Genomic DNA, 72,089 nt, shown 5'->3' with positions numbered 1-72,089 from the left:
ATATTTTTTTTGATAATTTCAGAAATTAACAATTGAATTTTGTCATTTTTAATAAAGACCAATTTAGCTTTTCCAAATACACAAATATTGGCTAGACGACGGTGACATTAAAAAAACAAAGAAACCATTTAAAAAAGACACACAATGTATTTAGCTGCCCTAAATTTACTAATGTCCACGATAGTTTAAAGTAAAGCACGTACAGTGAATTGACCTTTAGGAACTTGTATGGAAATATCATCAGGGATTCCTTTCAGTAAATTATTCTTTTTACATTCATTAATTTTTACTTGTTAAATGTTAATAAAATGCTCTTATTTTTTTGTTCTTCATCTACGGTCTCTGGGAACAGTGGCTCCTGGCTACTCATGTGATACACAAATGAACATTAGATGTGAAATTGACTCATTGAAGAGAAGGGGAATGTATAAAGATAGCGGAAATTGGCAAGAGACGCGAGTCATTCTGCTTTGGCGATGATTTGCTATTTGTGCAAAAGACAGCCAAGTGAAAATGACACAAAAGCAAAAGACAGGCAAAGATAAAAGGTCCCAACGGGGAAATCAAAAGGGACCTACGTATAGACACACAGACACAAAGTTCCTCTGAGACAGTGGGAGAGGAAAGAGAAGTTGAGAGCTTTTGAAAAAGATGTAACAGCTATATAAATACAGAAATATATGCTGACACAGGGGGGAGCACAGATAATGTAAATTCCAAGAAGCAGACCATTAGGCCCTGTTAAAGACATTTTAAGAGCAGAAGCTTTGATGATTATCCTTACTAACAGGTACACAAAGACACACATAGTGGTGTCTCTCCCGTTTCACAAAGACAGGGTTACCAAATCTTGAGGTAAACCTGTGGTTCTGGGTTGACTTACCCTGAACTTGGAAAACCAGGGATTTCAGTTTGACGAACACTTTTCAGGGTTAGTGTTGTTTGTTACAGACGCTCGTAGACCGCAACAAACGAAAGGAGATGTACGGCGGGTAGCTCCAAAAGTTAACATGTTTATTAAATACAACCAACTTAAAACCAATAAATTAACACAGCTAGCAGCATGGCACTAATCAAAGAAACAGTCGTCCTTCACATCTGCAACCAGAACCCTCTGTGAGTTAAAGTGAAGTGTCCCGGTGAATTGGCAGGTGGGGTTAAATAACCTGGGAGCACCGACCAGGTATTTGTGGCAGTAAAAGGGGGTAGAGTTAGAGGAAACCCTGGGTTTGTGGAATAAAACCAATAAAACCAGGTTAGCTTCAGAGGGTTTGTTACTGTGTTAACAAACCCAGAGGTTCAGTTAACCTCGCTTTATGAAACAGGTCAGGGTTACTCCTCTGACTTTGGGTTTACCTCCCTTTGCAAAACCAAAACCCTGGTTTTCCCTTATTTCAGGGTTAACTTACCCAGGTTTTCCACTAAACCTGCTCTTTTCTGACTGTCCTCTAGTCCAGGTGTAAACAAGGCTATCACCATTCCTGCAGTACTGAGATCAGATCAGGAGAGAGTAAGAGGAAGGGGAAAGCAAGATTGATCAATACATGTGACAGAAAAGAGAGCAAAAGAGGACATAGGAGGGAAAGGTGAGACAGCTGCAATGAAGAGTAGCAAATGTTGAGAAGAGTAAAAGATCACACACACTGGTCTCCTAATATCAGGTTATTTTCTCTTTATGACACTAATACAGTAAGACAAATAAAAATAAATAAATAATGCATTTGGCAGTTTAACTGAGTGTGTGCAAAATGGTTGATGTGCTAGGGGATGGAGTTTTCTCTTCGCCCTCTTGGTGTCTCTGAGAGAATTACTAGGAAACATGAAAATTCGTTTTACAGTCAAATAGTTATTTAACTATGATCGCACGTTTGCTTGGAAACAGATCTGGTCTCCTTCTCTGCAGTTAGAGAAGAGAGCCCTGAATCACAGTATGCTACGCATTTCCGGGAATCGGAAATTTTGCCACGTAATGCATGGGAAAGACAGCATCACTTCAGTTTTATACAGTTAATCTGGTAAATTAGGTTATATCAAAATCACACAAGTCACAACACATTCATTATATGTTTGTTTTAATCATACTAAGACAAATAATAAAAAATAGAAATAAATCAAAATAAAGTAATATGATTATTCTGACAAATGTAACGTGAATACACTCCTAAACCTCATAGGAGCATACAGTATATTAGGCTGTACTAAAAGAGGGCGTACCTGTGTGTGTGTGTGTGTGTGTGTGTGTGTGTGTGTGTGTGTGTGTGTGTGTGTGTGTGTGTGTGTGTGTGTGTGTGTGTGTGTGTGTGTGTGTGTGTGTGTGTGTGTGTGCATGTCTAACTGTGTGTGTGTGTTACCATGACTATTTGCATGTGACCTCAAGTCATTTCATTCTTTGTTATGTTTCTCCAAATATTTCTACTCAGTCTCATGTTTCTCCATTCTTCCATCTTTTCTCCTTTCCTATCTTCCCATATGTCTCTGCCATGTTGGCGCGATGAAAAGAAACAGGCAAGATTAATTTCCGTTCAAGATACATACACAGTGTCAATGACAGTGAGAGCAATAAAGTGAATTCATGCACTATACATTTAATGAATCTCTCTCTCTCTCTCTGTCTCGGTCTCTCTCTCTCTCTCTTTTTCTATCTGTGTATCTCTGTGTGTGTGTGTGTGTGTGTGTGTGTGTGTGTGTGTGTGTGTGTGTGTGTGTGTGTGTGTGTGTGTGTGTGTGTGTGTGTGTGTGTGTGTGTGTGTGTGTGTGTGTGTGTGCGTCCGTGCGTGCGTGTGTGTGTGAGTGAGTGAACTAGGCTCGGTGAAGCAGATGGGTATGGCAGCTGTGCTGCTGAGGCTATTTCATGACTGGATACCCAACAATAAATCCATGCTAAATGTAGAAATTCTAAATAGTTCCACAGAGACCTTCACATACTTCCTGGTATTACTGATAAACATTGTTGAAGTATCCTATTATCCATCAGCTCTGCATAACTACTCTAAGCTGTTGTGTTCTGAGTCGGTTGATCCAAGAACTGAGGTGAACTCACTTGAAAGGATTTTTTCTTCTTCTTTGGGTGGTTAACTAGTGTTTGCGATGGGGCAACTTCCATTTTTATTTTTTCAGGTTGATTTCCTCACTGAATTCTCTCTAAATCAAGTCTTTCTATTAACATGTTGGAACATCCCTTCAGTATTAATATGCACTATATATACAGTATATATACAGTATATATATATATATATATATATATATATATATATATATATATATACAGTATATATACAGTATATATATATATATATATATATATATATGTATATATATACTGTATATATACTGTATGTATATATATATATATATATATATATATATATATATATATATATATATATATATATATATATAGAGAGAGAGAGAGAGAGAGAGAGAGAGAGAGAGAGAGAGAGAGAGAGAGAGATAGGTGAGAGCTTGCCAATTATAAAGAAATGATGAACTTGTCTCAGTTTAGATCACAACTTGTACAGTACAACGTATATTTATTGTCACCAAGGGGAACTTTGTTTTGGAGTCCATCTGACATCAGATTCATAGAAATATGAAATGATATCTGACTGTTATTCAGATGGTGGAAGCACTTTAAAGATTTTGCTGCAGTGTCAAAGCTCTCTGCTGCATCACGAGGAAGAAGAATCCAGATGCACATGTTTATCTTATTTACTTAATTTACCTGAAAGAGGTCAAGATACTCAGTAGTCAGCGTGGAGCTGGAACAAATCAGTTGCTTGCTTGAAGATAGTTAGATATCAGATGCAATTACTCCCTGAGATCTGGATGTCTTCTGTGTAATCAGTAGTACCACTGGGAGGAATGGAGGGCTAAAAAAAATCACAAATTTTCATTTTGTTCAATCAGACTACATCATGGAGCCGAACCTCCAGCATTGACTGTGATATGAATTACAGTAAATTGTTTTAATTTTGCTATCTTTCCAGTGACCATGCCAAGACCTACATGCAATTGTGCTGTTTGTGCTCAGAGAACCTATCAAACAAATTAACTTCTATTGTTAATATACATTGTCACATACAACCTCTATCATTTTTTGTTTTATATTTTGGTATTATGTGCCAACAGCATGACCAGTTAACAGCTGCACACATGCAAATAATTTTATGAACAATACATAATTTATTTATAGGTATAATGGAATCTATGCTGCCTGTTGCCTTATTGTCTTTTAAATTCTGCATAAAAAATAATGTTAGACATGAATATCATCTAAGGTCTAATGATGACACCAACATATTTTGAACCAGGTTACATTTCTTTTTTGTTTTTCTGGGTTTTTTTTCCGGTTTTTGTACAGAGGTATATTTGTTATGCTTTACAGTTCGAATTTGGATGTGATTGCAGGTGTTATGTTGTGTCAATTACAAGGAATAAAAAAATGCAATCACCATAGTTTTAATTTATGGCTTGCAAAGATCTAATTTGTAGGCCTATATTCAATTTTTGCCAGCCAGAAGAACATGACAGCCTGAATTCATAGCAGGTATTAATACTGAATGTCTGTTAAAAAAAAATCGACATATGAAAAACACATACATATTTACAACAAATACAATTCAAGGAATCTCAGTAAACAATACCCTAAAGCAAGAAAAGCAAGGATGCACTAATTTCATATTCTCATGGCATGCAGAGTATAACTGTTGACCTTTAAAAGTTTGCCAACAGTGAGTTCCAGCCAAATTAATTATATTAACTTATCACTTAAAGTATTAGACACAGAACAGAGGCTAAATATTTAAAATTACTCTGATACTCTTGACAACGACCAGTAGTTTGACAAAATATTCTTAATAGTCAAGAAAGTTTTTATTTTTTTATTGTTTTCAGGGGCATAGATTGTAGGCGGTTGAGCAAAAACACATACTTTACATATTAATACACATAAATAATTGCGTGCTGCATTGAAAACCACACACTTCATTATCCCGATACCATCAATTGATGTCAACATTTCTGTGCTTAGAGCTGAAATACCTTTACATGTTCGTGTACTCTCTTGAGTTTCAAAAAGGTCTGAATCATTTTATGTAACATTCAAATTTACTGTCTATTGCTGTAAAAACTATTTGCTTTTGCATCCAACAGTATGCAGAAGAAGAATGATACTTAATTAATCCTGAAACGGGAAATTCTCTTTTACACTCTCCAGTTAGACATGCACACACCCACACACACACACACACACACACACACACACAAACACACACACACACACACACACACACACACACACACACACACACACACACACACACACACACACACATATATATATATATATATATTCATTCATTCATCTTCCAACCCGCTTAATCCGCTAACGCAGGTCGCGGGGTAGCCAGTGCCTACCCTGGCAGTCTCAGGGCGTGACGCGGGGGACACTCCGGGCACGATGCCAGTGTACCGCGGAGCCACATAGAAACAAACAATCATTCACACACACACTCACTCCTATGGTCAATTTGGGACCAGCCAATCAACCTGAAGCGCATGCTTTTGGAGGTGGGAGGAAGCCGGAGAACCCGGAGAGAACCCACGCAGACACGGTTAGAGCATGCGAACTCCGCACAGAGCGGGACTCGAACCCGGGTCCCACAACGGGCCTGTAGGCTGTATACATAGGGGGAGGCAGAGTGAAGGGTCGCACGAGGGATCGCACCCCAAATGAGCAGCTTGTGTGGGGGATGGCACCTTGCTCAAAGGCACCTCAGCAGTGGCTGGGAGGTAAGCTCACACCTCCCACTGTCAGCTCACACTCCGGAGGATGTCTTGACAGAAGTGGGAATGTCTGGTCTTAATGACGTCTGCTTTATGGCTGAGCCACTGCCCCATGTACAGGAATAGAAAAGTGATGCATACATTTTTTATTGATAGAAATGACAATAGGCTGTCTTGATCTGTTCATTTTTAGCAAAGAGAAGAAAGTAGTATCACTTAACTGAAGATAACTCTTTTCCTCCGGATAAAAGTTGGTGAAAAGTTGTTTCAACCTTGAACTTCGCAGAACTTACTCTGCTGATTATGTTACATCAGCCACTGTGGACAGACCTGGCCCAGCCACTATCCTGCTCTTCCTCTCTCTGTCCCTTCCAATTCGATCACTTTGTATCCTCTTGACATGTCTCCTCTCAAACTCATCCTGTTTGCAGCCTTATGGGTCACCTTCTGCTTTATATTATGTGCTTGATACTTCCTATTTTCTTTTACTAAAAAGTAAGATAAGAGAAATTATGTTGACATAGGAGACATCGAAGTAGTGGTTAAAAGGATAGGCCACAAAAATAGCTTAATTTTTGTTCTTTTATCAATTATTTGGAAAATTATTTATTTTAAAATGTTGTGTAGCATAAGTTAATCCCTTTTTACTCAGTTACACAGAATTAATCCAAAACAGATTTTCTATGTAATTCAGTTATGTACTACCCCCACCCCCCCTCGCCCATTCCCAACGTTATAAAGATGCATCTTCACCAACTGTACAGCTATGGATATTTAAAATACCTATAGATAGCTATACCCAGGGAAACTAAATTGTAGAAAACCAATTAGGACAAAAATGCATTTAACATAACACATAAAGATATGAAGAAAAAAATATCAAACCACTATTACTTGGATTTTAATCAAAATAAAAACAGGCTGCACATTGAAAGTGAATAAAAAAAATATTGGCAGAGGCTCGTTCAGTTTCTGAGGGAAGTTTTTCCTGTTGGGCAGGGAGATTATCAATCTGTTGGCAGAGGAAAGGAGTGGTAGAAATGGTGGGCATAGACAGAATACAGAGGCAAGGAGAATAAAAAATGGAGAGCTTCTCCATTGAGAAGAGAAGGAGGTAGGACAAACTGGTTTGGAGCAGGACAGAATGGAAAACTAAGAACAATGAAGGAAATGAGTTATGTGGTAGGAATTCACAGAGGATGCAAAGCAGAGAAAGAGAAACGTGGGGAAGAATTGAGTCTCACTGAGTGTCACTGACCAGAGTCCAGTTTGAACACCAATCTGCTCACAAACGTTACCCTAAGGAGCAATAGATCACACAGAAAGAAAAATAAAAACTGGGGGAATGACAAGCAGAGTGGAGGCAGGAGATAGTTGGATGAAAGGATACAAGACAAATGGGTAAGGAAAGAGAGTGGCAAAAAAATATCAACAAAGGGTATAGGCAGGGCTTTTCTTGGAGAATATTAGAAAACATAACAAACATGAAGCTTTACATAGCTACATTTTTGTGTCAGAATTTTATTTATTTACTTTTTGTAGAGAAGCTAAATTTAACACTGTGATAGGAAATTAAATCCCACTACTATGAATCAATGAAAAGTAGCACCCCTTCCACTTAAGGATAGAAAGAAGCCCCTTGCTTGTTAATGGATTAGATTTATATAGCGCTTTTCAAGGCACTCAAAGTTGCTTTTACAGTGGATCCATTATTCATTCACTCCTCAATCATATTTGATGATGGTAAACTATGTGTGTAGTCACAGCTGCCCTGGGGCAGACTGATGAAAGCGTGGCAGCCAATCCACGCCAAAGACCACCACAAGAACAATCACACACATTCACACACCAACGAGTGCCTCACTGGAGGCAAGGACAGTAAAGTGTCTTGCCCAAGAACACAATGACAGGTGACATGGGGAGTGGAAATCGAACCGCCAATCCTACAATCATTGGACGAACTGCTCTACCATTGACGCGTTGCTATCCCGAATAAGAAGGATTGTACTTTAATAATCCCATTGGAGATATTAGTTTTTTTCATTAATTTATTTATTGGTATCTGTCATGATACCAGGACTCAAGTGCACGACACTGAGCGGTAAAATCAAAAAACAAGGTTTATTCCAGGCAAGGTTCGCTACACAGGTAAGGCAGTCAATCCAGGCAGAGGTATCCAAAGCGGGAGGCAAAAAGGCAAGGTCAAAAACAAGCAAGGTTCAAACACAAAAATCTATGACTAGGACTTTGACAAAAGCTGGGACGTGAGCTATGAACTACAACAAACTGCCGACAAGACAAGACACAAAAGGGGAATATATGCAGGACTAATGGAGGTGATAGGAGACAGTTGCGGGAAACACAATCAGGGATCAGGTGCACGGAGATGGGGAGGGGGCAGGGCAGACAGGAACCTGGAACAGAGACAGGGGTGAATGATCACAAAATATAACAGGAAGACAAGACATGAAACATAGGGAAGCAAAAAGACTTAACAGGATCATGACAGTATCCTATATATTTGAATAAGCTCACTTAAAAACCTCATGCTGTCACACTTCCGGCATCCACCCAGAAGTTTGGGTCGCTAGCCAAGTTAGCTTTGGTCTTCACATTTGTCCATGTCTCTCACTTCAGCCGTTTTGGCTTCGTCAAACATAGCGGTTTGTATTCTTTGATAGTGACGGACTTCACGTTGTCGTTTGGGAAACCTCGATGCTTTGTTCACCAGGACCAAACTCAAAAAAACATTGTCTACCAGGAAGGCCGGACCATAACGTCAAAGCGGCCTTCATCTTCGCGTCTGTCCATCCCACACATAGGGAGCCGTTATGACATTGTCAGACACAGCGGACAAAAACAAACAAAGTCTGATATGGAATGTTTCATCGTGCAATTTCCACAGGTTCCCACTTGTCTTCTATTCATTAATTTATTGGTCATTTATGAGCAATACAAGCAAAGTTTTAGAGGTTGTATGTGGAATAAACTCATACAGCAGCCATGATGTTTTGTTGGAGAATAGACATTTATAACAGCAAAGGCTGGAGTGTAGTACTCTGAAGGTGGAAAGCAGCCATCCATATCTCCTGTGCTGCCATGATTTATGAGCAAAAAAACACCTGCATATGTGGACATGTGCTTTGTCACGTTTACACACATGTGAACATGCATGTTCATGTATGAATAATGTCACCAACAAGTCAATTCCTGATTTTAACCCATATCACCAAGCGTGTGAGGACATTATGAAGATTATCACATGGTATATGGATCCGAATCAAAGATAACTTCTTAACACTTAAACTTAAACACTGAACCAACCCCAAAACAAAATTTTATTTTCGAGTATCAAACATTGTATCTGCTTACTCGTATTCCATTTGTCACCAGAAGGAAAGTCAGACCCAAAATCTATATTTCTGTCAGTATATCTCAGAAATTAAAACATGGTCACACAACTGTATTATCTTACATATGCTGAAGGAATGGGTTGATGATGAATTCCGATGGAATGGTTAACAGAACCATCATCCCATCAGTGTTTTGATTTGATGGTTCTAAACGGCCTTGAATTCTGTCAACCAATCCTTAAGTGTGTAAATAGAATATACATGAAGAAGAGTTCATTTTACCTGAAGAAAGTAGTGCATCCCTGGGATGCGCTAAGAAAAATTTGTGCATCCCAAAATTATGTTTATGCATCCCAAAAGTAATAATAACAATAATAAAGCACACTGTCTGGCGATCGTGCGTCCTTGTCAAAATATGTGCGTCAAAGATGTAAGGACGCATGCAAACAAGAACACTGATGAATATATCTCATGGACAAGAACATATTAAACAAACGAGGACAAATGTAGATTGGTTTAAACATTACTGAAAAAAAATATGATGAAATGTGAAAAAAAAGGTATACTAAAAATGCTTCACCCAGAGAAATGTAGTAATTTTGGGAAATTGTCACTACTCATGGCAAAACCGTAGCTTTGGCAGGATAATAATTCATATCCCTACAATCTACAGTATATTGGCTTTTCCTTTGTGTAAAATCAAACAAGTTTTAAAATGTTCTACATTTCTCACCACAGTAATATGAATGAAACTGAAATAAGATGTACGCAGCACATGGATAATCATTAAGAAAGACTGAGAAAATAAAATTATTGTTTCATTGAATGAACTATCCTTTTATGCTTTCTGAGTCTGTTAGGGAAACATGCAAAACCAGCCGTGCATTCAAATTTCTCCGGGTTATAAAAGAGGGAGACACTGGTTTTACATCTCAATTGTGTTTGATTTACTATGGTCTCTCTCTGAGGATTCCAGCACCTGTGAGTGAGATCCTTACATGTGTATGTCTGGGAATGTGCACACATATCTAACCATGTGCTATCCAGTCACAAATCAGCACAAGTGTCAGTCTGTGAAAGGGGTTTGACAGTGCAAAACAAGCAGATAGCCATGAATGTCTCTCAGGGATACTTTCTCTTGCACATAAATGTACAGACACTTGTTCATAAGAAAAAAAATGTTTAAAAGAGAAAAAAAAACAAAAAACAGATTGCATTCCCAAGTTCTGAATCATACGCTGATGGAAGTACATGCTTCTGGAGTGCTGATGTACAAATGGCTCAGCCGAGACATTTTGATTGGGCTGCATTCATTCACTACACATGTCACTCTCAAAATAGAAGAAATCAGCACTGCTTATCAAGAAAGGCTGCCGATGCTGATGGGTGTGAAGGGTCCTTAGAATAGGACATAGAAAATAGATGACTCATGAATGGATAGGGCATGAAAGAGTTGAGGTTTGGGGTTATGAAGGAAGATGGACAAGAGATCAGCCTCACATAGCTTAACTCATTTATGTGTTAACTAGTAGATAAAACAACTTTTCTTTAATTTGCCTTTGCTTTAAATCAAGGTTGCTCACACTATTCAGCATTTAGGCTACTTAGAAATGGCCAAGTCAACATGATCCACCTACTACAAAAGTGCAAAAAATTATTATTCATAAAAAATATTGAGAATTCTTTATATGAACATTGAATGGAGCTTCAGCTTTGAGGCAAGATATTGCATCTTTCATTTGAAAACATTAACTATATACTAATTAAATGAATCAGCTGCTTCAACAAAAGTCTTTTTTATCATCTCTCCATCTTGGAAGGACTTCTTGTTCTTTACAATGAGGTGGCTTTCCCTTCTGAAGTTGGCTGTGAGAAAAACAATTGCTGTCCAGACAACTGGCTTTTTAGTTCCTTCATCTTTCTCTTTTTCAGCTCCCTTTTTGGCGGAAAGTCACTGTCGTAGTCTCTATGAGGAGTCCTAAAGTACCACTCCAAGTACTACCTTTTTCCTTATTAAGGTGGTAGGATGGCAGATCAGGTAAACGCACTTTGAAAATGTCAGTCAGTCAGTCAGTCATCTTCAGATAGATAGATAGATAGATAGATAGATAGATAGATAGATAGATAGATAGATAGATAGATAGATAGATAGATAGATAGATAGATAGATAGATAGATAGATAGATAGATAGATAGATAGATAGATAGATAGATAGATAGATAGATGGATGGGAGTGGCTCGGAGGCGAACTGACACCTCCCACCGTCAGCTCACACTCCGGAGAATCTCTTGGCGGGAGCGGGAATCGAATTGCCGATGGCTGGGCAATGTCTGGTCTTCAAGATGTCTGCTCTACCGCTGAACAACTGCCGCCCCCAAATGCTTTGATCTAGATCCAAAAGTTAGCTTGCAAATATGATGATGTTTAGGATGAAAATTATCATGATGTTCATCATCTTAGTTAACATTGTAGCATGTGTATATTTTAATATAGAGTCCCTGAACAATAGAGACTGGTTGAGGGCGCACACTTTTGATCATAGGCTTTAAATTGTATGATTATTTTGCTGCTGTAATTCATCCTGCGCAGGGCATGAGTGTGGGTAATATAAATTTTAGGACAAATCATGGAGTCCTTTGTGACATTTTTCATTCTGGATGAAAGAAATGCAGTGATAAAATGGACACTGGCAAAGTAACAAGCCATGTTCATGAAGTTAGATAGTAGCCAATCTGAAATTTCAGTTTAGCCACATGACTTCCATGAGGGAAAATGACATGTTAATGATCTGTCAGAAGAGCTGATCTGCCACTTGATACAAATGAGCACACAGTTGGTTTATTAATTTTTTAATTTTTAATTTTATATACTGGTTTGATCCCCGAAGGGAAATTAAGAAGGCACACTCTAGCTACTGATTACAAACGCATGCATACATATATATGTTTGTGAGTACAGGCCCCTGTATCACACACACACACACAAGGGGGCCTGTAGGCATGCAGGGGAGGTAGAGTGGCAGGCAGCTCCTTCTTGGTGCGCCTCAAATGAGCAATTTTGTAAAGGGGACGGCACCTTGCTCAAGGGTGCCTCGGCAGTGCTCCGGAGATGAGTTGACACCTCCCACTGTCAGCTCACCTCCGGGTATTTTTGGGGGGGCGGGAGCGGGAATCGAACCGCCGATCTTAAATCATAGGACGACCATGCTCTACCGCCTGCTTTACCACTGAGCCACTGCCGCCCCTATTACAGTCTAATTCTAATTTTATGTTCTGCTCCTGAAATTGTTACCCGGGATATTAATTTCAACATTTGTCAGTTTGGCAAAATGTATTTTCATTTTTAACAAAACATCCCTTAATTGTCTTTGATTTTTTGCAGTCACTTTATGCAAAGCTTTATTTAATTGTCACAGATAAATAGAGAACAACCCAAACAAAGGCAGTAAATTTGTAATGTCTTAAAAGGCACTATAAGGGCAATACCATGAGGTAATGAATACCGGTTTATGGTTTGGTACCAGCTGATATTGTATAATATCATGGGTGTTTTCAGACACATGAGTGACAGAAATTAGTTTAACTTAAATCACTTTAAGGCTTTTAGCTGGTTTCCAACTGGTTGGACAGTTTTCGGTCTTTCTGCATTAATAATTGGGCAAAGCAATTGTCTATAAGAGGTAGTGCATCAATTTGGGTAAAAAAGTATTTCAGCAGGCTAAAGACTGCTGCCACTTGTGTTTAGACTTCAGTGTTGCATGTGCATGATTGAAGTCACATGCGTTTCATCTCATTGTGTGGTTTAGAATGAATAGGGTTACATCTGCATACATACATATTCAGGGAAATCTCAAGATTGACAAGCAGCGATATAGAGATAGGGCATTCATGATGTTGAATAGTTAGCCAAACTGAGAGTTTTTTTTTTTTTTTTTGTGACAAAGAAGAGTGAAGCATAACTACAGTACAATCAGACATGATTGCTAGTCTTTGTGAGAGCAACTGGACCAAAAATACATTGGACATTCCATATGATTTACCTCAAGTTCCACATTAGCATTGAGTTAAGAAAGATGTTATGCTGTTGTAAAAGCTGTAAACCGTATTAAATTATCTTTGTGAGTATGTGAGATCTGAGCACACCTGTTGCGTGTAAAACACTTGGATTGAGATGGTGGTTGCACCACATCGACAAAAATATAAAAATAAAATGTGTTTTGCTTTTAGCAACCACCCCAATAAATTCTCCAATCAATGGTACTATCACTATCTTCTTTTTGAACCATCAGCAATGTGTATTACAATCATCATCTGTTGTCTTCAATCAATTAGCAACTCTTTATTATGAAACTCAATAATCTCTCAATACTTCAAGGATCCTGCTCCGTTGTGATGTGATGTGTTTCAAGGAAAAAGTATAATATGAATTTTAAAAGCTGATGTCCAATATGTTTAGAGCTCAGTAGGGACTTTGTAGTGACAAATGAACTGGATCAAAAAATAACCTCCCTTGTGGTCCATTCAGCCATTTGTAATCAGCCCCTCAAATATCTTCCTCACTTGCTGAAACATTAGACACAATAAATACTTCCAGTATTCTCCAATAATAGGGGTCAGCAGGAACAAGTTCTTGAGAAAAGAAATGGAAAAGAAACTCAGAATGCAAAGGTGCATTTTTAAATATAATTTTACTCTAGAGACACTGTTTTCATAAGTCAGAATGTAGCAACCAAGATGCTTTCCAAAGCTATTAAACATAAAATGAACAATTAAGCAGGAGATAATCCATTTGAATATGCCAGACATATTTATACAGAAGAAAAAGTCATCAGAAGTGGTAAAGTCATTGGTTTACAGGTAATGAGTAAATTATAAATCCTTCTAAGTCCTTAAGGTCTAAATTTTGAGGGGTCAGTCATAAACAAGTCAATTTTTTAAATATTTGTGGCCGTTTAAGTAAATGTTTCTGAGTTTACATTTAATGCAGCATTAGGCCCTTTTCAAAACCCAAAATATTTTGATATACAAAGCATCATATAGAGTTTACCGTGCCGCCATATTTGTTTATCTATTTATTAATGTATATCATTATTTTTACTCTGTGAGTCCTCATTACAGTCTGTATTCAAACTATCATGAGGAGAGTAGCCCTCTATATGAATGTATTTCTGACAAGGTGCGAATTTCACTTTAATAAGTTCAATTTCAAGTAAACTGTGGCAGTAAAAAATTACACATAGTTTTTTTGAATTTGAAAACTCCTGACTTGCTTCCTCACTTCCATTAATTTATAACAATAGGAGGTAACTCCAAATTAAAAGAAAAATACTGCCTCATTTGTATCATTTATTGTATATTCTCTTCGTAAAATAAAGTACACTAAACTCAGGAGTTTTTACTGAATTATTTTCTAACAAAATTGACAATAATGAATTTCTCTCATAAGGAAATATGAATGACTCTTCTAAATAAAAAGCAACCACAATAACATGTGTGTATACAGTGTACCCTCGCGCTTTGCGGTTAATGCATTCCAGGAACCACATGCAATTGAAGAATCCACGATTGAGATCGTGATCTATTTATGACCCCCCCATAATGATATTAAACCAAACTCAAACTGTATTACCTTTTCCCACACTCTTATCGACTGTTTAAAGCACTTTTGTGTGTCACGAAAGTCCGAGACTGACGGAACAGAGCGCACTTCCGGATGCCGTCAGCCAATAGAATGCGCGTACAGTATCATGTGACCGCCTACCAAAAATACGCGATGAGGTGGAGTCGCAATCGATGATGCGCGAATGCATGAGGGCGCTCTGTATTACATATTCTACTGTGGCCAGTGAGAGTATGTTACATCTCAAAACATTTCCATGAGATGTAACATGCCACAGCATTAGAAACCATGCTAATTCCAAGACAATGGCAATCCTGTAAGAATGATGGGTTATGCATGTCCTAAAGCAACGCGAGTTGCACCCAGGTACCTTCTACTTAAGTTTGCCTGATAGAAGAACACTCGAACTGAGCGTTGCATATTATTAGTTTTTAAGAGAGTGATTGAAGTAGGTAAAGGGCAGAGTTTCAATAGGGCATGCATCACTGACAAGCATCAGCTTCAAACTTACAGCAATCAAGCCAAAGGTTATGATCTGAATATTAAAAAAAAAAAAAAAAAGGTTTGAGGACTTCTTGTGGTTTCAGTCCCATGTTTTTATGCAAAGGAAACACTGCAGCAGTTCACATAGCATATTCACAAGCAACATTAACTCTTACATTACATTACATATGGCCTTTTTGGAGCCCAAATTGAATGTGGTTGACCATGATCAGATAGATCATGGGATTCACTGAGGTCGTGAGTATGCATTTGTGCACCTGAATGTTCTTTTTTGTGTTAAGAGAAGAAGAGGGAAAATATTTCCTGCTCTTTACTGTCCAAAGACTGGTGGTAATAAACATCCTTACAGGTTCCGGCCCTAGAGTGTGAGTGTGTGTTAGGTACTGGCATCTGGCATCCAGCAACAGGACATAAAAATGTAAAAGGAGGTTTAATCACTCTTCCTCTGCGCAAACACAAACACACGTGGGTATGTGCACTCACATATTTATACTGAGGATAGCACTTGAAATTAGGCTGCAGGACACAGACAAGTGCTGCGATGAGGCCTGGTTTGTAGCACCAGACTTCAAAAGAACCACACCAAAGTTTTAACCAATTTACTACAAGTCACCCATAGTTTACTTTATGACTGGCCATTTTCCAAAGCATACCATACTGCTTCACATACTGCTTGTTGCTTCTCCCACCTGCAAACTTCCAGTGCTTTCAGGTCAAGCTGATGTGCTATTGCAATGAAACATCAGCTCGTGATCAACCCACAAGACAAGCTAGTGTGATGCCCTCTGATGTTATGCACACAGTGAAAATAACAATCTTACAGGTTTGAGGCAGATACATTTTTAGTAATTATTCATTGCGGTTCCTCTCTGTAGACAGTAAGACTAAGGGTGAGATAGGAAATCCCTCTATGCCTTGTGTGTCTTTGTTTTCTTGTTCTCATCCTTTCAGTATGGAAAGTTTTTTTATATACTGTATATAATTACTTGAACAGAATTTCAGAGGATAGCCTATCATTATTAATAAAATCGTATTTGAGACTATGTGCAAAACTGATTTAAATGTCTGATATAGCTTTTCAGAAACAGCTGGGAACTGTTGGACTTGACCACAACGTTCAGTCTGTTCCGCTGCCTGCGCTTGTTTCCTTTGCATTCAGGGCAGAATGATGCTTTAAGGATTTTCATTGAGAGTACCAGTTGAAATGGCTCAAACATATTTTTTTAAACTTCTATAAATATCAGTATTCCAATTATAAATTCTGAGAGGTTTTGATACACACAAAGGTTAATTTTCATTTCCAAGCAGGTGGCTATTCAGGGGTTGTGATTTGTATTGATCTGATATACATTGGTCTCAAATTAATATAGATACTAAGCAAAAAAAACAACAAAAAACACTTATTATTTAAATACATATGACCCATGTGCTGCATAAAGTATTTTATTATTATTTGAGACTAAGGTTGAAGATTAAAATTAATATTAAAATTTACTGAAACTGAAGCCACTTTATCAAAACCATATATTTAGATTGTGTATTATAACATGAATTCTACTGAAGTACACATAACAAATCAGTTTGACCTTCAGCTATATGTCTTAACTATCTTTCAACCAACTTTCTTTTGCAAGATTCCAAAGCAAATGAAACAATGAGGGTTCTCCCACTCGTCTACATTTCTGTGGTTTGCATTACGAGCATCCATGCAGATACAGAGACATACAGTACAGAGATAAGAGCATGACAAGCATTTAAAGATTAGAATGTAAAGAGATGAGTGTTTGTTGTATGGGATCAAGAGGGGATCTTGTAACAGCCTTATTTACTCAGCTCTTAACAATATGTATTATCTGCTTTGCCTTTAGTACATTAACGTGCAATTGTACACCTCTTTAAAATCCTCAACACTACCCAGTCACCAATTTAATAGTCACATCAGACTCATCTGCAACCACCACCACAGTCTTGGACTCCGATGTGGGATTTATTTCACTGTTGCTCAGAGAAGAGGCCCTATTATTTCAACATCCCTGAAGAGTCGAAGCACTAAAAACTTTTCATCTGACGAGCAAGGCTTGAGTCCAGCCAGGAAGACTACTTGCCTTCACATGCATTTCTGTTATTCACACTTTTCATGTTTGCTCAGCATTATCTTCCTGCTGTAATGGTCTTGAGCTGTAAAATGAATTGCAATCTATTCTTATCAATTAGTCAAATCTGTCCATGAGCTCTGTGATGGACCATTTTCGTCAACCTATCATTTTGCTGCAGTCTTCTTAAATACCTCGCCCAGTTACTTCTTTTATGCTGTTGTTTTGCATACTTTACATCTCCTTTTCACCACCCAGTCTTCAAGAATACCTTACTTTACCTTGACCAGGGTCATCATCCACCATACTGTTATACTAATTCACGCATCTCAAGTGAAAATAGCTTTGGTATATGTATAAACTTTAAAATATACAAGGACAATTATTTGAAAATAAACTGATTTTAAAAATATTTCAAAGATGACCTATGATAGTTAGAATTTTAGCATTTTTAGTGTAGCCTTAGAAAGTGTCAGGTTCACAAACGACTTAATACTGTACTCAGAATCAATAGATTTTGCATTTCCACTTGTATAATAATCTACATCTTCTTTAATCACAAAGGTTTGTCTCATGTAGAGAAATTGGTTTCTTTCGTATTCCCCACTGAGATCCCAAATACATGTTTCTGTGACAAGTAAATTGCTAAGAAGATCGCCCAGGGTGTCATTGCTCTTTCTGTCTTGGGCCCTATAGCTGTCTGGCACTGTCTTATTGTGTTACAGACTTGTCTGTCCAGTCCTGTCATTTTTGGATTTCATTTCACATTTCTTTCTCTCACTGTCTTCACTATGTTGAACTGTTTCTGTAGATCTGCCATGGTCTCTTTTAATTCAGATAGAAAAATATATACTTTTTTTTCCTCTACTTTTAGCTATTTTTGTTTTATAAAATGTCTGATCTTAGAATGAATTCATCTGGTTGATTATGTGTCTGTTCTTCATTTCACCATGCATCTCATGTTTCACAAATCAAAATTATGTTGTAAATGCAGCTTTAATGTATCTACAGCTCTTTATTCGGGAAACACAAACTAGTATTTTGATTGGTAATGAGATAGAATATGTAAATTGGTAGGAAAAGGAGATATATTCCTCATAACCTCACATTTCTTCTTTGCAAGAAAATACTTCAATGCGTTAAACAACCAATTTGGCAGAATCCTGAAGACACCACATGAAACCCCAAGAGCAAGGACTGGAATCATTATTTCAGATGTCTCTTCACTTTTAACATCCACTGTGACTTTTTGTCTTTATGGAGCGTTTGTTGTGTCTTTCCTGTGAGCAAGAAAGAATTACACACAAAACAAAAAGAGACACTGAGATGTGGTGTGTGCATAGGCATTGACTGAAATGCACCCCCCCCCACACACACACTTAATGCTAAAAAAAAAAAAAAAGCATATTTGTCCTCTCTACTCTACACAAAAATTCTAATCTGCTCAAAGTGTCAGTTACATTTGCTGTTAATTAGCTGTCCTTCCAGTGTTCAGATTACCTCAGCCCATCCCAACAGTGGGGTCACTCATTGAATGTTGTCTGATGAACTCTGTTGCCCTTCTCTCTCTTCTATTCTCTGTGTGTGTGTGTGTGTGTGTGTGTGTGTGTGTGTGTGTGTGTGTGTGTGTGTGTGTGTGTGTGTGTGTGTGTGTGTGTGTGTGTGTGTGTGTGTAATTTTATTCAACTTGCCTGCTCTTCTGTTTCATTTTCAACTCAAACTATCCATTAATTTAACTACACACTTCACTAAATGTCTGAAGCACCATAGTTACACAGAGCACTGCCTCTAAAAGACACTTTCAGAGTAAGTATTGTTATATACATTATCTAGTACTTAATTGGTAAACACATATTACAGTGCATTTGCATACATTTATGTAAACAAACACAGCGCCAACCTTTTAGGGGAATATTCACTCTCTTCACACATTATAACATAATTATAATGTCACCATAATGATAACTGGTTTGAGTGGCTGGTGAATATATTGCAATCAGTGTTATTAAATCACAAACTCCTTATAAAAAGTAAACTAAAAGTGCAAAGTAAGTTTAATTCTATTTTATCATTTTATTTTATGACAATGTGGTTCACATATATGAGCTAATGGGGAACCCGCAAAGTGACAAGTCCACATAGCCCAAACATGTGCAGTTTGTCCGTGAAATTAAGCATACTTCCTTTACCATCAAGGCTCATTGCCTTTAAATTTAACTAGCCCACACCAGATACACCAGCTGAAAGTCAGTTGTTTCCACACCATCTGGGAGTTACCTCATTTGCCACCCTTGTTGTCAAGACTAACTGGTGCATAACCTTTTTTTTTTTTTAAATTAGAAAACGTCCAGGTTTTTTTCCATATCGTTAATTAGTTCCAAACTGTGTGTTGTTCTTCCTTCTCCTGTTCTGCATGCTAAAAGCCTGTCTTTGACGCACAGACAAAAACAGTTTTTTTTGTCACACTCCATTTTAGCATTTTAGAAAATTAAGAGTGATTAAACAAACAAACTAAGCGCTAGAAAGTTAAAAAAAAATAAATGCATGTTATAACATTTGATGCTATCTATCAGTTTGCAGTATGAAAGAAGGATATCAAACATTAGTATTTAGAGTTGGTGGTAAGGGATCGTGTCTGCGTTGCTGAACACTCTTAGATGGGGTGTCTCAATTTTGTGGTTTTGTGTCAAGATGCTTACAATCCTTTTTATTTATCTTTTTGCTGTTATACATTGAAATAAGCTCTTTAATTTTCAACATGCAACCCATTTAACTTTAATATCCTGTTAGCAAATTGTCACGTTTATTGCTCTTGTCCAGCTCGTTCAAGAGCAAAACCAAGGAGGGAGACCCACTGTTAATTAACCATAGATGTATTTTGTATGACAAAGTTTAAGTGACACAGAAGAAAACATCAGCAAACAGACTGGGGGCTCTGGAGGAACCAGTTCTTTAGCAGGTCGAGAGAGCCGTCTTAGAAAGGCCATACATTTGTAGATGAGGTCATAGGTGGAGTGCCCCTTCCTGAGGAGGTAAGAGGGAGACATGCATTTTGAGGGAGGAGCTCAGAAAGACCAGCAAAAATGCAAAATGGCAGAGAACCATCACAAATGTAATATGTTTATAACTTAAGAGCTCCTTCATAAGAGGAAAAACATAATTGAGTGTATTTCTTAGTCTTAATAACAAACAAAATACATATTTTTAAAAGTATCTCTACAGACAACCAAATCAGACCTACAATGATGGAAATGCATCACTCTATTACCAAATATGGATGTGCTGTGGTGACGTTAATGAATTAAGATAATTTTGCAGCCTCTTTGGTTTGATTATATACTTGATGCAACAATAAATATCATTTTTCTCCTTGCAATTGTAATTATACAAATGCAGAAGTGAGTCTGTCTGCCGATTAGTCCAAATGTAGCATAATATATGACTTGTTGAGCTGGCACGCGCTCATCATACTTTCATCATTTATCAGTGAATAGTAGATTTGTTTAACATTACTCATGCTTCCTCGGGACATTGCTAATGCCTACAGTAACTCAAATAGTCGATGCTAGGCTTGTTCTTCTGATCTTTTGCACACTGACCAAACAGTGAAATTTAGACATGGTCCAGCTCATCCATAGGATCACATACTGTACATTCAAGGTAGGACCTTTATGCATTCAGCCTCATGATGAAGGCTATTCTACCCTAACGCTTCTTATGCAAAATGTATACATGGGTATATCGAGTGTTATCATTGTCGTCATTTAAATATTCTCACTGCTTTAGAATGAGACTGACAAACTGGTGATGGATGGGGTTGAAAAGAGGTTGGAACAGTTTGTGAAATAAAAGTTAACAGGAACAATAGGATACTACATGTCCAAAGTCAGCTGATTAAAAAGTACCAATGGACGCCAGGATTGAAAATTATTAGGATCAATCTTTTTCGTAATGCTCAGTATTAAAACAATTATTTTACTCTGACAAAAAGCTAAATCTTTGGCTATCAACTCTTGACTATGAGCATCTGTTTGTCTCTCATATGTTAAGATTACAATAACACAAAAAAGTAAAAGTAAGTGAGAAAAACTGCTGTCAAAAAACAAACAAAAAAGGGTTTTGTATTCTAACTTGAAGTTGAGCGGACACTGGAAATAGAGAGGACAGTTTCTCATTAATTGATTGTTTCATTAAAATTGCAAACAGCCAAGCTCCAATACTTCAGCTTTTATCAGTTATGCAGTTCAGTTATGTAGAAGTCATTTTGGCCAAATGAGTAGCATCACACTCCTCTTGACATTATGGCACCATTATGTGAAATGTAAATCACTGTAATTCCTCAGTGGGTCAATCTGTCAAGCCCAGGAGAGCCTTAGAGTCCCAGAGGTGTTTATTAACAATGCATAAAAGGGAATTAATCAACAGAGTAATGGGATGAAAAAACTGCAAAATGTGATTTAAAAAAATTAGAACAGGGACCACAGTTAAGGACTGAAGTGATGAAATTAGTCTCTAGTTTATAATGCACTGTGATGAAGAATTAAACATTATCCAGGAAAAGGTTGTAAGATTGTAAGAATTACAATGTGACATGCTGTGGTAAAAATGATCCAGAGGGACCATTTTACCCATTCTTCTCATATATGTGAATGCATTGTGTGAGAAGGAAAAACAAATATATGGTATTATTTTGTACCATACAGCAGAGAAAAAGAAGTGTTTGTCTTACCTAATACCATCAGTATTACTGAGGCTTAAGTCAAGCAAGATTACTGCCTCATATGATGTAACATTAATTGTAAAAAACTAATAGGTATATGGGCAGAAGTGAATTTCATATATGTTTACAAAAATAACGTAATCTCCATTTCTGGTAATTATTAAGAATCTCAGGTAGAGACTTCATCTTTATGAGGTTAAGTCTGATTTAAGCTCAGCAGTGGATGTTGTATAAACCACATAATTCAAAGAATAAAATAGAAAACAAGTCCTGAAATAGAACATTTGGAAAAGCACTCAGGTTTTCCCTTATAAAATCCGCAGCACCACAGTTAAAAGTTTTCTCAGTGCTAAAGCCAGAACGTTAGGGTAAAAATGAGATTATGCCGCAAATACAGTGTATAATTTTGTTTTTCCAGTTTTCATTTGAATGTGTTTACAGAGTGAGAAAAAAATTCAGAAATCTGTTCATTCAAATGTGGAAAAAATATAAAAATGAGAAACTTTAGTATTTCAAATGAAGTAATAGGTTGTTATTACACTGTTGGTACATAATAAAATTACATATTAGTTTTTACACTGATAATTACATTTCGCCTAATTAACTATACCTTGATTGCAGTGTGCCAAGGCCAAGGATTCAGGGAGATTCTCATTACCTTCATACCTTTCCACAGACCTATACTGTAAAAACTTCATTTAGTCTTAGGTGCTTGATTAGGTGGTGGTTTGGAGTCTGGGCAGACCACTGAAGTAAATTAAAGTCTGTACAAAGTTCCTGGGGCAATCTTTTTAAAGATTAGCATCGGGTGCAAACAATGTCTCCCCTGCCAGTATATTTAATTAGGACCTGCCCACATGGGAATGCAGCTGGGGCCTCTTTCATCAAATTTCAAATATGTGATTACATTTCCAACAATATTTTCTCTTACTGTTTTCAAGTAATCAAACAAATAAAATACACCTCACTTTGGGAAGATTATCATATGCACTATGTGTATAATTACTTCAGTTTAATTTCCTCTAAATCTTTTTGAGCTGATTCAAGAGGTTCAAGTGTAAATGGTTGAAAGTGTTACAATGTCATCAAGTGATAAATGGCACTGTATGCAGTCTATAACCATTTAACCTAATAAAGGTTGTTTTTTTGCTGTTTTTCTTGATACCTATTGGAATTAAAAAGTACAAATAATTAATTGGAAACATTTTTTTATCTACAAAATTAATTTATTTAAGTGACGTCCCAATGATGTGCAGAAATCTTAGAAGCCACCCTATACCTGAACAAACGATATATCGTGAAAAAGTGGAGAAGATTGAAAGACGAATGAGGGTATAATATTAACATGTTCATAATCCATTTAAAAAATTCAAGATTTTTAAAAAGCAGGAAAACCTTATTTAGAATACAAGAAGAAGTAACATGAACTGAAGATGAGGCTCTGCTTCCAGGAGCATCAACAATGTCATGATAAAAGCCCCAGCCCAGGTGTGGATACATCACAAAACTCAATCTTTTAATTTCATTCTTCAGGTATTTATTTGTTTGTGAGTTATTTTTCATGTATGCTCATTTTTTTTCTTTTAACATTTAACTAGGAGAAAACCTCATGGATTTTAAAAAAATATTCTTGAATAGAAGCCAGTTGATGCTGCCACAAAATAATATGTGAAAGACTTGCATGAAATGAAGAATGTTCACAAAAATCCAGTGCACTCCCCCATATCCTCATCCTTTATCTCCCTTCATCTTCATATTACAGTATTTATCTGTATATTAACACTAAAATTCCCAAGGTAGTCTTTTTGACTGCTTTCAAAATTTGCAATGTCATAACTTAATTTAAAAAAAAAGTTATCTACCAATAGGACTCACATTTTTACTAAATGTGTGTATATTTTATTCTAACATTGTTTGATCATTAAAATTTCAAAACACAAAAGAGATGTGAGTATTACTACCTAGAACTCCCATAGGTAGTCATTTTGACTCCTTGGAAATTACAGTATTTGTATATAATTTGGATTTTTTGTGGAATAGTTAAAAACACATCAGGACACTAAATTAAAACTATAATGATGGATTATATTATTTATTAATAACTGATACAACAGTGTATCTGCAATTACACATCCAAACTTGAACTTTGAAATAAAAACAAATGTATCTTCGAAAAAAAAAACCAAAAAAACAAATGTATCCTGCTTCAAAATGGATTGATGTCATCATTAGACCTTAAAAATGACAATCATTAACTATTATGAACATTTAATAATGCTGTGACGGCTGCCAGCCAGCTGGAGACACTGATGTTACAATACCAAGATGGTTTGCTTATAGCTCCCAATCACTCACAGTCAACACATGTGTTCATAATAGTTAATAATTTTTATTGTTATGGTCTAATGATGACACTAACCTCTTTTGAACTGGGGTATTTTTATTTTTGTCACAGAGATTTGTTTTTATTTTACAGTTAGAGTTTGGATGTGTGGTTGCACAGAAGTTATGTTGTGTCAATTAAATTAAAAACAAAATCAATCATGATAGTTTTAATTTACTGTCCTGATGTGTTTTTAAATTATTCCACAAATTTATTCCTAAATATTTTTAATGACAATCCACATTATATACAAATAGTAGCTGAGCAGTCAAATGACTGTCCGTAGTTCTAGTAGTTGCAGAATCCTTATACATCGAGTATTAATGTTCTTGATTTACAATTACATTGTAATCTCAGACCAATTGTGAGCATTAAACATTTTTTAAAAACTTTTTTTTTTGATAATTCAGGTCCTTTTAGCAGATACAGTTATTGTTAAAATATTCAAATGAGATAATAGACTTGATTGAATTGAAATTATATCAGTTGTTATATTTTTTTGGTCAATGTACCTAATATGGCAGGATGGTGTTGCTGTGGGCAGTGCTGTTCCTGTGTCTGTATACAGGTTCTGTTCTTTGTGACAATCTCTACTCGAGCATTGCCAAATCCGAATATTGTAGTTCCCCTTTCTGCCATACACCCAACCAAGCAGCACTGCTGCAGTCACGCATTCCCATTAAGTGTAGCTGGATATCAGGCAGCTGTGTGAAATTATTTCAAAAGAGTATAATATGGGACCTTTTAGAAGCATCATAAGATTTCCCTCCTGTCTTCTTTGTGTCCCTTTATTTTTAGTCTGATGGTAGTTTTTATGTGTGAATGTGCTTGTGTGCATGTATGTGTGTTTATATCTAACTGAAATGAAGCTAGAGGTGCTATTACTGTCAGACACAGGGAGGCTTTTTCCACCTAACTTATAATGTGGATCTTCGGCTTCAGAAATGGACAGTGGAGATTATGGCACACACTGCCATTCCTTTTTTGTGTACACACACACACACACACACACACACACACACACACACACACACACACACGCACAGAGTTCAGTCTTCTACTGAACTCATCAGAAATTACATTGTTAGAAAACGCACACACACGCACACGCACACACACACAATCACACACACACACACACACACACACACACACACACACACACACACACATTTGTACTGAAATATGTAACTCACACTCAGTGTTGCGTGTATGGGCATACAGTAAAAGCATTCACAGACACAAGCTGTTTCATATGTATTTTGAAATGGAAGCACAGCTGGATGGCAGCCAGCATATCACTGTGGAGACCCAGCAAGTGATGGGAATGCATTTACATGTTTATTATTTCATTTTGGCATTCGGAATTGCAGCTTACCACAAATACACACACACAGACATACACAGAAACACACGTACACACATACACACACACACACACACACACACACACACACACACATGCACACAGACACACACACACACACACACACACACACACACACACACATGCACACAGACACACACACAGCTATAAGTTTGAAAAAATGTGAATGTCCCATTCATCTGTTGCAGCACAAAAGTCAAAATAAATATAAAAAAGACCTGTATTTTTCATTTCGTTTCAGGGACAGCAGTTGATGCAAAAAGAAATAGGAATTCCAATGACAAATAGAAAGTAGGCCAAATATTGGCTCAGTTTGAAGCATAGCATAAAGGATTTTGTTGGTGACCAGATATGTGTCACAGTGAAAGGCATTGGGAGAGTTGGCTTTAGCTGCTTGTGTCAGACTCAGAAAGATATTACATCAAAGAGGTTGTGCAGCAAAATATATACAGCACATTGGATTGATAACTTACCCTAAAGACATAGTGACAACATACCATATATATATATATATATATATATATATATATATATATATATATATATATATATATATATATATATATATATATAAAACTTCGAAGAACCCAAGAATCTTTGCAGATACGGTGAGAACGTACAAACTCCGCACAGAGCAGGACCAAAACCCAGAGCCTTCTTGTTGTGAGGTGACAGTTCTACTCACTGCTCCACCTAGCCGCCCTTGATGAAATGATGTGTGCTCGAATTTACCCACCTATTAAAATAAACATCATTTGTCTTGTCTTGTCTTGTCTTGGTCCAGAATCTACTGTACTTACAGTGTAATGTCCAGTCCAGTCGCACAGAACAAGGCGCAAATGCAACTGAGCAGAACCCATTTCACTCCCACAGACCATTGGAAATGGATTTGGTGAATGCATTTTATTACACCATTATCTTGCTATGTGTCCTCCGCAGCCATGTATGAAGCGCAACAGTAAGATATTAGTGGCTAAAATTAATGCACTTTTTAACACTTGCACAGGATGCTGATTCAAATGACCCACTATGTGGCCATCTTGAATATCTTGTCAAGGATTTTTGTGATTTGACCCTTTAACTCTGCTGTATTCTGCAAGATCCTTATCAGTAATGTCCTGGGAGACTTTGTGAATCACTTCATACTTGTCTGTCTTGATGTCTTTTCATGTGAATTCTCTGAGTATCATCTCCATATCCTTGCCAGGAACTTCAAAGGCTTGAGAAAAAAAGGGGGAGAGAAGTGTTTAGTAGTGTAGGGGAAAAGCAAGCATACATTTCATTTGAGGTCAGTCAGTTTTCTGAGATAATTTTAACTTCTATGGCTTCTATAGGTAATAGACCCTGGTATCTAATAGCTGTTTCAAGTCAGTGGCCAGCTTTTGCAAACACATTCAGTGGTTAGTGGATAAATACATTAGATACTGCTTCCAAGTTCAAGTTAGTTTAAGCTTAAAATGCAGGTGATTTTCTTTCCACAGCTGGCATGCCTGAATATTGGCATGTTCAGAAACTTTTTTAAGCCTATTATACGACCACTATTACCAGCTCAGGAGGGACATATTGCCTCGCCATTCATCTTGCACCACTTCTGACATTGCAGAAGGTATAGTAAGGTCTCCCATCAACACTGCCCTAGAAGCTGGCCATCATCAATTCATACCTAAAAACCAAGTTTGTCTTTCCAGACACTGAGGGTCTGAATGAAACAATAATAGGGGAGAGAAAGTGGAGGGACTTAAAATTCAAGCAAATGTTTTTTGTGGGGTTTTTTTTTGGTGCATTACCACCCCTAACTCTCATTAAGACCAGTTCTTCTCTTCTGTCTGCAGTGACCATCTATCAAAGACTGAGAAGGCCAAATGAAATTGAAGAATGGCAAAGTTCAGTTCAGTTCATCACCAGGCTGATATCAACACACTCTCAAGCATTGATAGTCAAAGAGATGCGTGAGCTTCAATGGGCATTTGCTTCCTCTTAAGCTTCATGAAACACAGTTTTCAGCTTTAAGATTCTCCATCTGTTATAATGCTTAACTGACAGTTTCTTAGGTTTGACAAATGATCTATCACAGTTTTCTACCTTGGAAGAGCTGCAGGGGTAGGGACACAATCCCCTCTCTTTCTCCCTATCTTGCTCCATTCGCACTCTCCTGAACCTGGCAGGAGATCGATTTCCTTCCTGAGGCTAAGTGTTCAGATGACTGATGCTAAGAACAGCATAGAGCATGGTGCTCCCATCAGTTCTAGCTCCAAAGCACTGTTGACAGGATCCTAAGAACTGCAGCCTCAGAACCGATGAAGTAGCAGTAAGGAGAACAAGCAAGGAGCGTGGATTCAGGAGCAGGTAGACATAGCACAAGAGACACAGGAAAACAAAATAACATGCAATTAAAACAAGGTTTGTTTAAAGCACAAAGGTCTGTTTGGTTTTCTGTATTTCTGGCATTTACAGTTTGAGTCAATAGTGTATTTTGCTTTCTTTTCTTATTTCAACACGAGGATAAATGTTTAGGATTCCTAATGACTAACAACTATACATAGTTCTGAAAAAATGCCAGAGATATTTTTAAAGGTTGAGGCAAAGCAAGTTGTGGAAAATGTGGGACTATTCATGTTTAAAGAGATAGTTGCAAATACAGAGTATCTAATTATGATTAATGAATAACATTCTTCCCCCCAAAAAATTATGATTGACCATTCAAAATATTGTACACGTGCACAGTATCAACTTACCAAAAATGGAAACAGATTTTTTTTGTGAACAGAATGGTGCAGTGTATATATATATATATATATATATATATATATATATATATATATATATATATATATATATATGTCAATCATAATTTTTACTGTATATATCGCATTGGAGTTTTAAATTAATCCATTTTTTGTATCATAATATTTCATCATTTGTCACATGGTGTTTTACTTATTTACTTTACTGGATGTTTTTCAGAATGATAATGAAAATGAATTTTCTTATGATTCTTTGTTTCCAACAACCAACAGAAAACAAGATGTTGGCGATAAGACAACTGAACAGTCGCACAGTCCACTATATTTACTGTACAATATCAAACATAAAGAGGATGAGGAGAATCCATCATGAGATGATGCAGAAGTCTGACCTGTGTAAAAAAATGTTTTTATCTGTCATTCTCAGCTGCTGCCATGTGCCCTTCTCCCCCGCTGCACTGCACCTAAATATAATAAATTCATAGATTATTATTCAAGCCATTTACCCACGTAATTTTACCGTGATTGCAATGGACTATGTTTAAACTTACGCATTGACTCGAGCAGCGATTTCATCCCACGTCATCTCCCTCTTGTTTGCAGCTGCAATGCTGTTGCGCTTTCTTCAGAAAATGTCCTCAAAGTCTTCATATACATTAATTAAAATCTGTACTTCAACTGCTGTACAGCACTGCGGTGCGCGTCTCATCTGTGGTCATCATGGTGAATCGTCAAATTGGAGCTGCATGGATGGCTTTTTTTAGACTTGTGACACCTGTTAAACTGCGGGTCAGCTTACTCTGGGTTGACAAAAACTAACCCTGAAAAGCTTTTGTGAAACCAAAATCCCTGGTTTTCCAAGTTCAGGGTTAAGTCAACCCAGAACAACAGGTTTACCTCAGGGTTGGTTAACCATGCCTTCGTGAAACGGGTCCACTGATGTAAAAACCACCAAAATGGAAAACATAGATATTGAAGGTCTTGCACTTTTTTGTGAATAACTCTTCCAGCCAGTGTACATTATGTTGCTGCCTGGGCAAATTATGGCTCCCCTGACTGTCAGTCTGACCCAAAACATCGACAAATGGCAACTGTGCTTTAAGCAGTAATAATATCACCAACTACATAAAAATCCAATGCAGTTTAGGCAATCTTAGCTGGAGTACAATTAGAAACACTGCCCTGCAGTGCAAGTCATGGGTTCAGAGAACAGATGTTTGTCATGACTTATTTTTAGGCTAAAACAATAAACCAAAGGCTATACCAGAACCTTTCAGGAAACAGAAGCTTTTATTTGTTTAACTATTACTGTGGCAAAATTACAAATAATGCTTGGAATTAATCATCTAAAATTGGATTTGGTCAGAGCTCACTCAGTGAGAGTGGTTTTGTATTGTCAGTATCACTCGTTTGGTAACATGTTAGTCTTTATTGGAGAAGTGCTCAAATTGCAAACTGAAAGTACATAAAACTCTATACGGAAATAATGCAATGACATTTTGAATTGACTTTTCAAAATTCCACGGATTACTGTATATCTAAAATTAATCAGAATACCTTTTGATTGTTGTTGTCCTCTCTTTTTGATTGATTTTCTCTTCTTTGTTACTGGCAAATCAAGGTTACACTTTTGCCAGAATGATCAACAGCCATTTTGCCTCCCTATCAAACATATGCATGCTTTAAGCGCTGTAAAAGAGTTGTGTAGTTGTTAAGCCGTCAGCTCTCCCATGATGTAAGATATGATATACCTTTATTCATCCCAAAGTGGATAAATTTGCATGACTGTGGCAGCAGAGGGGAGGGGGGTTAATATATAAATACATAAAAACATATCCATACACATTAACATATGTAACATATGAAATATACATATTAACAAAAGGTATACATATTACCATATAGTGTACATATCAACAATTTACAATTAATAGCTACAACTACAAACTATACTGGTCACCTGGATTTTGAGAGCGATTTGAGTGTGGTCGACAAGGAGGATTGTTGATAGTGCAACCTGACGGCCGTGCGTTTCTTCACGCATTTTTGGTGAAGCACCCTATCGCTGAAGGAGCTCTCCAGTGAGCTTAGCATGCCCTGCAGGGGGTGGGACTCCTCTCTCCCACCCCTTCCACTGAGTCCAGGGGCATCCTAGGACAGAGCCGGCCTTCCTAATCAGCCTGTCCAATCCCCTCCCGTCTGCAGCAGTGATGCTGCTCCCCCAGCAGACCATCCCATGAACCCCATGGTAGTCCAGTCCAGTTTATTGTTGAGGTGAATACCCAGGTACATATACGATGACACCAACTCAGCGTACATTCCCTGGATGTTCACCGGTGTAACCGAGCAGAGTGTTCGCCTGCGGACATCCACCTGCAGTTCCATGGTATCATGGTTTTCACTGTGTTGATCTGGAGCCAGTTCCACTGGCACCAGTCCACAAATTCCTGGGTCAGTTTTCTATACTCCCTGTCAATTGCAGAGTCATTAGAGAACTTCTGCAGGTGACAATTGGGGGAGTTGTATCAGAAGTCTGTAGTGTCCAACGATGGACTCATCACGGGACGTAGATTACAAAGGACCAGACGCTCCAGGGTCTTCATCAGGGGGGATGTTAATGCCACTGGCCTGTAGCTGTTAAGGTCCTTGGGGTACAGAGTATTGGGCACACGAACCACGCAGGATGTTTTCCATAACTATGGAACCTTCTCCAGCTTCAGACTCAGGTTGCACATGTGCCCAACAATCCCACACAGCTGGTCTGCGCAGGATTTCAGGAGCCTGGAGCTGATGCCGCCTGGTTTCTCACCTGAGATTCACTGAGGGACAGGGTGGAGCAGGGGGACTGTATGCTAGGGGATGTGGACAATGTGAAAAACTGCATTAATCAGTATGTGAAAGAACAGCCTGTTGTCCGGAGCAAAGTGTAAGAGAAAACAGTGTTTGCTAATTGTCTCTGCAATAGCATTTTAAAGTTCACTGAGAAAGGACATCTAATGACAAAGCTTTTAGTGAATACTCGACACTTACAATTTTGAAAAAAAAAAGTTGAGGCAGCATTTTTCAGTATATCTTATGATAATTAATTGAAGAAAGTTCAACATAGTTCGTACAATATTTAAGGAGAAATTCTAGACTGCAATACCCATAATGTGAAACTGAAGTTATGTTGTTTTAAAAAAAAAACAAATTATACTATGCCAACAAGTTAAAGTAATAAGTAAGGATGACCGAGTACACTACTATCTGTATCTGTATTTGTTCAACCATCTGAATTATCTGTTTTTTATGAACTCAGAACATGAGGTGCATTAATGCATACAACACATGCAATAGGGAATTATAAACTACAGAGTATGCATGAACAAGAATTGTCCTACTCAACACAACTTTCTATTTTTTTTTTATTTTTATGATCAAACTTTTTATTTGGGTATTTATTTTTTCTTTACCACCTAATGTTCTTGCCATTTTTTTCATACAAAGTTAAACAAAGCTTATTAAGGTGGGTGTTTGTGTGTTTGTCTGTGTGTCTGTTTGTACACGTGTCTGTGACTGAGTGACTGTATGAGAGGGAAAATGAGAGAGAAAGAGAGAGAGAGAGAGAGAGAGAGAGAGAGAGAGAGAGAGAGAGAGAGAGAGAGAGAGAGAGAGAGAGAGAGAGAGAGAGAGAGAGATAGATCGTGTGTGTGTGTGCAGGCAGTAACAGATGCGACACTAGCAGTTTTCAGCTGTTTGGTGAAATGCACTCCGTACATGCAACAAAACAGAACAAGAAACAAGTTCACCAAGTAACCTTAAATAGACTGAAATAGAGACAAGCTGAAGAAAACCTAAGGAAAGCAACGCGAGCTACAGTGAAACCACCCACAGAGAGATCAGTCAATGTCTGTGTGTGTGCAAGAATAGGGCACCACCAGTGACAGCTCCGCCTACAGTGATGTCTGATATGTCACTGTAGGGCGAGGCAGGTGCTGTGTGTGACTGGCCAATCAAAGAGCGTGAAGACAGTCAGCTATGCCAGCTGGGATAAGCTCCAGCTCCCCCATGACCCACGCAAGCCGATGAAGTGTTTAAGAAAATAAATGAATGAACGAGCACACGTATTTACGAGTTTTACTCGTAGCACGCTCGTACTCATCAAAAATGCGTTACCCAGTAACAAGGCAAATTGTATGTAACTATCACAAAGTTAGCATTGTCACTGTCAACATTACTATTCCTTGCTTGTTTTCATGCTGAAGTTAAGAGGTATTACATTTGTCCAGACTCAGGTTTAAAAATGTTCTACCAATCTTGATGGTCACTTTTACAAGAATGATAAACTACTCTTTTCGTTGAAATGCTTACAGCTCATAATGAACTGTTACGGATGATGAGGTGTTAGGAAATGTTTCAAAAGAGTTTTCCATAAAGTTTAAAGTAATTTGTCATCAGATGCATTCAGAACGTCATATGGCAAATTAGTGGGAAACGATGGTGTTGATCTGATTTGAATTGGTATTATAGCTTGAAAGTTACATTCGTCTATTTGAGACAACTGTATGAATATTTATTATTGCTGTTCACCTGTCTCTCTCCAGAAACATTTTTCTTTCCGTCTGTCTTATCTCCACCGTGCTTTGCTACATTTCTTTATTTCCATCCATCCATCCATCCATCCATCCATCCATCTATCCATCCATCCATCCATCCATCCATCCATCCACTCACTCTATTTTACTTCCACCTGTGCTGTGCCTCACCTCTGTCCACTGTCCTTTTCTATGCCTCTCTGTCAGGGATTTCATGATTATGCATTGTTAAAAGTAATAATTCACATTTGCAGAAGCAAATAATCTGTGTCTGTCTGCATGTAAAAATGATTTTGTTGTTTTGTATGTCAAGGACTGAGAGAGTAAAGGGTATTTTTTTGTGTGTGCCATATTGTCTGTGTACCATTGCAGTGTGTGTAGGTAGCTTTGGCTGACTGATTAGATCCTTAAGTGAGTGTACACACCTCTCACTAGCCATCCTTCACAATGACAGCTGGGCTATGTGCATGTTCCCTGCTGCTCAGGGTGTCTGCTAGTCTTCTGAGTATTTGTGAGCAGTATTTTTTTTTGTTTTTTTTGTTTTGACAGTGTCATTGGTTAGTATTTTTACTAGGTTTTAGCCGGGTGCTCGTTTCAGACGAGCACCCGGCTATTTTAATGGAATTGTCAATAAAATAAATCAGATGTGTTGATCATTTACCAGGTACCTGTAAATAATGACTGATCAAAATAAAGACTGATCAACACTTTACATGGAATGTTTACTTTATCACTTCCATAGACTAACACTTTCTTACTTGACCATTTTGCACCTCAGGACAATAGTCCCCCTACCTCTACAATTCTCTTGTCTAAGAAACACAAAAAGTAAAAGATGAAATTATTAATGAGTTCAATGACACGGAAAAATGAAAACTTGAATGCCCTCATACAAAAAGATTTGTATTGTTTCTGTTTTGGTACTAATTAGTTTCATTTTATGGGAACAATGTCCATTGGCACCTTTGTAGCTTTGTTGGTGGCACTGTACCAGGTTTTGAGATGATGGGCTTTAAAAATGTAATAGTAGTGGGTATGATAATTTGTAGTCCCGCAACACACGCAACACACTGTGACAGTTGGTGTTGTTGGGATCCAGTATATAATCCTTAGCCCTTTCTTCCAACTACAATGTACAGCTATTGGAGATCTGTTTTCTTATAAATGGAACCCAAGCCACTGCAAGTTAAAAAGAAAAAGAGATATGGAAAAAAGATAGTTAAAACATGATGGCCAACAGACAGTTGTAACCATTAAGTTGCTCATGTTTCTATGATCAAACTGCTTGTAAAAGACTTTTACAAGCAGAAATATATGGTGGCATCAAGTCACATCCAATTTCCAAGTGTTAATTTTATATTGGGAAATTGTGATGAATCACATGTCCACTGAATTCTGCATCACTATATTACTATATTTCTACTACATTTTATAGGTTACAATTAGCCTAGTACAGTAGTTCTTGAAACTTTTTTAGGCGAGAAAATAAAGTTGTTTTCATTTATATAACTTATTTTTTTGTATATTTCTATATCAATTATAATAAACATCGTTATAAACCATAGACTTAAACATTTTTTGAAAACTTTAGTTTTAAAACCTTAATAATTCATGCATGAAAGCATTAAACAAGAAAAAAAATGTCCCCCAAAAAATAAAAATTCTTAATCAAAGAGAGTATAAATCTGCCATATGGATTTTTTTTTTGAAATCATTAAATTCGGGCAGAATTGTCAGATGACCCAGAAGAGAAGAAACCATTAACTCCCAAAGCTAGGATACCACAATATCATAGTAAGGCAAAAGAAATGCAGAGGGCAGCTATCGTGATCTGTAATTCAGCACTTAATACCATGAAACTGCTTTATTGGCCTGAATTTTGCATGATATTCTTTCACTTTTCAGTGCCTGCTTCGGTTCACTTGGGCATTGCATGGAGCAGCAGCCCTGCAGGAGTTGCCATGTTGATGGTCAGTAGTGGAAAATGTTCTTCAGCCAGTTTTCTGCACATGGCTCTGACACCAAGTGTTGATGCCAGTGTTGCTGGGTTTTTTGTTCCCATAGCAGCAGAGCCAATTAAAGCTATAGAGTTGTAATTGGGAGTTTTGGAGTCTTTTTAAACGAGTGTTTAGCTCAGTCATTTGACAGTTTCATGTGTAATATACAGTAATCAGCCTCTCTTGCAATTATTTTACTTCATTTCATTTGTTTCAGATAAAAATTTCTAATAAAACCCTTCACACTCATCATTAAAAACACGGCTGAGTTTGCATTTTTTGGTCTTTACTCACGGCAGTTACCCATGGCCACTGTGCCTTCCTCCATTTCTCTGATCTCATGCATATAAAATGTTTTTTTGTTTAATGCATGCATGGAGTTATCCCTAAAGTAAAATATCAACTATATTTGGTTGTGTTCGGCAAAGACAAGTCCATGTTTACACACTGTTTCATTCCATAAAAACAGGCCAATAATCTGTAAAATATATGAGACACACCCACATTTCATAAATTAGTTTTGAAATGTAATGATAACACTTTAAATATGTTAATGACTGTGGTCACAAAACATTGCAAATCCATTCAAATATGTATTTCCTCATGTTACAAAATAAAGAGCTTTATGTTTGATATGTTCTATGACATACCTTGATATTTTCATCCACTTTCTTTACATATACATGCTTCTCCTTGAGTACTCTGCAATCACCTTTGTCATACTGACACATTTTTGTCATCAAAGGTCAAATCTGATAGGTTGCCCACCAGGTGTTGCCTTGTTGTTATCTTAAACTCTGTAAAACTGTACTAGCCAATTTCTTTCTCACACATGATACATGATACTACATGAAGATAGAAAAAAAGAAAGATATCTCAATAATGTTAATTTGTAGGAAAATGACAGAAGCAGTGATGAAGACCTTTGATAAGGTTGTGCCACTGTGCATGTGTTCTACCCAGCAAAAGTACATACAGCATTTCTTAATCTCTTTCCATCGGTGTCTTGCAAATGGAAAGAAGCCTTCTCTCAAAGCTTTCAATGTCGTTTGCAAATTTGTCACACAGCGCTGTTTATTCCTTCTGCACGAATACGTATCGCACTGATACGTGTGACTTTCCGACTTGTGGGAGGCATGAGAAACCAAAACCAAATTAGAGCTGCTTCACGTTTCTCTCCCCCACTATCGATATGCCTTTGCCTTGCCAGCTGCACTACTTTGACTTTTAATTGGCTCCCCTACCACTGTTTCCAATCAGTAGTCTAGAGTTGTTCACTATCCATTGTAGATTGTGCAAATTGTTTTCATTTCATTTTAAATTGAAAGTGACTTTAAACAAAGAATCATTGTGTCTTACCATCACTCATTCAGATATTTTGCACTGCATTTTGGATTTATAGACTGCACAGAGAATATAAATACTTTTAACAGGTAGTAGTAAGAAAGTAATAAAGTAGAGCACATATTGCATACTATGACAGAGTGGCGTTCAAGATATAAAAGTACAATATATAAACAACATCCAATAAATTGGGTAGTCTCCTCTTTAGAAACTGTATAGGCTTGTTGTAAATATATTTGACATCATCAGGCTTAACAAAGCCAATATGTGCTCTAAAATACAAAGCAGTTACTGCTCTGAAACAAATCACACAATAGAATATAAACACCAAGACAAAAAAAAAAGTTTGCAAAATGAAATCCAACCAATATAGCAACCAACAATTGTACTTTAAGTACTGTAGTTTTAAAATGTAGTGTCCATTTATGTATGACAGTTGTCTTTTTCTGCGTCTCTTTTAGTGTACAGTCAAATTTAAAAGAATGACCTGCAACATGGAAGTTTAAAAGCAACATCGCAGACAGTAGCTTAAACCATTCACATCATAGCATTAAAAGCAAGAGAGATAGTACATACAGTGCATGGAAATCATTATTACAAATATTTATCATTTAAAAAATAACAGCCATTATTGGACGTTGTAAACCTTCATTCAACTGATTTAAAAAAATTAAAAAAAAACATATTTTGCAATGCCTTTTCCTGCATGACTAATATAAAGTCTTCTTATAACTCTGCAGTGCACAGAAGTTTTAATTGACAGCCTCCGTTCAAACAGCCACATCAAGTCTGTCATGTAGTTATGCTTCTTTTTATATCATGACAATTTTTAAGCTTTTCCTTTCAGTGAAAAACCTTGAAACTGTCATTCATGCACGTATTTCATCATGGCTATATTATTGCAAATCAATTCCTTAGCCTGCAGCAAAACATTTCTCTGCTCTCTGCACATAATCCAAAATCCAGCTGCCAAGAATCCCACTGAGGCACTAGAATATGAGAGCACATTACACTAATGCTTTCATCTCCATACTGGCTACCTGTTAGTTTTACAATTGATTTAAAATCACACTTATCTCCTTTAAAGCATAGAGCAATTTGGCCCTGAGCTATATTTCTCATAGTTTACCAGTGCATGTGCTATTATAAAGTTCTCAAATCCGTGTGGTTCTTCTAGCATCAAAAATCATGGTGACATGGTGTTTGTTGTCAGAACCCTCAGAATGTGAAGCATTCATCTTGAGATAATTAGGATGGGTGTCAACTTCCTTATGTGTCTAAAAATGCTTCTTTTTAGACTACCTTTCCTGTAATCCTTCACCTTATCTCCTCACACCATTCATTTCCTTTGTTTATTGAATGTCTTAAATTATTGTGTTGTGTTTTATTGCTCTTATATTGAATGTTTTGCTGCAAAGCCAATAATAAACATTGTTTTTGAAATGTACGGCATAAATTTGATAATTAATTACATTGGTACAATGACAGTTTTTTTGGAAACCAGAATCTTCAGAATCATCCAGCTTCACACATTCTTGCCATGCTAGACTAATACTTTGTCTGTGGGGTTGTTGCTTCAGTAGACAAAAATCCAAGAGAAATAAATAGTCCAGATCAAGCACTTTTTAGATACCAAGCTGCAAAAGTTACAAAGATGATGGTGGTTGAGGGTGCTGAGGTTAAGTTGAAAACAATAATGTCTGTAATGTTGAGGAAACAGAGATGTCCGAGAAGTTGGTCCTTAGAAATCCTAAAGCATACTGATTTTCTCCTTTAACACTTCACTTTCCCATAATTGGTAATTTTTTAAAACATTTTTTTAAATTGCACTTGTGTAAACAAGTGTTGTAGCTTCTTTCTTACTTTAACAAACAAAAACAAGATAAAAATGTCAGTATTGTCGAACATAAAACAACATCCCTTTGTTAAGTGGCACCTTGCATCACATGACCTCAGTCAGCAGTTTACCCTAGGCCAGTCAGTTTCTCTTCATGGATAACCGTGGGTCTTCACTAATGTAACCTGGAAATAATTATAAACAGGTAACAAATTAGGAGAGACAAGTGGATACAGTAAAGATAGCTGTTTATTGCAGTGAATGATATGGGATAATTAATGTCAGAAGATTTCTGAAACTCAGAGGCAAGAAAATTGGGACGGAACGGCAAATGATGTGAGCAGCTACAAGAAAACTCACCCACTAAATTATAGATATAGTGGTGGTGGCTGATGACTTTGCTAAGAGTCTTGGGGAAAGTAAATTGTGAATATAATGAATCTGCTAAGGCTTGGCCGTGTTGTGGAATTGGACTCGAAACATAACCACAGCATTGGAGAACTACAGGTACAGAATATTTAAATAGACAGTAGCAAGGTAACAAGAACAATAAAGGTGTCCCAATTGGCTTTTGGATAGATTTGATTTGCCAATAAGAGGAATCCATGTCTCAGTTGAAAGACAATGACAGCAGGAAATTGACAATGAGAATGCATCAAACTTAAAATGACACGATTGTATGGGAAAGGGCCCAGAAGCTTGAGTGTCCAAAGGGATCATTTTCCTGTTTGCACTTTCACCAGACAATTTAACAGAGTTTGTAGTGGCTAAAACAAACAAACAAACAAACAAACAAACAAACAAACAAACAAAACAACATAGAATAAAGTGTTGTCTCTGCCAATACTGAAATGTGTAACTTTACTACAGCATCTTTACCACCTGCTCTTTATTGAATATCACTTGATGTATTACCTGGAGCCCTGAATGGCAAATGCATACCACTGAAACAGATTTGTCCACACTCAGCACTTACAAGCATCTGAACCGATGAGAACCACAGATGATGCATTTTGTTTTTTGAGCCTTCAAGCTTGTCTCAATATCATCTTGTGTTGTACAAGTTAAATTTCCTTTACCAGTCAGAAACATATTGAGTTGCATTTGATAGAATCACTGATTTTAACAGATAAAATGCATTTCACTGGCCTGGCTCACGGCAATGAACAAAAAATGGGTAAACATCAAAGTTGGACCAATCAAAAATATGTTACTTAAGGAACTGAATACAGTCTGTTTATTCCACTGCACCATTTTGTCTCAGCGCCTCAGCATACAGAAAGTGAAGGGAAGTTTAGGAGGAGACAACAGGGGACTTGAGTTTATTGACAGAAAAGGAATCTTCCTTTTTTTCTGCGCCTCAGCAAGCAAGGGTGTTGGATCGCTGAATTGTGTAGTGGTCCTCTTGGGGATCCAATGGTGTCCTCAGTTGAACATAAAGAGGGAACCCACTCCTTGTTCATGGAAGTGAGAATATATTTACCAGTTGGGTAAACAATGTACAAACAGATGCATCCTTTAGACGGACAGGATACAGCTGCAGGCAGGTCTGTCCATGGTTTATATGTCTCTTGACGTAAATCCTTGACCTAATGTGTATGTTTCATTCAACAAATCATGAAGGGAAATATTAACCTTCTCCGACCATCAGAAGTTGATGTAGAAGAAATTCATCAATTATGATCCCAAAAAATGTAAATTCATGTGTGGCATTGCATCGGCTTTACTACATTACCTAGTGTATTTGAAGTTAAATGCATAAATTATCTGCCAAAACAATGGCATCCAGCAAGGAACACATTGCAGTACTCAATGAGCTGGTAAGGAGGACCATTATCTCACTTCAATCTCTTATCAGTGGTGTTGGTACTGCTCCTATATTCTTTACTTTTCCTGTCTTGTTTTGCATCAATCGAGGGGTTTTCTCTCTGTCTTTCCTGTATTATCAAAAATGCCTTAAACCATCATTTTAGTCCTGTACCATTATATAGCTGTCTGAGCATCTGTGTGATTGTGGTTTCTAGTACAAGTAAACATCATACAGTGGTGAAAACGTACTGTAACATTACTACTGTAAACAAAGTCGTGCAATTTTACCAAAACTTCTGTTTTCTCATGGAAGTGGATTCAAATTGTAGATTAAACAACTGAAAAAGGCATCTTGGTACATTTTCTGATACCTGAGAGAAGTAATAGTGAGATTGTTAGTCCATGATGAAATGTGTCTCTAGTTTTAGCACTAGCAGGACAGACTATGACAAACAAAAGACACAACTTAGTTGTATCATCACAGTCTTTCCAAATGGACTAACTCCTCCGTGTTGCACATTTCAGTGGAGGGAAGGGTGTCCTGTTTCTTTTGGGGATCAAGGGGTAATGATACATTAACCCAAAAAAAACAAACAACTGTTGTTGTTTTTTTAAGCAGTTGCATCTAAGTAAAGATTTCTGCTTTTGTGGTAAAAGAAGAGTATAAATGTATTTTCCATGAATACCACATACAGATTATACAATTTTCTGATTATTTTAAATGTAAATGAATTTGAAATCATCTTGTTGTAACATACTTTTCAGACAAGTATCTTTTTACCTGTTTTTCCCTCACATAATTCTCAGTTTTTGACAACCACTTTTTGCTTACAGTTCATGTTATTTTCACCCATTACTTTGCTCTGTCCAGAATATTAGGTCATATTTGTCATCTGTTGGTGACAACAGGATAGCTGCAACAGCCACACGTCTAAAGAATATATTCATGTTTTCAAGAGACACCTGAGCAAGCCACACAGAAAATCTAATTTGAGTGGAATAAATGAAGATTGAATTTGAAAGAGACAAAAAATGGGAAGCAGGCAGACAGTAACAGCATTTGATAAATCCAGAGAGAAAGAGTGAAATTCTTCCTCACTATTCAATGAAGGCCAAAAACCAGCTGTCCAGATCGAAAGCAGCTGAGGTACACGTGTTTCTTACAAGAAATATGGCAAAGTGTTGTTCTGAAAAATCTGATGCAAATTGGAAAAAAAACAAAAAACGGGTGGATGCAACAAACTTCAACCTAAAAGGTAAAAAGAATGCAATAGAAATGGGATGGTGAGATTCACATGGGCCACAACAATATGCATACAGCACAGTGACATGCAGTGAGGTTCATGGCTGGTGAGGCACTGACTTCATCATAATCACATTTACAAACATATCAACCTACAGTTTAGCTTATTCACCATTTAATAAGAAACAGTGAGTGGGTTATTTTTAAAGTGTCATAGCAGAATTATTTACACATACAAACTGTATCACACAAATAAGCACATTTGATTAAAAAACATTATGTTGTTACCTACATGTTTGTTTATATTATGTTTACTTATAAATGAAGTCCATACGCAGCTCCTTCTGAACAAAAGCATCCAAAAAAATTTGAGTTGAGATATGTAATATTCCATTTTTATAAATTGAAAGATATGAGCATAATCAGAAGTTTCTGCCCTGCTGCGTCTGCGTTTTGCATGCAAAAGATTGAATGGTACCACTTGGCCTTTTGTAATGGGAAACTGCTTTACTTGTTGCTAATGTGAGGCCTAAAACAGAACTAATAATTTATTGATATTGTTATCACTTTCAATGGTCTGTCTTCTTCTTCTATCATAATGATATCAGTCCCTTACAATAACACTATACCCTCTGTAGGGATTGATTTCCGAAAAAATAAATAAATAAATAAATAAATTCAGTCACTGGAAATGATCAGCATACTCACAGAGTTATACAGAGGTTAGACGTTGACACAGAAGGTTTTGTTTGTTGTTTGTTTATCTGTATGTCAGCATGCTTCGGAAGAAAAAAACTCCTGCCCAGTTTTTATGAAACCTGATGGAGAGGATTGGCATGCGCTGAGGAAGAACCTATTAAATATTGAAGATGGTCTGAATGATGGGGAGAAAAATAATTTGTTTTTCACTTTCAATGAGACAACTCTAAAAACTGCTTCAACAGCAAAAGTATCTCTGTCTGTCTGTCTGTCTGTCTGTCTGTCTGTCTGTCTGTCTGTCTGTCTGTCTGTCTGTCTGTCTGTCTGTCTGTCTGTCTGTCTGTCTGTCTGTCTGTCTGTCTTCAGTAGCTGAAACATTGTATTTTTGCTTGTCATATATTGTTTTTGTCTGCTCAAAATTCTATTCAGTTATTAGTATTATTAACTTCTCATGCATTTCATTTGTTCAGCTATTGTTTAATAAATTTAATTTAAAAAAAGTAGCAGTAAGATTAATAATTTCCAAATGTCATACTCGCACTGAAAATATTCTCATTGACTCAAGACTGTAGTTGTAGCAGGTTAAACTCAACTCAGTAGATATTCAACTTCTATTTGTTTGCGTATATTGTGTTATGTCATTAAAAATGTGTGTTGTTTATGCAGACACTTATGCAGTGTCTGTCTTTTTATTATGAATTGCTTGGCTGCATTTTGTCACCCCTCCCCTTTCTCTCCCATTCTTTGTGTGTGTGTGTGTGTGTGTGTGTGTGTGTGTGTGTGTGTGTGTGTGTGTGTGTGTGTGTGTGTGTGTGTGTGTGTGTGTGTGTGTGTGTGTGTCGTGGGGGTGGGTGTGTCATTCCATCTACTCGTGAACATGTGTTTTAAGGTCACAGGATTGAAGCCGCTCGCTTAACGAAATGTGAGTTGCCTGTGTTCTGGGAGTTCTGTGTGTGGTGTGGTTGCAGACGGAAAGCAGCCCTGTTCCAAGTCTCTGTGTGACTGAATGTGTCTGTGTGTGGTGTGGTCAAAGGCAGAAAAGGAGCTTTGGTTCACATGGGAACAAATGACAGGATCTGGTTTAGTGAGCCTATCTGTAAAAAGATGAAAGAAACCAAACTAGTTAAAAATTAGAGCTGAGACCTTGCCAGACCTCCCACTGAGAATTCACTGCCATGTCAGATGGTCAGTTGATGGTCACTAGTTTGTTTTTTGTTTTTCTTCTGCATCTCTTCAGCAACTATGAGCCACCACAGTAATTCGAAGGCTACCACTTTGTCAAAATATGTGAAATAAAGGAAGCAATTAAAAAAAAAATTTGGGACTGTCACCAAACATTACTTTGGCAATGTAGAACAAACAGTAACAACCAAGTAACCCTCATTTAAAGCAAAAATATGCAATTACACACAAGCTCAGATGATTCTAGGGTTGCTAGATAAATTTTCTTCAAGAATTTAGTAAACAAGAAAGGGAAAAACATGACATCGTAAATCTCATTATTTGAGAACCTTATAGCATACAAATTTAAAATCAAATAGAAGAAAATGGTTCTTTAAAAAATGCTTGCATCCAACCAAATATACACTTTGACATATGTAACCATACATTTCACGACCTTATTGTACAGAATGATGATAATAAAAAATGTATCAGTTAAATTAGTTATCAGTTATCTCATGAATATAAGGTCACCCACTACCTTATTTAAATTTGTACATACCTCAAAGCAATTTGAGTTGAGTATAAATTTGTATTCTTATTTGTTTGAAATACGTTTTTCAAATATGTTCCATGTTTTCAAATTTAAAAAAACCCCAACATATATTACGATAAATATGTTGAGCTACATAATTCTCAATGAACGTATGCAATAACAATACTCACAGACCGCATGCACTAGTATTTAATTCAAACCGAATCTTTTTTTTTTTAAAAATCCTTCCCATGATGACACAATTAACATTTGATTGATTTAGAAATAATATTACACAAGTGAAAATAGTTTTGGAACTTGTTGGCTTCAACAAGATTTTAGTTTAATTTTAGTTTAGTTTATATATATATATATATATATATATATATATATATATATATATATATATATATATATATATATATATATATATATATATATATATATATATATATATATATATGTGTGTGTGGAGGAGTGGAGGAGCATGAAGACAAGAAGATGAAGAATACTTTAGACCATATCTCCTTGTCTATAAAAGAGTTAAAGGAAGAAACTTAAACTGATGTGGGATGCCATGGAAGAAATGAGGAATGAGATGAAGCAAATGTGGAAAGATATGGAAGAATGGAAGAAAAAGACCGACGTTTTGTTGTCCTGGAGCAGGGACAACAAAGAATGGATGACTTACATGTGATCATCACTGGCATTAAAACTAAGCAGAGTACTTATGCACATGCTTTGACCAGGGAAAGTGCTAATGTACAATAAATAAGAATGAAAGCATATAATCATATTAAAATATATATTATTCCAGTATCCACAGTTAAGCGCAACTCATAAGAGACACAATTGTTTTAAATTCATAGTAGTTAATGGTAAGATGTTGCTCCTTATGATTTAATCCTTGAGGAGGAGGAGAAGGCAATACTTCAAGGGACTCTCAACCAGGTTTTAAGCACATCCAACAACAGCCAGAGTCATCTGTTGATGTTGATAATTTACTCTACAGTACTGTAGCATGTAGCTTAACTTTAGAATGAAGGACAAGCAGGGAGATGGAGAGTTACTATTAGTGAAAGTCAGAGATTCATCAGTGAGCTGGTGGCCACCACCAGAGTCTTCAAGCCTTTGCATTATCACTCAAGAAAAAAAGTTAAGTATTCAAGGTGCAAAGCCTGAAGCCTGACACTCTGAATTCCTCAGAGAGATGATAAACAAAAACGAGAGGGGGAAATGAGCGTTGGGACCGTGTGAACATAGTGATGCTGCTCCAGTGGGGGTTGTGGCAGAAAGTAGAACTGCAGTTCAATAGTCAGATACGGTGTTCACAAGTTGAATTTTCATAATTTAAGGGCTGCCTGTAATTACATGGAGTTTTTGCTCGACAATTTTTTGGTATTCTATATCTTCAGAGTTTACGTTTTGAATTTTCTGCATGTGGACTAAACAACAGTACACTGCTTTGCCAATTATATGGTGTTGGCATGTTCTCTCTGTTTTATGCCTTCCCATTTATTTTTCTCGTCTCTGTTTCTGCCTGAACCATATTTAATTATTAATTTCAAACCTGCATATTGCAGTATATATTTGAATAATCTGACTGCATGATACTGAGGTTGACTGGGACAAGCAAATATGTTCTGTGAGTATATTTAACATTGCAAATCTGGAAATGAAAAAAAAAAACCCTGACTGAGGCTCACACCAAGAAATTGATTTGGCACATGGTGGCAGGCTTTTGCACTTTTTTTCTCACGGTCTTAGCAGAAGGATAGAAGGTGGCTGACATTAGTACGAACATATGTTGACAGGCAGATGTGCATATAAATCTCGATGTCACATTTTCTATTTAAGAGAATAATATTGGTGCATTTTATGATGCAAGACAGATTCTTGTTGAGGCAGACAGCTTCTATGAGGTTTGTACCCATAAGGAGGGGATATGGAATTTCTTTTGTGTGTGTGTGTGTGTGTGTGTGTGTGTGTGTGTGTGTGTGTGTGTGTGTGTGTGTGTGTGTGTGTGTGTGTGTGTGTGTGTGTGTGTGTGTGTGTGTGTGTGTGTGTGTGTGTGTGTGTGTCTGTGTGTGTGTGTTCTTCCTTCTCTAAAATTCTGAAGAGATGGGAGGGTGAACGAGTGGTGAGTGACACTCAGAATGTCAGGCATCAGACTAAATCTCTTATTGCCTGGCAGGTTGTTTTGCCTTTCTTAAAATATATATCAGTAATTCAGTTTGGAAAGGTCACATTATCATGAGCAGATTGGCAGAAAAGTAGGGAAAACAAAGAATAAAAAAAAAATCATGAAATACATTTGTGCTATGTTAATACATTGTATAGTTTATAGAAATATAGCTTACAATCCGCATCTTTTCTACCAGCTTCAATAAATTCCTATTTTTTTGTGTGCTTCAGACTTTTTATTCTGATGGAGGTAGGTATCGTTCATGGTCACCAATCATAACAGATAATAATAATAGATAAACAGGCTTATGTGCTTTCTAAATTAAAACAGAGTCAATCACCTCATTCTAGCCTAGCAACTGCAGTTGTTTTTGTTTTGTTTTTTAAATTCAAATTCTGCAGAAGGGTGTTCAAGTCATTTAGATGTAGAATAAGTGAGTTCAGCGTTCAGTGTTCAAAAATATTTTAATGTTTCTGAGCAGAAAACTCAAAAATAAATTAATAAATAAAGTAACAGGCAGGTTGTGACAGAGTTTCCTTAAATGGTAGCCTATATTACCTTTGCTGGAACTAACTTTCAACCTGACTCGAACTGTTGGCAGTCTTGATGTTTGCGAACGTCCCGAAGCACGTAAATGCATTGTGGGTTCAGAAGTTCACAGAGATGTGAATAAAAGAAGGACGACACGATGCAGATTACTCGTCAACAGGAAGGTCAAAAAGGCCCCATGAAGCCTGACATCAGAGCAAACTATTCACTTAGTGCCATATTTGCTGAGTTATTGTGACTTGACAAAAGGCTGTTCGCATTAGGCTAAATCCTCTTGTCATGTTCGTGCGATCAGCCCTTATCCATAGTCCTGAAGCTTAATTAGACACCGTTGCTGGCACAGAAAATTTCATGTTTTATTCTTTTTAAGTTTTTATTAAATATCTATGTTCAACTGTTCGGAATCTAGGCTCTTAGGGCCTATCATTAACTACACACATACACTATGAGTAACAAAGCCACTAAGTCAACACACTGAATAAATTCTCCCCTTTTTGCTGAGCTGGTTGTATGGGGTGTAAATATTCATGGATAAATCACAATGGCAATGCTGAATAGCTCCGTGGCGCTGACTGTGCTGAGGTTGGGACTATTGTTGTGCATGTTAAAATATCGCAGCAAAGTTCAGGTATTTATGAGAGAAACAGGAAGTTAGTCTGATGCAAATTAGAGTTTGACACAGAAGGGCATAAAAACTTACTTTGTGTCATCTGTAAAACCGTTTTAGAAAGATTGTTTTTTTTTCGTATTTGATTCCACCTGTATTTTCAATTTCAACATTTAAAAAAAAAAAAAAAGATCAATTCCCAATATTTCTTCAAAAGAATTTTTTGTCCACTGTGTGCACAATGCTTCAAGTCAAAAACAGAATCCTCATATTCACACTGACATGGAGTAGAAGTAGTGTCAGCATCCGTGCATTATTATTTGAAGTTAGTTCAAAGATAGAATTAAGTCAGAATATATCATTTAACACAGCTCAGAGGGTCTTGTTTATATAATTGCCAGTGTAATATCAGTCATTTTTCTTTCCTTTAAGATATGTAGTTAATTGATATTATTAATAAGATGTTTTGTTGTCATGGTTAAGTTTGTGGTGTTAATGTAGCCGCAAGAGGGCACAAGCCAGTGTCTTATTGTGCCGGGCCCAAGCCTGGACAAATACAGAGGGTTGTGTCAGGAAGGGCATCCAACGTAAAACTTTAGCCAAATCAAATTTGCGAGTTAGTGGTCTTATTGCACTCTTGTATTGAAAATACTTTTTTTTTTTTCCTTTGGGGAAAGGAAAAGGGCGTGGCTGGGCAGTCAAGGGATGGCACATCATCTACAGTAGCTCCACATTTCTCCTCCGTCAGTCATCTATCCTCTTCTTATTCCCATCCAACCTCTGCCTCGGTGAGTTGATTGAGTACAGTAATGAAGCTCGTTTCTGTCTTCTCACCACCTCTGACTGCTCTAGCGTCCAACCTTGCTTTCTCACCCTGTTCCAGAACTTCTGAACCTGGACCCCGGAGTTTAGTTCTACCCGTGTCCTTGGGAATACAGCATTCACTAGCTCCCAGCTTTGTCCACCCTAAAATGATTCTGTTATACCTTTATTTGGTGCTCTCCTTGCAATTGTCAATTATGTCACAAATTTATTGTGACATGAAGATAAACTGAACTCGAGGAATTAAATGCATTAATAATTTCCAATTGGAAAATTCATTCAACATTTAGTATTTTGTTTGGTGTTTTAAAAAGCTAAGAGTTCACTTTTGTGATAATTATAAAGCATTGAGAACACAATTGAGACAGGACTCAGACTATACTGTGATTATTAAGTTTATTATACTCTGTTAAACCGTTAGCAGCTTGCTGGATACAATGCTCTGAGGAGAATGAATTCAGGACTGTTTTCTGTGCAGTCTGAACATGTATAAAATCACAGTACAGTGATCTAGCTGTCCCCATTGTGGGAGATTAGTTGGACATTTGCATTGCATTCTTCATCTGTATGAATATTGGAGAAGGGCTCAGAGTTCCGGTGGAAGCCTCAAGTGTGTGCCAGTGTGAAAGAATGACTTTTCACCAATGCCCTTGAGGCTATGGAAGCACTACTGTCCCTGTTCTTTCACAAATTTCATCTTTTAAATGCGGAAAGAAATAGTAAGTTTGCAAAAGTGACACTCTAATCCAAAGACTGCACTCAGGTTGAACAACAGAAATTCCTGTGTCTTATTTTCTATTTCACTTGCACAGTTTTTTTTAAATTAATCTAAATTAAATTATGCAATACTAGTACCAAAATTGAGATATTGTGCTTTGCGTGCTATTATATGGTGCATATGTCCTAAGGTAGTTGATATAGTTCAGTTTATATCTCATTATGTTTAAAATTAACCAAAAGTACTAGAGCAGTCTGTTATTATTTCTTCATTTAATTTATTTGCATGGAGATATCACTTTCACTATATTAGATGAAGTTTGCTTACTTTAATAAGTGCTTTAATTTGCAAACACAAAATATTTACCTAGCTAAAAGGGTTAAACTTAATACTGTCTGCGTTTTGATAGAACATCAGACATCAGAGAAGATTTATCCACTTCAATCTTAAAAACTTTGAACAAAATCAGTCAGTTCATGTCTTCCTTCAACATCTGCCTCCATTGACACCTGCTCTCAACCTTTTCTTTTTTATAGTTGCCAGTTTGTTTGTTTTTTCATCATTTATAGAAAGGTATAGTATACAGTCAACAATAAAAATGTGTTTGCCAAAGCTATGGTATGAAGACTTAAAAAGAATGAAACATCAAATTGTCTGTGCCAACAACGGTGTCTAATTAAGCTTCAGGACTATGGATAAGGGCCGATCACACGAATATGGCAAGAGGATTTAGCGAACAGTCTTTCGTCAAGTCACAATAACACAGCAAATATGGCACTAAGTGAATAGTTTGCTCTGATGTCAGTCTTCATGGGGCCTTTTTGACTGTCGGCCAGAACGTCAAACTGCTCTTGTTGCAATGGAACTTGAACAGTACAACATCGATGTGGCAGCCCTGAGTGAAACGCATAATGAAGGCCAAATCTCAGAAACTGGGGACGACACACGTTTTACTGAAAGGGAAAAACAGCAAAGGGCCCCCTTCTTCACGCAGTCAGATTTGCCATCCGCAACTCTCTCGTAGTGAAGCACAACCTTCCTCCCTGTGCACATCGGCTAAAGAATTACAACACTTTGCATCCCTTTCATTCATGTACACGTTTCCATCATTATTGAAAAGTTGCTTCTTATTGAAGATTTTAATGCATGAGTAGGGAAAGACCATCAACTCTTGCATGGCGTCATTGGGAACCATGGTGTTGGCCGCTGCAATACCAACGGCTTGCTACCTCGGTTTATGTGCAAAATTTAATCTTTGCATAATCAACACCATTTTCAGGCTCCGCACCAGGGACAAGTCCTTATGGATGCACCCACGCTCGCACCAATGGCATCTGATCGACTACGTCATAACCCAAAAGAAAGACAGGATCACCAAGGCCCTCAGTGTGGAGCTGACAACTGTTGGACTAAAGCCAAAACCTAGACTGCATGCAAACCTCCTCAAAAGAGGTTTAATGTCCCTGCACTCAAACATTCTGACACCTCAGCTCATTTCCGTTCCTTTCTGTCTCAGGATATCCGTGACATCAACCATGACACCTGAGACCATGAGACCTCTTTGTGTACCATACAGGATGCCATCAACTCAAGTGCTTGTGAGACCATAGGCTTCGTAAAATGGCGCCATCAAGATTGGTTTAATGAGAACAACCTCGCAATATGTGACCTCATTGGAAAAACCAACCAACATCTAAAAGCAAGGAAGCTGCTTTTTGTAATATCAAAGCTACAGGTCCGGAAGCTTCAGAACGACTGGTGTTTGGAGAAAACCAAGGAAATCCGAGGCTATGTGGACTGTCACACGACGAGGAACTTCTTCCTAGCTATCCTCACTATCTATGGACCAACATATTCCTCGCATCCTCTAAGCTCAGCTGATGGTCAGGTACTCCAGAAGGATGAGGACGCTATTCTTTCCTGGTGGAAAGAGCACTTTGAAGATCTCCTGAAGAAGACTTCATCCGTGAGATCCCTCAACATCCAATCAAACCATGGATGAGTCTCTTGCACTCTGTTGAAGAGTCCCAGGAGGCGATTAAACAAATGAACCCCAATGAGGCATCTGGCCCTGATAACATAACAGCTGAGCTTGTCCAACACGGTGGGGACTGTCTCCTGAGGCATATCCATCTCCTCTTCCAGTCGATTTGGGAATTAAGTATTTCCCGTAGATCTACGGGACGCAAACATTATGACCATTTTAAAGAAGGGTGACCATTTTTGCCTGTGGAAATTACCATGGCACCTCCCTGCTCTTCATCACTGGGAAGATCTTGGCTAGAATCCTCCATAAGAGCCTCCTCAGCGAATAAGTTGTCCCAGGTTTTCGACCTGGTTGTGGAACCACAGACATGATCTTCTGTACTTGTCAGCTGCTCAAAAAAGCCATGGAACAACAGCAACCCATTACAATGATTTTGTTCGACCTGTACATGGCATTTGATTCCGTCCTCCGTGCTGTCCTCTGGGGTGTGCTAGAGAAGTTCGACTGCCCCCAACACTTTTTCCAACGAGTATGGGATCCACACGATGATATGAGGGGCTCTGTCATCCACGGTGCTTCTGTTCAACGTTCATTCCATATTGCCACCGGGGTCAAGCAAGGATGTGTGCTTGCACCCACACTGTTCTCCCGATGCCTTGCAGCGGTTGTGTTGCATGTCAAATCATCTTACCCTCATCTTGGAGTACATATCAGATACGGGACGGATGGTGGTCTATTTAACCTGTGACGTCTAAAAGCCCGAAAATACATCTACGGTGAAAATCTCTGAACTCCAGTACGCTGATGACAGCTGTGCCCCAGCCTCCTCCCCTGCTAAACTACACAAGACCACCAATGCTTTTGTGGGAAGACAAAAATCCTGGTGCAATACCACCCTGCTCAACCTCTCCAGCCTATGATCAACACCAATGACCATAGCAAGGATGTCAATAACAGGATTCACTCTGCGTTTGGCAAGCTATGCCACCATGTCAGAGCTGTTGCAATTCCAACCCTTCTCTATGGATCAGAGAGCTGGAGCCTCTATCAGAAAAAAACATCAGAACCATGAAGAGGTTCCACCAGAAAAAGTTGCGTGCAATCCTGGGAATTGCCTGGGAAGACCGCATCACCAAGGCCTCCATGGTGATGCAGCCTCCCAAGCATGGAAGCGATCATTGCCAAGAACCAGCTGCACTTCCTTGGTCCCCTATATCACAAGGAAGACTCATCCCTCCCCAAACAGACCCTGTTTGGTGAACTGGCCCATGTCTCTAGGTTGGTAGGGGGAACCAAGAGACGGCTGAAAGACCAACTTAAACAGCTGCTCAAAAAAGACCACGATCTTTGTGGACTTCATCCTCCTCTCTCACACCAACTACTGTCCTCTTTCACTTCATCCATAAACCTCCTCTTTGGGCTTCCTCTGGGCCTCCTGCCTGGCAGTTCAAAACTCAGCATCCTTCTACCAATATATTCACTATCTCTCCTCTGGACATGTCCAAACCATCTCAGTCTGGCCTCTCTGACTTTATCTCCAAAACCTCTAAAATATGCTGTCCCCTCTGATGTACTCATTCCTGGTCACTCCCAAAGACAACCTCAGCATCTTCATCTCTGCTACCTCCAGCTCTGTCTCCAGTCTTTTCCTCAGTGAAACTGTCTCTAGACCAAAAAACATGGCTGGTCTCACCACAGTTTTGTACACCTTTCCTTTCATTTCAGCTGAAACTATTCTATCATACATCACACCCAACACTTTTCTCCACCCGTTCCATCCTGCCTGTACACACTTCTTCACCTCTTTTCCACAATCTCCATTGCTGTGTACTGTTGACCCTAAGCACTTAAAATCCTCCACCTTCTTGATCTCTTCTCCCTGTAACCTAACTCTTCCACTTGGGTCCCTCTCATTCACACACATGTACTCTGTCTTACTGCACTGACCTTCATTTCTCTCCTTTCCAGGACAAACCTCCACCTCTCTAGCTTCTCTTCCACCTGCACCCTTCTCTCACTACAGATCACAATGTAAAAAAGAATTATTATTGTGTGTGTGTGTGTGTGCGCACGCACACAGGATGGGTAATTTACAATAAGACTAGAAAAACTGGTGAAACAAATGTTTTATTGAGAGTAAGCAGGGGAGAAAAAGACAACAATAAGACAGATGTGGTGTTTATTTTAATGAAGTATTTTTTCAAACGTTATTCTTGCTTTTAGGTACACCAAAGGAAACAAATGGGACAATGCAGTATGAGTAAAAGGAAGAAAAAGAAAGCCTTAACCAACACACTTTCTTCAATGTAACTTTAACAAGCAGAATATTGTGATTTAAGAAGACACTCTGCACCTTTTTACCATCACAGACTGACTATTTGACTCAGACACAGATTTCACCGATGTGTCACTGATGTGCTATCAGTATTCCCCTATGAATTTAGAGTATATTCCTATATGTGAGCTGCTGGGAAATTGTCACATATGGCATACTGTATCTGTATTTCCTCTATATTCCCAGGACACAAACTAACAACATCTCATATGTACATAATGAGGACAAAAATATTGCTACTTTTCATGGCAACACTTAAATTTTTCATATGAGCTACTGCAAAATGAGTTAAATTACATCAGCGAGGAAAACTCATTAGTCTCAGTGAATGATGACAGCACTGCTTAAGGCCACATCTTAAAAGACAGCGTATGCTAAGTAATGTACGATATTGAAGTCAAGTTAAGTGGCTAGGTAGCTGGTGACATAGTTCAACAACAGTGATTTTATATTGGTCACATTTCCTCAACATGCAATCACATTATATTTCACTGCATTCTTTTTTTTATGTTCAAGTAAGTTAAAAGGAAATTCATTCACCTCTTATATTTAGCAGTCACACTTTTTAACAATTTCTTTCAGGATTATTCATGCCTGAGTTAAACTTGACAAGATGCATGGACAGACGGTAATATATTTAATTTGTCTTAATAAAAATAATTGATAGCTACTTTAACTGTGAATTTGACTAGATTTGAAATGGTAGATACAGTACCTTCATCTATCTTAATAACCAAAATTAACTTCCAGGATCTTTGGCCCCAAATGTCCAACGTTACGTCAAATTAAAGTTCAGCTGTCAAACATTTTGTATGTCATTATTATTCCAGTGATAGGGTGGATATTAGAACAAAGACCAAGAGCAACAAAGCCTACCACCTACAAATCCCAAATTAAAGATTGAAAGGGGAATCAATTATATGTAAAACTAAACACTATAATAAACCTAAAAGGGCATCAGTCAATTAGCAAATGAATACAGGTGAATGGGGACTAAATAAATTCAAATTTATTCACAGACTGTAATTGCATGCACCAGGACTTTGACATAGCGGCTGGTGCCGGTGATATTCACACACAAAAGACTGGGGCAGAACATTAGGTCATGTCACTCAATCTTTTGTATACAGTATGTGTGTGTGGTATAAGGCGTGAGTTGAGTAAAAAAAGAAACGGAGGGACAAAGAGTATAGTGACATATGAAATTAATCATCCAAGCACAATGAGGGGAAAAAGGTGAGAGAACAGGAGTAAAAAGTGATATCAGGGTTCACTATTTATGTAGGTGGAACTTGTAAAGAGCTTGGAGAAAAATGACATCAAGGAACCAAAACGGAAAATGGACAGAGGGAATGAGGACAGTCTAATCAAGAAAAGGAAGAAGAGTGCATAAGGAGGGCAAAAAAATTAAAAAATGAAGGAACAAGATCGAAGTAGGACTCTTGATGAAAACATAAGATTAAGAAGGAAAAGATAATAGAACAAAGACTAAGAATGAGAAGGGAAGCTGTGAAAAAAATGAAAAGCTGACAAATAATGAAGGAGTGTAATGAAGGAGTGTCTGTATAGCAGTCTGAATCTCGTTAGTTTTAATTGGGCCGAGTCTATCACCTAGACAGAAGGGTTTGGACATAGCCATCACATGGACATATGGCCAGCAGCATGATGCAGAAAGTTGCCAGAAAGAGGGATTACCTTCACAGTGATATGGGTAATAACAGAGGATTCTCTCAATTCTCACTTAACTTTTAGGATATGCTTTAAAGAATTACAGCACAGGGAAATGAGCTTTTAATCTATATTATGAGTTTGTAATTAAACATACTTTGCAGTACCCAGTTCAATAAAGTTGGATGGAAAGCAAATAAGGAGCTTAGACAACATTTCACATGGTAATATGATAAATTATGCATCCAAAATAAAAATAAGAGAGCAGTTGCATTGTAAAGCAGACAGTTCCAACATAGAGTGTACCAAGGTGAAGGCTGTGGCCTGACATTTTGGTGTCTCCACTGGTTGCCTGCCATAGTGACAAAAAAAAAACTCGAGGTAGTAGACCTTTTCAAAAATTAGCCCAGGAAGAAAACATTCCTTTTTTCTTTTTTTTTTTTTGGAGGGGGGGTGTTTAAGAAACAAGATATTTCATTATTTCTGTGTAACACAATATTATTATATTTTGTCGTGTCTTCATGGGTTCTCTTTTAGTTTTCCAGCTTCTTCCCACCTCCAAAAACGTGAAACTTAGGCAAATCCATCACACTAAGTTGACCTTAGTTTTGACTGTGAGAATGAATGGGTGCTTTTCTATCCGTGTGTGGCACGGTGATAAACTGGGGACAGGTCCAGGGTTCACCCTACCTCAGATATTAGCTGGTATGGGCTCAGGCATCAACCCGTGACCCAGATTTGAATAACCGACTGAAGAGAACAAATGAATAGGCTGATTTTAGGTTGATGTGAAAAAATTTTAACTTTACATTTTGTGTCCAAAATGTAAGACTTTGTTTCTTGCTGTAAAAATTGTATGTGAAAATAAATGAAAAGAAGGTGCAGCAAAATAAAATGTGTCCCCTTTATTGCATGAAGTTAATTGCTTCTTCCCTCTTTGTATGTTTGGGTTTTGGTTTATGGAAAAAACATGAAGTGGATGTCATGGCATAAGGACAATTGTATGAAGAAGAGGTGACTAATTTACACACAAGTGCTATACCATAAGCTGTACCATAATGGCTGTGGTGGTCCATGGCAGCCATGTGTGTGTATGTGTGTGTTCAGCTTGTGGTTTTCTTATTGTGTAGCCAGTGCTGGAGTCAACTGTCACTGATTGCTAGGTTGAAAACCATGGACCACACAAGATCAGTTGATTTGCACTGATCTTACCATCCTTGTGCTTACTGTGCATATTAAACTATATATATATAAAAAAAAGAATAAAATGAAAGCTATAAATTTTAACTCTAAACCCCCCCCCAAAAAAAAAACAAAACACTTTTGTTATCAGTGCTGACTGTCGGTAATCAACAGTTTAAAGGTTTCTTAGACTTGATGAAAAATGCTCTCTGGAAAGGTTTTTAAAGAACATGTTAGGGATAGTTTGAGTCTGGACCCCAAGTAGCAGAGACTGACAGAAAAGTAAAAATCAACAGTTTTATTGCTCAGACAAAAAACACGTGTGAGCGTGATGTCCACTTTGTTCCGGCGCTCCGATACACACGCCAGACTCAGTGGGCTTTCCAATTTGAAACACTGATCAGGAGCTTTCTTCAAACATGGAAAAAACATGTGACTGATGATGTTTGGCATACAAAGTGCTCGGAAACACTTAGCACCCCATTCACCAAGTGACACACTAGCGCTCCATTCACCAGGTGAAACAGTTTAGTGGTCCGGATCAATGGGTGATCCGAAACATCGGCCGGTCCCAGATGTATTAAAATGGATGAACCAGTGTAGTGCACTGCCAATCATGTCAATATCCTTTGGATTGATCTCATTAGTGTTCTGACTGCTGACAGTTTGCATCATAATTACTTTACAATGGATCCAACCAGAAAGAGATCCCAAATCTGGGAACATTTTGAACTGGTGTCGCCAAATAAAGTAGATTTTAATTTCTAAGAAACATATTTTCAGGCTTTGCTGCTCACACAATATAAAATAATAAACCACACACATATCATGTTTAATTCGCAGGTGAAGTGTTTGCTTTGTTCCCAGCACTTGACATACAGTAACAACACGTCATCAATAATGAGGCGTTACTGATCCAGACATGAGAATAAAGCCGATGGTGCTGCTGTGATGACATCTCAGAATCGTAACTTTTATCTCACAACATAGACCTTGTTTTTTTTCAGTGACACTAATCATCCTATGTAACTCACGCACACGAACACATATGTATATATGTATATTAAATATACATGCATGAACATGTTATCTATATCTCTAATTGCTTTATTGATCCATACAAGGACCGACGATCATAAAAAAAAATCGTATAATATATAGCTACAATATAGCAAGCAAGGATTAACACATTGATAAGGTTATATTCGGTTTTATTCAGAAAATATATGCAATTCAGGAAATGTTAAAGCTCTGTTTTCTGGGCTCATCAACCGTTGTGTGGTTGCAGTACAGAAAGAGGGCAAAGAGGGCATCCACATTCTCACAGAACCATGACAAAACAACTGAGACCATTTGTCTTTTGTATAATGTACCACTCACGCAAAGTTATCAGCTCATTATTTTTATCTGAGCTTTAAATAAAATGGGGGGAAAAATACAAATGAGAGAGGAGAGAACTGGAAAAGAGGAAATTTTGTTACATGCAAGATATTTAACAACTAATGAATTTTGGCCTCTTTGAATGTTTACTTTTCCATTCACTGGGATGAGCTGCAATTTGAGTTGAAAAAAGGGTCTAAAATGAAACAGTACCATGTGTAAAGTTTTGAATAAATGAAAACCTATCAATATTATATTATATATATAATATATTTTTTTTAAATATTTGGATGCAGGTTCAACATTTGATGAGATAAAGACTAAAATGCTTCCTGTTAAACGGGGGGGGGGGGGGACCCACTGCATTGTAGAGATTTACTGTTAAGCTTATTGGTGGAAGTGGTCCAATCTTAATTGAATGACTCTGAATACCAGAAAATGAAATAGGACGATCAAACTGTTCTATACTTGTACACTTTAATTATAAGACCACTTTGATGGCTCACAAAGCTTTTAAACAGCCCACCTGAGCAAATGCAACATCCACACTGTATACATTTTATGTGCATCTGTCACCATATACAGTATGTGGGGGTCACTTTGTGCAGATATGAGCACTTACACTAGCTGGATTGGCATGAAACACCAATGACTAATCCCTGAAAGTGGACGACAGAAATTGAGACAGTCTCACATATAGATTCGGGGAAAAACTGCGTCTCTAATGGACTAATTGGACTAATTGGGTCAAGGGGTCAGCAAAGAAGTCTGGTCAAATTTCTTCTACACTCCAGTCAGTTTGGGCAATATGTTTCTCTGGCATATTGTTCTGTGGTAGGTCTTTCCCTCTGCCAAACATCTTTGTGTTTGTGTGAACATGAAACAAACACCAAGGAAGCACTGGCGGTAAGCTGTGGTATGGAAACTGTTCTCCACACATTCAATATTCTACTTATTATACTTGTCTTATCAAGAAAGCATGACCTATCACATATGACACTTTTTTTTAATCATGTTTTCTCAAAATTAGCATCAATCATCCAAGTAGCATTATACAGTGTGCCCTTGTTCTTTGCGGTTAATGCGTTCCAGGAACCACATTTGTTATTTGTTATTATTTACAGTAATTTAAACGTTTATGGACCCTCTCCATACTGATGTTAAACCACCTATCTTTATTACCGTTTCCCACACTCATATTGACTGTTTAAGCCACTTTTGTGTCTCACATAAGTCCGAGATTCATGGATGCCGTCAGCCAATATAATGCACGTATGGTATCAAGTGACTGCCTATCCGCATGAGGTGAAGTCGCGAGCGTGAGGGTATACTACTGTACCCTCACGCATCCTCACAGCAAAGTTTTACTTTTTTTTTTGGTATATACGTTTTGCACTATGTGGTAGCAATTCACACATTCACCCAATATTGTCATTTGAAGAACCAGTTTTAACAGTTTCAATCGTGTGTCTTCTTATCCGGTTTTTACATTTTCACGTATCGCGGTGGTCGCTGGATCCATGCAGATAAAGGAAGAACATACAATCTCTGAACAGAAAAGACTCGAACCTAGGCATGAGGCGACAGTGCTACCCACTACACCACTGTACTGCCCTTAACTGTTTTATCTTATGTTAGATATTCTTCCGAGCTGAGTAACTTATTTTTAATAACAAAACCTTGATCTGCTTACTATGTTGTACTCCATATTTTGGGCTCTACGATGCATGCACTGTTATCTATTATACATCATATAATGCCCATATTAGAGAACACCGGGTGAATAAAACCATTTTGGCAGTCTGGACATGTGACCCTTCTGTACAGACCTTTTTTTTATTTTTATTTTTTAACTTGATCTGTTTAATAGAACTCATACAAAGTCAATATTATTCATCTTAATCTCTTAACAAGAATAATTTTTCATCACAGTCCACATATCCTTTTCTATTGGAACAGTGTCATGACCCTCAGCCAGGTGGGGGGAAGGTCTTCTGGCATCCCTAGCTGACCCCTGCCAGACATACAGCAGGTGCTGGGGTTGATGGTACACGTGTCCTGGTGAGATTGTGAGGCACACCTGAATCAGCTTAGGGCCTCCCTGGGGTCACATTGAGCTTCCAGGTTATCCAGGATGAGGCAGACTTCCCATCCCATCCTTACAAATGAAATGGCTTGTGTTCAAAGCCTTGCATGTGGTCCATGTGGAGAATGATGTTCCAGTTACAGAGAGAGTAAAGCCATAGAGCCCATGGCCTAAAACTCTCCTTTACTCATCAGTGTTGCGTAAGACGCTATGACAATAGGTATTCAAGAGATTACCCAGACAGACAGTGAGCCACATTCATTCGGATGTCAGATGGATCTACCGCTACATGTGTTATACGCTGACTGACATGTTTCTCCTTTTTGCATCTCTTGTTGCTGCTGACGTTCCCTGGTGCACATGGCTTGAATGTTCAAGCATATGGAGGAGACCAAGAGCATATAATGAATCTACATTCACAATGTACGACACACTCATTGAACCGCAAAAATCATCAGACGGGTACTAAAGGAGCACTTGATAGCTAATTAGCACTAGCTCAGACCAGCAGGGTTTGACAAAGGGAAAGAAAATAGGACATGTGGACATCAAGCTTGCGACATCACTCAGTGGAGAGCATTTCATCCAAATTAAACTGGCAACCCTGAATGAAAAGCCTTGGAGGGCTTTTGAATCGGATTTGATCATTATGCACACTAAATCAGTTCATCTACTCAAATAGCACACAGTATACAATACCTGTGCTTTGGACATGGTTTGTTTGAGAAGGCAGACATATTTCCTCTTAATGTAGGCCATGTTGCCTATATACATCAATCATTTGCCTTTCCCAGTAAAACCAAATATATACGTTTATGTGTGAAATTACTAAAGACCAGTATTTCTCACAATATTTGCACATGCTGTGCATTTTCGGTTCACTGTAAAATATGGCATGGTGTGAAACTGGCACCAGCAGATCATGCTGAGTACAACTTGGTCTCACTTTGCCAAATCAAAGCCTCACCATCTGCCACGCGCTGTCACATCCATTCTTTGTATTTTTCTTCCTTTATTTCCAATCTATGCATATGTGGGTCTGTTTCTGTCTAAAAACTCACACTATCCCTGTGTGGATTTCAGACTATGAAGACATATTTTTAACCTTAATCTACCGTGAACTGGAGGCCCAGGTTTGTTGATGCCAAGAAAAGGGTCTGCAAGCTGTATAAACTGGGCGGGTGGATACCAAGGTTTAAAAAAGGAAATCTTTCTATTTGATGGAAGATCAAGCACAAGCCAGTCAGACAGTTCACCTGCCAGGCAGGCATGGGAATGCCAGTAGGAGAAAAACTAAAAAGAAAAAAGAACTTCTGTTCAGCTTTTTAGTAAAAGCTTGTTAATCCCAATTTAGCTGCCACAAGTATGAGGTAGGTGTGAGTTTGTATGGATGTAAAAGTGTTTATTGACTATTGAAAAGAGCATTTGAAGCTCCAATGAAGCCCTGGACCACTGCATTATAACCCATTTCATCAAGAACAAATTAGCCTGATGGTCACTGAAAATGTAATTCCCCAAGTCCACTGATGGTGCTCTGTGTTTGCCTAAGGTGAATAGCTCTGTTTGAAAGTGTTTATTTAATTTTTTATGGAACTGTTGTCAGAGATGTTTTTAATCTTAGATGGAATGGTTGTCCATGAATGTCAAGTGGAACACAAAATGTCACCAAATGCCAGTATTATATTTTTTCCATTGTTTTTAACCAATCAAAAAGATGAGGTGTAAGCATCTCAGTTTTAAGTTTATATGTTTATATGTCTGGAAAATCATGTTCAAATGGTTGCAGTTTGGTTACTGTGATAAACTGGCGACTTATCCATGGTGTTCCCTGCGTCTCTTCCATAGGCCCCTAGTAGATGAATGTAAGATAATTATTATTGTCTTATCTCCAAGGAGATGGATGAATGAATGAAGTTTGGTTACATATCAGTTTGCTAAGCTATGCAAGTAAAGTTAAAACCCCATCGTAGCTTGCTTAGGTTTGTTAACACTTGGAATTACATCAAAATAACTAATGTAACATATAAATGATAATATTAATAAACATACAAATAAATTATAGCTTCAAATTAAATGTTTCAAATAAAATGTGATAAAATAACTAATTATCTTTATTTCATCAAACAAAGCTGGACTAACCTGAAAGACCCCCCCCCCCCTTTACCTACTACATTTTGTTAATATATTGTTGATATGAGAAAATGTGCACTTTTAAGATCATCGTCAACATCAAATGATGAATTTAAACATAACGTCTTTTTACAAAGTCACATAAGGCGAACTCCCAAGGCAGTCAGAAAACGTGTGAGCCGACTGTCAGTGGGAGGCTGATAATGTTCTCACACAACACAGGTTAAAGTATCTATCAAGATAAGATGTCCTCTGAATGACAACTAATTATCTCCCATTCATACTGAACTCTGCAAGGGAAGGAGACAGTGGTGTCTATGTGGGTGTGGGAGATGAAGAGATGGTGAGTACTCTGGCTCAGCTTCCTTCTTTCAGGTTTAATTAGAGCTGAATGTAAAGAGACTTCACCATAGAGATGCATGCACATATGCCCACACCTGCTGAAGTTTAATCATTGAGATGTGTCTAGGAGGTTGCCAACAGCAGGACGAATGACCTATTTTACTATTATCAACTGTGTCAATCTGTGAGCCACTCATCCTGTCCTCCTCCAGGATTTGAAGACCTTCGGAAGACCTGTGTCTTTGTTTAAATTTTCACAAATGTGTTCTTGAAAATTGGAATGATATTCCAACACACAGTGGGGAATTTAAACTGCGCTGACTCAGCAAATGATAATATTTGCTATTTACGTTAAGTGCAATAGAGCATAGTCAACATAATAAGGCACTGAAAATACATTATTATACGGAAGACAAGTGAAGGACTTTTTTCTATTCCTTGTGCTGCTGTGAAGTTCAGATCCACTCCTGCCTTGTCTGCTGCCCTCATTTGACCCTGTCTGCTCTGAATAACTTCCATATGCTGGCCTTCAATGATATTGTATTAATTTAAGTTGATTGAATGGCTTCATAGACCCTCGCCAAGCCTTAATAATTTTCCCCTTGTTCTCCAGTATATGTGTTGGATGAATGGAGCAATGTGAGAAACATTGACATGGAAAAAGTTGATAAGAAAAGTCAAGGAGGCCATATTATCTATACAATTAGTGGGGTGGGGGTATTCTATCAAAATGTACAGGAAATTTTGAACTTGTCCTTCAATTGCTAACAGGGACTAGGAAAACTTAGCCAGCCTTAGCATTATAAATGATATTTTAATTTACACAAGCAGCATGTCACTAAATCATGTTTGATAAATAGCATAGGTAAAAACCTTTGTGAAATATATTTTGATCCATCTATCTAGCTGTCTATTTATTTTGTCATGCCAAATGTGCAGGTTTGAGTTTCGGTCTCATCTAATACACCAATGTTCATTTATATTTTTTTTTCCTTTTTTTTTTTTTTTTGCTTCCTACATACTCTTTTTAAATCGTGTTTGCATGTGTTTCATGATGACCTTGGTGAAGGCAAAGCTCTTTCATCTATAGTTTTACAGTAGTATACTTGAAAAAACACCTACATGCATCTATTGGTATTAATACTTGGGATTACGCATGTGTTCTGCTTCTGCAGCATCAGCTTCTTATTTCGGTATAATTTATTGGTTCTTTCAAACACAACAGGTGCTACCTGCAAGGTTAATTAACATTTGTCTGTAGCACAGTGCGGAGTATCTCCAGCCATGGTGATCATCACATCATTTGTGTTTTATAATGCTTCACTGTGCAGACCAATATTTGAATGATTTATAACTAATGACAGCTTTCACAGCAGGTGAGCACCTACCAGCCCATATTCAGATCACATACTGTATTGTTATATGACAACTAGTTAACAGCTAGCTGCTGTTTTAATGGTTTTTTTTAAACTTCTGTTTCATTTGTTTCAAAGCTAATTATTTTTCTTTCAACTTGATCCTTACAGGTTGATTAAGTGCACCAAATAAACATATAACTTTCTAGACTAAACCTTTTTTGACTGATAATATTTCTACATCTAATTTATATCTTTTTATTACAAGGCTTCAAATAAAGAATTAATTTTCCTTTCCATAAACAACATTATATAAAACTCTTCAGAACAAGAGCAAATGTTTGTAGGTCTGAGGCCATATTTATGAGAAAAAAAAAAGTTTGGGGACAAAAAACAAATATGCCAATAATCAATACCAGAAATGATGGTTAACTGGATTCCCTTAAATGTATTTTGTCATCTATTAGAATGTAAAATTTACATCTCAGTAGTGTTTTTTCACTCAGGTCCTGCTGAATACCTTTGTCTAAATTTGTTGTATCTTTTTTATCATTAAAGTTTTTTTCTTTTTTCTCTTCATTTTATGGCTTCAAACCACATGTCTTATTATCTGATTCTCAAATTCAAATGGCTTTGTTACACGTTCACACATACTCTCACTCAATTCTGCCTTTCATCACATTCTTACCAACCACAGTTCACATTTAGATTCATTCAGGTCCCAAAAGCTGAAAGCTTAGTGATTTGACTATTAATCCAATCAGTCTTTAAATATTAATAGTATAAAACAAGTGTTCTGAGCTATAAAAAAAAAAAAGATGAATGAGTGGAGAATAGGGGCTCTGGGAGCTCTAATGAAAATGTACTATTACTGTAATAGTGTTTTGAGTGATACTTTCATTATTCCACAATGACACAAGAACTTATTGGATGGTAATTAGCCTTGTACTCATGATTCAGTCTGCCTCTTTTTTTAAATGCTGTCTCTTTTCTTCATCAAATATCATAATTCAGCAGATCATTCATAGTTGGGGAATTTATAACCCTTCTTAGCAATTCTTTTCTTCCCCCTGCTATGGCACTCGTGGTTTCTGCCAAGTCTATCCCTGAGTTTGTTCAAACATGAGCCAACTGTCAGTGTTCCCTGATCAGACTACCTGGATATAAAGGGTCTCTGAAAAAGAAAGCACATTGCAGCAGATGCTGCCAGGAGTTCACTGTTCATCGAGTCACGCCAAGGTGATCGTGCCAGAAAATGAAAATGCAAACATGGAGGTTTTGCTAAAGGCTTTCAGCACTTACCAGACTTGAACTGCACAGGAACAAGTCCTGGAGGACTTCTGTCTACAGGTTGGATGATTTAATTAATTCTATGTTTTGCAGACATTTAATACTCATATCTTTTTTTTTTTCTTCTATTTATTAAGGTCTAACTAAAAAAAAAAGTTTAAAAAAAGAAAGATAAACTCTGTTAAATTGAAATTAACCTCTAAACTGGAAGTCTACAAAAAGGTGGTGGGATAAAGAGCTCCATGACGGTCAAGTTCACAGATGGAGCTTGCATGTAGTACAGAATGTGCATGTAAACTCTGGGATTGCATATGTTGCCAGGCTTGGTGTAGAACATTCCCATTAAAGTAAATCCACCCTGACTCAAAGGATCAACTACTTGCTAAGCAGGCTACTGACAACAACAACCTGATTGAGCTGCAGCTCCACAGGCCGTATTTGGTTCTGGCTCACCTCGCCTCTCAACCATCCACTTCACACGTTCACTTCCAGCCATCTGCCCACCCACCCCCACCATCATGATCTGTTAGAGGTGTCTAGGAGAGGTGGCAGTAGGGTTTCTGACTGGGTTGTTCAACAGGATCTTAGATAATGAGAAGATGCGTGTAGAATGGAGAAGTGTGCTGGTGCCCATTTTTAAGAATAGGGGAGATGTGCAGAGTTGTGGCAACTACAGAGGAATAAAGTTGATGAGTCGTACAATAAAGTTATAGGAAAGAGTAGTTGAAGCTAGACTAAGGGCAGAAGTGAGCATTTGTGAGCTGCAGTATGATTTAATGCCAAAACATATTTCTAAAGATGCAGTACTTGCTTAGAAGATGTTGATAGAGAAGTACAGAGAAGGCCAGACGGAGCTGCATTGTGTTTTTGTAGATCTGGAGAAAGCGTATAACAGGGTGCCCAGAGAGGAACTGTGGTATTGTATGAGGATATCTGGAGTGGCAGAGATGTTAAAGCAATGCAGGACATGTATGAGGACTGTAAGACAGTGTTGAGGTGTGCTGTAGGTGTGACAGAGGAGTTCAAGGTGGAGGTGGAACTGCATCAGGGATCAGCTCTGAGCCCCTTCTTGTTCGCTATGGTGATGGACAGGCTGACAGACAAGGTTAGACAGGAATCTCCATGGACTATGATGTTTACAGATGACATTGTGATCTGCAGTGAGAGCAGGGAACAGGCGGAGGAGAATCTAGAGAGGTGGAGGTTTGTCCTGGAAAGAAAAGGAATGAAGGTTAGCCGCAGTCAGACAGAGTACATGTGTGTGAATGAGAGGGACCCAAGTGGAAGAGTGAGGTTACAGGGAGAAGAGATCAAGAAGGTGGAGGGTTTTAAGTACTTAGAGTCAACAGTCCAGAGAAATGGAGAGTGTGGAAAAGAGGTGTAGAAGTGTGCATAATCAGGATGGAATGGGTGGAGAAAAGTGTCAGGTGTGATGTGTGATAGAAGAGTTTCAGTTAAACTGAAAAAGAAAGGTTTACAAAACTGTGGTGAGACCAGCGATGTTGTTTGGTCTAGAGACAGTGTCACTGAGGAAAAGACAGGAGGCAGAGCTGGAGGTAGCAGAGATGAAGATGCTGAGGTTCTCTTTGGGAGTGACCAGGAAGGATAGGATCAGGAATGAGTACATCAGAGGGACAGCACATGTTAGAAGTTTTGGAGATAAAGTCAGAGAGGCCAGACTGAGATGGTTTGGACATGTCCAGAGGAGAGATAGTATTGGTAGAAGGATGCTGAGTTTTGAACTGCCAGGCAGGAGGCCAAGAGGAAGACCAAAGAGGAGGTTTATGGATGTAGTGAAAGAGGACATGAAGGTAGTTGGTGTGAGAGAAGATGATGCAGAAGACAGGGTTAGATGGAGGCAACTGATTCACTGTGGCAATCCCTGAAGGGAAATGCCGAAAGGAAAATAAGACTTTAATTTAATTTTTAATTTTCAATGTGGCAAGATACATTACCTAGATTTTGCAAATCTGTTACAGTTTAAAGGACATTTTAGATACAACAAATACACAGGGAAGCAAAATACTGTATTTCCTTATGCTGCTGGCATAATTGTTTTCACAGGCTGTGATTAAAAACAGATGCTTTTCTAATCGCTCAAATTTGTACTAATGATGCTGATGTTATTTACTATTTAGTGATCCACGGCTCATAATTATCTAAACATGACCTCTCTTCATCCTTCACAGATAATTGATGAATATAGTGTGGCATATTGGAAAGAGGATGTTCAAACTGTGGAGGGTGAGATCGAGAACTGAATCTGCTGTGGAACTGAGCCATTGATAGTTATTGCTTATCTGTTCTGTTTGAAAGTATTTATGACATAATTGACACACATGCATTCACTCAATGAAACAAAACATGGGAAAGGGAAAGAGGATGAGTTTAATATACAGATTAAATATCTGAGATCCACTAATCCATTTACAAAGTACATTTTTTAGGCATTTCAAAATCTACTGTGTCAATGGTGGAAAAGGGATTTTTTTTTTTTTAAATTGTTTAATAAAACGTTTGAATATGCATTTCTTATTGGTGACATGGGTAACAAACTCAGATGTATAATGCTTATTCGGTGAATACAATTAATGTATTCTAAAAATTCAAATGTGTGTTTGAGGACAAACTGTTAAATACAGACAGAAAATTCAACTGAAAAAATCCTCTCTTTACATAGTACTAATGCCTTAATTTAGTGAGGTTGCCAAAAAGAAAATTGTTGTTTAAACAGGAAGAGAGAGGATGATGAATATTGCTGGCTGGCTTGAGCATGGGTCAATGAGCAATGAATTATGAAAATGTGCATGTGGCACATTTTCTCCCTCCATATCTCCCTTCCTGTCTCCTCTCTTTCTAGAAGGAACAATCAAAAAATATTTATTGTCCTGCAAGTAGACTGCTAATTAGCTTTGAGTCCCCCACAGATTTTTCTTAACACGAGAGGAGTGTTTTATAAAAACCATACACTCACTAAAACATAAGGTACAAAATGTGCAAATTTTGTATTAACATGAATTGCTCTTATACCACAATACATTTATTTTCACAGATTTCTAAGTATTTACAATACTTGATACCATGGTGCTGCTTTCTGCAGCTTGTTTTATGTTGTAAGCCTGCATCTCATATTTTAAAATCTTAAAGATAAAAAGAAAATACAAATTATGACAGACTTCTCTTAAAAAGTGTGAAGCGCAGAAAAACATCCATTCAGTTTGTGAAGATGTCTGTGCATGTCACCTGCAATGGCTTGTTTGCAGCGTGCTCTACAGCTTTGAGTGAAGACACATAGAACTGAATCTAATTTGCAATTTGTGCTTTGTTGTAGTTACCTAGCATATACAGTGCGCCCTCGTAACTAATGGTCAACGAATTACAGGAACCACACGCGAATCACGAACTACGCGATATGGCGACAAACTATTTATCTTATTATTTTCCGGTAACTTAAACGTTTATGGGCCCTCCCCATACTTATATTAAACCACCTTCTATTTGTATTATCTTTTCCCACACTCTTATCGACTGTTTAAAGCACTTTGTGTCTCATGGAAGTCCGAGACTCACGGAATGTCACGCACTTCCAGATACCGTCAGCCAATAGAAAGCGCGTATGGTATCACGCGACTGCCTACCAAAAATCCGTAATGAAGTCATAAACATTGATGTGCGTATGCGCAAGGGCGCAATGTGATCACAAACTATGATTTAATCACTATATTACATATAAATGCAGTTCTTATATTATTTATGGAACTACTCTGTAATTTTACCCAATATGGGATTTTATAGTAACAGGCTGTGAAAGAGCTCATGCTAGAATAACTGGTGTTCAACTCAGTAACTAGAAATTTGTCCTATAGCTAAAAATAATTGTGTGGATGTCTGCAATGTGCACATATCTGTGCTTCAGCAATTTCACCCTCAGTACTCTAATAACAGAAATTAAGCCAATTAAAAGGTTTTAATTATGGCTGCCTTAGAAATGGCTGCCTCTGCAGCCCCTCTGAATGACCCTCACATGCATATGTACAGGAAAGCATCCATTTCCATGAACAAACATGTCAAAGATATACACATTAAAAGGACCCACATTTTGTATTTAGTGTACCTTGACAAGCACTGATGCTTGTCAAGGTCTCCTTTCGGCCTAATGAGCCTTTCAAAGCCTATTAAAGCCTAATGGTGATAATAGTACAAGTAAATTATATGTGTTTTGTAAGCGATTGTGATATAAAAAGATCATTAGGTCAACGTGGTGACCAAATGACTTTGTCTTGGTAAATCATGGATTGCGGTGGGCCGACATTACGAAGCCGTAGATGAATGTTAGCAGGTAAACTGGAGAAGGAAAGCTAACTAATGGTGAGATTGGGAAAGGAGCTAACTTTAAAGGAAAAGGCACCTGTCAAAAAAGCAAGTGGAAAAGAAATTTTAGAGAAGTGATACGTAGTTCTGTTAACTGACTACATGAACAGAACTGTATGTAGTTAGATGCTCGAGGAGCATTTTGCATAATCAAATTTGTTGCAGTTTTCTGTGTCGTTCCTGCTGTTTGGACTCTCAGCTCAAAAACATGAAAATTGTTGGGACAGTTATGACTCTAAAATTATATTGACTGGGAAGTCCATGTATAGTTATTTCTTCTCCTAACATAGAGGATGCCTTACGCCATATTGTTCACATGATTCCTTCTGGCAGATGCGCCATGATTGGTTGAGCGCTTGATTGACAGGTAGTGGGTGGAGTTGGTGACAGCATGATAGTTTTTCAAGTGAGCTTATTCAAACCTATAGGTGGGGAGATATACGCATATTTTATTTGGGGCTTTATTTTTATTACACAAAGTGCTTTCGCAATGAGGTCATCTTTGTTGTTCTCTTGTACCAAGCTGTATTATAAAGGTGTTTTCAATTTCCTCCCACTCATATGTGCAAATACAAAGGACAAAGCAATAGAAACACCTGGGTGGGTGCACAGAGATCGTTTACTTGTCTGAAGGTCAGCAGTTCAGTCCGCCTCCCCTGCAGCTTTCATGGTGAAAGGTCCTTTGGACGGATACTCAATTGCTCTTGTGACTTTTCCACAAGTGTGTGAGTGATCAAGCGTATGATGCCCCCCCCCCCCCCCACACACACACACCCACAATGAGCAGGTGGTTCCTTGCATAGTAGCCTCTGCTAATGGCTACTATGCCATCAGTAGGGTAGCCATCAGCAGAGGCTACTCTGCTACTCTATGAATTTACTGTATATGTGAATGAATGGATTCTGGCTCGTGTTGTAAAGCACTCTTGAGAGGTTATGATGCATTTTACGTGGTCACACAGCCCACAGTCCATCTACTTCTGAACATAACGTCGTCAAGTACAGCTCAGAATCATCCCATTTTTACTGAATATTCTGAGTTTGAATGCAATGAATTTCTTTACATTAGATTGTATAGGTGTATTACACATTTACCTTTCCCATATTTGCCTTTACACATTTAAAGACACACGCTGATTAGAAGTTACAGAGAAAAGCTTTGCTGTTTTTCCATCTCCCTCTGTAATGAAAGCTACTGCAGTCAAAAAACAAAACAAAAAAAAAGAATTACAACCCTAACTTTTTCCCTTTCCTTTCATTCCACAGGCCTTGGGACTTGGAACAACTCACTGTCCTTCTGCTTGAAAGGATTTGAATAGCGTAGAGAGTGTTATTGTGTTTAGATTTGGCCATAAATCTGAAGTTCTTCATGATATGTAATTAATGAATACATCTCTTTAAACACATCTTCACCTTAATTTAGTTGAGTTACAATTATAGGGACCGCATAATGCTGAACCTGGAATGAGTATAATTCTTCTGTTTCTTGCATTTTTTTCTTTATTAACACAGTAAGGTTCTATCTGTTCTTAACCCCCATTTATGTTTACAATAATTCCAGTAAAGATCATATTTCCAGTTTTCCCCACCTGCATCCACATTAATTCTTTTTGCCCTTCATCACCCTTTATGGTAAATGTCAAAACCAAGTACTGACATGAACAAGGTTAGAGCACTTCATTCTCAGCTCAACATACACCTTTATGTACGTCAATATGTACAGCGGTGCTAAAGAGTGCAATTAAGAAGCATTCACCTTACAATGTCTTGCAACCTTGCAATGTCTTGCAACCTCTAAATTTAATATTTTTACATCTTCAACTTTTTCAAAATTATCCAAAGTGCTTTTCAGTCAAGCCACATTGCGTATAGTCGCTTATGCTTTTTTATCAATGATTTACTATTTTATATTTATATATACTCATATTCTTTGTATGTATGATTTGTAACATTGAAACAGAAAAATTATACTACAGCTGAAAATAGTCCAGCTTACATATCTAATAGATTTACAGTTGAACACCAGTTTCCACCAACCACCAACCTCTTCTATTGGTCTCAAGAGAGGAACAATGATAAATGCTTGAAATATTTGAATGTATTCTGTTAATACAGTTAATGCACAGTAATGACATTTTAATTTGACATTGACAAAAATGCATTGAGGTGTAATGAATTGAAAAATGAACTGCACAGAACAAGTTGGAAGCAACAGCTTAGTAACTTTGTTGCTATGTCAGGAAGTGCTTGATTTTGCCTTTGAAGGTCGAACCTTTTGAAAACGAAAATAAGCTTCACCTGCTTTATCAACTTTATTCAGTTGAAAAAAAAAGTTTTTTTGAAAACTGCCATGTTCTTCCCATAGCTTCCTCTTATTTGGAAAGGTGCCATATCTTCCCCCCAGCCCAAATCCATATCCATTACAGTAATTATTTTACGGAACGATAAATGAAGCGTGGCAATGAGGTAGTGAGTGCAGAGTTTTTGCGCACACACTGACATACAAATATTTGTTATATGTACATAAAGTACAAATGATACTCTCGTGGTTGCTAATTGACTTATCAGGGTGAGAGGCTTATCAAAAAGTGCAGGTATTGGCCTGCTTAAGGATGTCATCTGCATGAACGTTAGATTGATGAGAGACATTCCCGAGTTTGGATTTACAGCTACTTCATAAGAGGATTATGTGTCATCCATGGAATAGTAAATCTTACCCCACCCTTTGATTAAGCTTGGTACTTGGAGAAAGAGCAGCTGGGAACAGCAGACTTTGTTGCACCATCCGATAACCTGAAGCCTCAGCAACTCCTTTATACAGACTACAGACACTGACAGAAATTATGAAAGTCAATAAAAAAGAAAATGTAAAATGAGTAGAATAGAAATTGGGAATTGTTATGACTAACATTTTTTCTAGTGATATGGGCCTTATAAAACAGCAGGATTAGGTAATAATTTTATACTGTTTTAAGCTTTCAAGGGAATAATTTACATCCAAACAGCCTTGCATCCACAAACATTAGCTCTCCAAAATTTTTGAACATCTACATACCTTACTTAACATTTCCAGCTGACCGAGGTTTCAAGACAAAGACGTTATCTCATTAACACTTCATATTCGTGAAGAATAAAATAGTACTAGATGTCCACCAAACAATGCTTCCATTGTCTACATTGTTGTGTGCCGTGAGGCAAAAACAAGGCCAGGACCTCAGATGCAGAGTACAAGAGCGAACAGTTTATTAAAGCACAAAGTAACAACAGAAAATACTTTCTAGAGAAAGGCTAAACT

This window comes from Antennarius striatus, chromosome 15 (genome assembly GCF_040054535.1).
Source record: "Antennarius striatus isolate MH-2024 chromosome 15, ASM4005453v1, whole genome shotgun sequence".
Lineage (NCBI taxonomy): Eukaryota > Metazoa > Chordata > Actinopteri > Lophiiformes > Antennariidae > Antennarius > Antennarius striatus.
This window is presented reverse-complemented; position numbering follows the sequence as displayed.